The 70,937-nt window shown below is 49.8% G+C and overlaps 1 protein-coding gene across 2 annotated transcripts; it reads left to right on the forward strand.

The window, feature by feature from the left end:
* The first annotated feature begins 5,312 nt into the window (after positions 1-5,312).
* EDN3 (endothelin 3) lies at positions 5,313-26,467 on the forward strand. Of its 2 annotated transcripts, XM_053574171.1 has the most exons (5): positions 5,313-5,760; positions 6,312-6,621; positions 21,728-21,904; positions 23,014-23,115; positions 24,804-26,467. In XM_053574171.1, exons 1-4 carry the CDS (start codon positions 5,712-5,714, stop codon positions 23,096-23,098), a joined length of 621 nt encoding a protein of 206 aa, XP_053430146.1. In that variant the 5' UTR covers positions 5,313-5,711; the 3' UTR covers positions 23,099-23,115; positions 24,804-26,467. The 2 variants fall into 2 exon arrangements, with proteins under 2 accessions (XP_053430146.1, XP_053430145.1); XM_053574170.1 differs by lacking the exon at positions 24,804-26,467 and having other exon boundaries at positions 23,014-23,258.
* The last annotated feature ends 44,470 nt before the right edge of the window (positions 26,468-70,937 follow it).

Raw genomic sequence — 70,937 nt, forward strand, 5'->3', positions numbered from 1 at the left:
GAGCAACAAGCACGTTCCAGATCTTTTTTTCTCTGACCCTGGAAACAAAAGTTCAGATAGTTCCATGTAAGGCCCTGAAACTAGCTACTCGGCGAGGGGAGAACCCCAAACCTCAATAACAACGAGGCACCTGCACTCTATAAATTCCTCTGTTTTTAACAACCGCTTCTTTTTTTCTTTTTTTTTTGTAGAGACAGAGTCTCACTGTACCGCCCTCTGTAGAGTGCCGTGGCGTCACACGGCTCACAGCAACGTCTAACTCTTGGGCTTACGCGATTCTCCTGCCTCAGCCTCCCGAGTAGCTGGGACTACAGGCGCCCGCCACAACGCCAGGCTATTTTTTTTGTTGTTGCAGTTTGGCCGGGGCTGGGTTTGAACCCGCCACCCTCGGCATATAGCTTCTGATGTTTAATATTGGCAAGGTGCCTGTGCTCCATGGTGTGTGTAAGAATCTGCCTGTTCCCTCTTGCAGAGGTGCCTGTGCTCCGTGGTGTGTGTAAGAATCTGCCTGTTCCCTCTTGCAGAGGTGCCTGTGCTCCGTGGTGTGTGTAAGAATCTGCCTGTTCCCTCTTGCAGAGGTGCCTGTGCTCCGTGGTGTGTGTAAGAATCTGCCTGTTCCCTCTTGCAGAGGTGCCTGTGCTCCGTGGTGTGTGTAAGAATCTGCCTGTTCCCTCTTGCAGAGGTGCCTGTGCTCCGTGGTGTGTGTAAGAATCTGCCTGTTCCCTCTTGCAGAGGTGCCTGTGCTCCGTGGTGTGTGTAAGAATCTGCCTGTTCCCTCTTGCAGAGGTGCCTGTGCTCCGTGGTGTGTGTAAGAATCTGCCTGTTCCCTCTTGCAGAGGTGCCTGTGCTCCATGGTGTGTGTAAGAATCTGCCTGTTCCCTCTTGCAGAGGTGCCTGTGCTCCGTGGTGTGTGTAAGAATCTGCCTGTTCCCTCTTGCAGAGGTGCCTGTGCTCCGTGGTGTGTGGCCTTTCTCCACTCTGACCTCTGCTTCCATGGTCACGTCTTCCCTGACTCTGCGTCTCCTTCCTCCTGCTTCTAAGGACATTTGTGACTACACCAGGACTCCCCTGGCTCACTCAGGATAACCTCCCTCTCCAGGTCCTTCTAGGCATGTCAGATGACATGTGCACAGGTTCTGAGGGTCTGGTCCTGGGCATCTCTGGTTGGGGGTGGGAGCATGGTTCTGCCTATCTCAAAGGTGGGCGAGGCTCGGATTGGCTAGTCCCGAGTCACATGCCTGGGCCTACAGCCTCATCCTGACCACATGGGCTGAAGGTGGGGGTGATGCCCTGGGGTCAAGGTAGTCCCTTATCAGACTTGCAGGGACGGGATGGTGAGTAGGCCACCATAGCAAACGTCTGCAACAGAAAACACAGAGAAAAACTTTGGGACTGTTTTGAACAATTTTTGTTAGATTCCCTGACACATTTCCTTTTGGGACCAGCCTGTTTCTTTTCTCCACTGAGTGAGTTTTATTGGCAGCTCTGCCTTTCAGAGTGATCAGTTCACGTCGCTGGGAACTTTGCATGCAGTGTATGACTTTTCTAAAGCACAGAATTGGGAGCTTGCTGCCTCCCCAAGTGCATCGCAGGAGGATCTGCGTGGTGAGGAGGCCACACAGCTAGGACTTCAGCAATATGGAAAAGCACTTAGTTATCCACAACTCCTGAACAAGGCCGGAGTTTCTGCTGATCCTGGTGGGAGAGGGGAAGCAATTCCAGGATAATGGAAAACAACATAATGTATTACATTACTCTGCCTCAAATCCCCTAAATTTAAGGGAAAACAATCTTGAAAAGAATCATAAGCACATGAAAAGGCAACTTGAGGGGATGTTTATCTAATATAAATTGCAATATTCTTAACGGCGAGGTTTGGAATCAAAGTGTCAGTGAGCTGTAAGATCTCAAAGTAACAGATGCCCATCTGCTAAGTTGGACAAAGTTGAGAAAAAATGAAGACAAAGACCAAGCCAGGAACTTGGCCAAGGCCCAGCAGGGTCCCGCCATCTGATTTTTTTTTAAGGGCACATTTTAAGGGCACATTTGAGAGGCAGACGAGGAAGATCAGGAGCGTTGGTGGACTTCAGCCGAGGGACCCACCGTTCCCTAGTGTCCTCTGCAGAGGACACACGTGGTCATTATTCCTCTTCATGACCTTTTATCAGAGATTATGGGAATAAAGGAACTAGACAGATGACAATGACGCGTCAATGACATGAAGCAGGCAATGGGGACAATTATGAAGCAGGGTAGGAGCTCAAGAGGCAGCGCTGCCTTGTTGTTTTGGCCCCGTCCCCGAATCACGGTGGAATCTGAGTCCCAGCTTTGCCGCTTATTAACTGCACAGTCACAGGCCAGTTACTTTAATGTGTCGGAGCCTCAGTTTTTTCGTCTGTAGGATGGTGATAATGTTAGTATATGTATTGTGGAGTTGTCCCGGGGCGCGGCCATGATGAAAACTCTGCCCGCTGGCTTGCCCCCAGCCGTGTGCCAGGCGGGTTCCTCTGCTTAGACTGGAGCCAAGGAGGATCCACGGTTTTGTCGAGTCTCCAAACCAGCTTTACAATAAAGTACTTCATATTAATTTACCTAAGTCAAGAAAACTAATTTTCTTAAATGTAAATTTTCTGAAGTTAATAGGAATATAATTTTCCACATGTTGAAAGTTCGATTCTATGGCTGACTCAGGCTCTAACTACTCCCCCTTTCTACAAAAGGGGAGTTTGTTAGAGTCACACCGAACTGCGTCCTTCTCCTGGGCATACTCAGAGGACTGGCATAGAGTGGAAAAGGGGAGAACTTTATCAGTGTGCGTCAGTGTTGTTGAGTGTCGCAGCCAGGGACTATCTGAAATCATGGTGGTTGGGTTGCTATAAGAATGAATGAAAACTCTGCCTCCTCTGACCACCACTGCCCAGACTTCTTCTCTTCACACTGTTTGGCGCCTTCTCGGCTCACCCTGTGTCCTTGGTTCTTTATCCCTGAACTTCCTCGAGATGTCAGTAGAAGATCCTGAGGTCAGGGCTCAGGGCCGTCCAGTCATCAGCCAGCACCCATGAGTGCCTGAGACAATGTTTTCCAGCGAAGACAAGTGACAGCCACTTCTAAGCTACTGAAGGCAACAGTCCCAGCGAGTGGTCCACACAGCAAGGACGTCTCTGAACATATAGTACCAGGAAACTACCTCCTTCTTTTTTTCTCTTTTTAGATGATTTGTGTATTTTCTATTTCTCTTTAGCCACCCTTCAAGCCAAGCTTTTTTTATTTTGTAGGAGATGCATATTTTAATTCCAAAGAAAGAGATAATAATTGTTATAATCTGAATGTTTATTTTCACCACATTTATCTGTTGAAATCCTTATTTTTTTTTCTATTTATTTATTTAGAGACAGAGTCTCACTGCATTGCCCAGGCTAGAATGCAGTGGCCTTAACCTAGCTCACAGCAACCTCAAACTCCTGGGCTCAAGTGATCCTCCTACCTCAGGCTCCAGAGTATCTGGAACTACAGGTGCCCACCATAGTGCCCAGCTAATTTTTCTATTTTTAGTAGAGACAGGGTCTTGCTTGGTTCATGCTGGTCTTGAACTCCTGAGCTCAAGCAGTCTTCTTGCCTTGGCTCTTCAGAGTGCTAGGATTATGCGTGTGAGCTATGGAGTCTCGCCCATCTGTTGAAATCTTAACCCTTAAGGTGATGGTGTTAGGAGGTGAGGCCTTTGGGAGGTGATTAGGTCATGAGGGTGAATCTCTCCTGAATGGGATTAGTGCCCCTAGGAAAGAGGCTCAAGAGGGTTGCCTTGCACCTTCTACCATGTGAGGACACAGTTGGAAGATGCTGTCTATCTACCAGAGCTAGACACTAAATCTGCTGGCACCATTATCTTAGATTGCCAAGACTACAGAAATGGTAGACACAAATTTCTGTTGTTTATAAGCCACCCAGTTTATGGCATTTACTTACAGCAGCCCGAACAGGCTAAGATAATCCTAAAATAACCCAAATTCTAGCCCAACAGGAACAGAAGATATTGCCAGTCTTGATATTTCTAATTTTCAAAGCAGTGAGCACACGGAAATTAAAACAATCCCTTCCCCACCAGCAGCATTTGTCCTGTTAGGTGGCCAATGACCCTCTGAAAGATGGCACCATCCACACTCCATCCTTTCTGCATCTTCACTTCATGGGACTGGGCATAATGGAAGGGGGATTGGGAGATGGAGAAACTTAAGTTATTGTCTTCAATTCTGGAAGACAACTCTCCCAAATTATCCCAAATTCATTGGTATACAACAACCATTGGTTATGCTCATAGATTCTGTGGATGGGAAATTCAGACAGGGCACAGCAGGGCTCAGGGGGAAGACAGACTCATTCATTCACAAAGAAGTGGCTGACGTTGGCTGGGAAGCCACTGGGAGGCCTCAGTTTCTCTCTGTGAACTCTCCATTCGGCAGGTTTGAGCTTCCTCACAACATGGCAGCTGTGCTCAGAAGACAGGTGTCCCAGCCATCAGCCATGTAGATGTTGTAACACTTTTTATTACTTGCCTCAGACGTCTGCTGCATTCTCTTTTTAGCTGGTGATTAAGGCCAGCATGGGGGCAGGGCTAGTATTCAACCCCACCTTTAATGGGAAGAGGGTCAAAGGATTTGCAAACATGGTTTAAATCGACCCCATCTCCTGAGAATGAGGAGCAACTCCAAGGCTTCCGTATGTTTATCTGAGATGAAGATGGGAAAGTCTTCCCTGCACAGGCCTGGGAAGGCTATGAGGGAAATAGGGGGTGCTGGGAGGCCACATCCCATTAGGTGGATAGATGAGAGAATGAACTTGGCCTTTTGGGAGAGGAATCTGTCACTGCAGCCACTCCACCTGTACAGGGGCCATGAGGAAGTCCTGGAGCCTCAGGACCGCTAACACAGATCTGTGTTGACTTTGCTCTGGGCCACTGCCCCACCCAGCGAGGCTGAACACCTGGGAGAGGTAGGGAGACGCTGGGGCCTCTGAGTCACGAGTGTAAAGTACACCAGCCTAAGGTGTCATTAGGTGAACATACCCTTAGACTTGAGATAAAAGATAACCCTTCGGCATAGCCATTTATCATCTCTTGCTGCTCTTGCGTGGGGGGCTGGAGGAGGCTGCAGGTCCCAGTGGGGTGGGGGGGGCGTGCGAGTGTGAGTGTGCCTGCGTGTGTGTGTGTGTGTGTGTGTGTGTGTGTGTGTGTGTACCCGCGCGCCCCTGCAGCCTTCTGCAGCTGGCAGCTGTCTCGGCCCCCACCCCACCCTACCCCACCCCACCCAGTCGCTCTGCGCCGCCCCCTGCCCCTGGCTGTCCCGGGTGCGCCTCAGGCCGCTGTGCTCAGGGCTGGGCCAGCTCCCCCAAGCCCGTGCCTGGGAGGCGACCCCCGGTGCTCCTTGGGTTCAAAGGCCCCGCGAGCAGCTCCAGCCCCTCTGGGGGGCGGGGAGGAAAGGCGGGTGGTGCGGGAGCCAGAAAGCCCAAGCCCACAGCCGGCCAGTCCTGCGCAGGGATGGGCAGCGCGCTCTGAAAGTTTGTGACGCCCCAGCCAACTTGTGGCTGGAGCTGGAGACACAGCGAGCGAGCGACCAGCCTCGAAGGAGGGCGAGGCCAGCTTTGCCCCGTGCCGGTGCCCTTTCGCGGCCAGGAGCGGCCGTCCTCCCGGCCAGAGCTCCCGCGCCTGATCGGGGTTCATGGAGCCGGGGCTGTGGCTACTTTTTGGGCTCACGGTGACCGCCGCAGGTAAGCGGGCGGGGCGCGTGCCTCTCCTGGCGGGAGCGCACACAAAAGGACCCAGGGGTGGAGGGACTGGGGGCGCCGAGAAGGTGTGCGTGTGGCCGGGAGCAGACTCTCCCTGGACTCTCCACCCCTGTAGACGCCTGGGGGCGGGCTGCGGGGCAGAGCGGTGTGTAAGGACTACCCTGCGGGCTCTGAGGCTTGTAGCCCACGCACTGCCTGGGGTCGTGATGCCCAGACAGACTGGGTCATTTTTTCACGAAATTGGGAACTTCTCAAAAAGTTTCAAACTATTCAGAGACTGCACGAAATGCTTGCAAAGTTTGGGAAAGGGCACAAAATGCGTGCAAGTTTTTCATGAGTGCAAATAGCTTGCAGACTTTGCAGAGTGACAACAACTTGCAAGCATTTCATAAAGCATGCACTTAGCTGTGCACATCGCTTTGCAAACTTTGCAGGAAATTTTGCTTCTGTAACACCCTCCTCAGGTGTTTGGGGTGGTAGGTTTGAGAGGTCTGCACACTAGGCTCAGGAGCCCTTCCATCTGCCTCCTGCAGGGTTCATGGCTCACCCCCAGCCTGGGGATGCTGGCAGGAGTGGCGTCCTCCAGGGCCCCCCTGCAGCCAGATCTGAGGAGGACCATGAAGAGATGGGGCCTGGCCCGGGTGACAGGACTGCGGCTCCCACAGCAGTGCAGGGTCCAAGCCCTAGCCCTGGGCAGGAGCAGGCACCCAGTCAGGCCAGGGACCAGGAAGCTGAGAAGGGCTCTGAGCATCACAGATCCAGGCGCTGCACGTGCTTCACCTACAAGGACAAGGAGTGTGTCTACTATTGCCACCTGGACATCATCTGGATCAACACCCCTGAGTAAGTCAGCCTGCGTCACATTCCTGGGACGACCCCGTCCCACCCCAGCCCAGCTAGGTCAGCCCAGAACCTGCCCTGGTACAGCCTTCAGCTTCTTTTGGGGTCTCCTGCCAGCTCAGGTCCCTCCTGCAGGTCAGGGGTGTGACCCCTATCCCCTCTGAGGACCTGGCCCAGGAGAAACTTGATCCCAGGTTTGGTGTGGGAGAAAGGGGGGCCCTCTCTGAGTGAACCTAGCTGGCCAGGGGGATTAGATACCTGAGAAGCCTCTTTCCTCTCTTGGAAAAAGCCCCTGAGTTTATTTCATGCTCCAGGGGCTGAGTGGGGCTCATAGCCATGCTGGCCCCGTCACAGGCTCCAGGGAGTTTAAAATTCCTTGAAAGCAGCCCTTTCTCCACGGGGACTGAGTGTGGGCTCAGCAGAGCCCAACAAAGCCTGCCCAGTCGGAGGGAGAGTCCACCAGGGTGGGCTCCTTTCCTCCCCCCAGGCCTTTCTGGATGCCAAGGCAGGGTGGATGCTCGATGGCCCACCCCTGGGTCTTCCCCAAGCTGTCTCTAGCCACCCATTGCCACGGCCACAGAGAACCCCATTCCCCAGACCTTAAGAACTCTCTGGAATGCAAATTAATACATTCCTTTTGGAAAGATGTGTGGAGAACACTTAGAGATCTAAAAATAGATCTGCCATTCAATTGTATAATTCCTCTACTAGGTATATACCCGGAAGACCAAAAATCACATTATAACAAAGATATTTGTACCAGAATGTTTTTACTGCAGCCCAATTCATAATTGCTAAGTCACGGAAAAAGCCCAAGTGCCCATCGATCCACGAATGGATTAATAAATTGTGGTATATGTACACCATGGAATATTATGCAGCCTTAAAGAAAGATGGAGACGGGCGGCTCCTGTGGCTCAGTGAGTAGGGCGCCGGCCCCATATGCTGAGGGTGGCGGGTTCAAACCCAGCCCCGGCCAAACTGCAACAACAACAAAAAAATAGCCGGGCGTTGTGGCGGACGCCTGTAGTCCCAGCTGCTCTGGAGGCTGAGGCAAGAGAATCGCGTAAGCCCAAGAGTTAGAGGTTGCTGTGAGCTGTGTGACGCCATGGCACTCTACCCGAGGGTGGTATAGTGAGACTCTGTCTCTACAAAAAAAAAAAAAAAAAAGAAAGATGGAGACTTTACCTCTTTCATGTTTACATGGATGGAGCTGGAACATATTCTTCTTAGTGAAGTATCTCAAGAATGGAAGAAAAAGTATCCAATGTACTCAGCCCTACTATGAAACTAATTTATGGCTTTCACATGAAAGCTGTAATCCAGTTATAACCTAAGAACATGGGGAAGGGGGAGAGGGAGGGGAGGGAGGAGGGAGAATGGGCGGAGGGAGGGTATTTGGTGGGATTACGCCTGAGGTGCATCTTACAAGGGTACATGTGAAACTTGGTAAATGTAGAATATAAATGTCTTAACACAATAACTAAGAAAATGCCAGGAAGGCAGTGTTAACCAGTGTGATGAAAATATGTCAAACGGTCTATAAAACCAATGTATGGTCCCCATGATTGCATTAATGTACACAGCTATGATTTAGTAATAATAATAATAATAATCATAAAAAGAACTCTCTGATTATAAAACATAGCCTGGGGCCTCTCCCCTCTCCTGAGGCCATGTGCACAGAGTGTGGCTCTGCTGTGGGGAGGACTCGATGGGCTCATTTACTTCTTCAGTGTGTTTATGGAGCCCTGGTGTGGAGCCATCGCCTTGCAAACAATGTAGATGGCCTGCCTATGCTGATCACTAACCTTCTGGGACTTGCTTTCAAGATCTACACACCTACAGAGTTTCAGGAAGGCGAAAAGGGACCACATCCTCTCAGCTCCATTCCCTGGGCATTCTTGGGATCTTCTGGAACTCCTGCTTGTATCCTACTAGTGAGTCTTAGATGGGAACTTGGATTTGGTTGTAAATACAGATCTTTGGCCCAGAAAGGCAACTTCGCCTGTGCGTGGGGCCAACTTGATTCACATCCCTCAGGGATTCCTTTATCCACAAGCCCTCTGAGCCTTCTGGGTGATGCTCGCTCCCCCACCATGTTCCCTGGGCACGTCTAGAATGAAGTGCAAAGGATGTGAGGGGTCCATTGTCTTTCAAAGCAGGTGATAAGACTCTCATCACATCCTGGTCGTTGTGCCAGGATGGCAGACAGGGGAGTACTCAATGTGGTGCGTGCCCTGCTTTCACCTTTCACTGTCTTGAAATTCTTGATGCTTTTTGAACCAAGGACTCCACATTTACTTGTATCCTGGGCCCCACACATTCATAGCTGACCCGGACAGCTTGATGTGCCTGCCCAGCCTGCGTCCTCCTGTTGTCAGCCCACGATAGGAGGACGGGCAGCCCTCCTGGTTTCATTCCCCTTTGTGGTGGAGGTGAAAGTGACGTGTACTGGGCTACCAATGATCACCTTCTCTTCTCTGCGATCAGTGTCACTTTCCTTACAGGCCTCGTCACCCTAACACTTGTCCTTTCTGATTCTCATCCTTCTGGTATCATGAGCTGACAAATTAGCTTCATAACATCGAGGCACCGACAGTGAGCAGGACTGAGCCCTTGTCTCAGGAGACTCCCGTGAGACTCCCAGAGGAGGAAGAAGACAGTGGATGAGGGGCCGGGCCCTGAGGGCCATCTCAGCCCTTTCCCAGTGCCCCAGGCCCTGAGTGGCGCTGGCTAGGGAGGAAGCATTTGCGTGAGCCACGTCCTGGAGGCTCAGCAGACACCCTGCCCTCTGCCTGAAATCCTGTGTCCCAGTTTCAAGCTGTCTTTTATGGCCCCAGAAGCATCTTTTGACTTTTTCCAGGGCAGGCAACTTCCTAACTTTCCCCCTGAAGCCTGATTTACCTTTTCCCCTCTTCTCTCACCCCGAGTTATTTTAGACACTCGGAAAAAAGGATTAAATCTGGTGTTTGGGTGTCCTGTGAGCTACATGGGAAATGAAAATGACGATAGCCAGACTTGAGTGTCTTGAATTAGACAAGCAGAATAGTTTCTACGAGGAAGATTGGATGGCCTCCCTCCGCCCTTCCTTCTTCCCTGTCTCCTTTCTGAAACTGTAGGTGTGTAGGTTGATCTTTTGCTATCTTTAAAATAGAGAAGGCTTAAGTTTGAGAAAATGGGTTCTGGTGATGTGGAACATGGGCCTGGGGTGAAAATACAAGAATCTGAAAAATTATCAATTGAGCTGAAGGGGTGGGGGCAGTGGGTGGCGAGGTCTTTCCTAGTGGTTCTGTCCTCCCTCCATTCGGTCGCAGTCTTGAGACATTCTCCCTCGTGGCTGCCACCCCGTTGTCAATAGCATGCTGACCTCCCTCTCCAGACTTCTCCACCAGGGTGTGGCTCCCTCCCTGTCCTTATGACTGGCTCCTCTGAGAGACTGAGGGAGCCTTGATCCTCATGCCAAAATCAGGAGTCTTGAACTCTGGGAGATTTTCACCTTTTGGTGACTTTGTTCTGTTGCCCCTTCTGTTGCATGGAGAGAGAATCAGTTTTCCTGCTTGTCTCTGAAGGGCATCTGAGCTAGGTCATGGATGCTACGTTCAAGGACTTAGGATGCTGCAGGTGTGGTGTGGGGAGTTGCTAAGGAGACCCACTCTGCTCTTCCTCATGCAAAGTCAACTGTGTTGTTTCAACTTGAAAGAATACTCTCTTCAATACCTTTCATCTGGAAGCTCTGAGACTCTTCAATTCTGCCGTGGGCTCCCCCACTTCCTCACTTTCTCCCTCCACCTGAGCTGGGTCGGCCCTTCCTTTCAGCACTCGTCAGGTAACAGAGGCTTGGTGAGTGTGAGTTGACTTTTGGTTGAGTCCTACTGGCTGGCTGTTCTTTCCCACCTTTGCTGTTACCAGGGTTTCAGGCTATAGACGCCTCACCTACATGTGTCTTCCTGCAGGTGTGTGTGGATGTGCGTATTTTTATGGAGGGACACTACCCATAATTTCTATCATATCCTCCAGAAAGTCTGTGGCCCCAAAGAGGGACTGAATCTGTCCCTTGGCATATGTGCTTCTTGTCCCTGTGGAGGTAGCAGATAATCAAGGGACGGTGGGATTGTCACCAGTGGGGAGACTTTCCTCTCCCATGTTAGGACCCCCAGGCTTCTTCTACGCCCAAACAACCCCACTACTGCCAACAAAAGCAAAACCCCAAATCAGAGAAAAACACATCGCATTGCATTGTCGTGGAAAACTTGCTGGGACTAAGATAACAAGGGAAGAGGTGGGGGTCCAGAGGGCTGTGTGCTTGAACTTTTTGGGTGGTTCTCTACGAGTATGGCTAAGAAATGGGGTGTGCTAGTAAGTAGTGGGGGACTGTGTTAGGGATCTCCAGAAGGACAGGCAGGAGGACGAATGTGTGTCGCTGTGTACCTATGGATAAGAGCCGCAGTTGCCAGGAGACAAATTTGGCTCCTCTTTGGGGCTGTTTGGATGATATGATGGAAGTTACAGCCAGTGACTCTCAGGAGGACATGGATGGAGAGAGAGAAAGGGAGATTTCAAGGAACTGGCTGACAAGTCTGAACTCTGCAGGCCCCTAGGCTGGAAACCCCAGCAGGAGTTGAGATTACAGCTGTGAGTCGGGAAGCCGGGAGGCTGCACTCTTTTCTGGTCAGAGACCTCCGTCTTTTACGACTGATTGAGTGAGACCTCCCCCCATTCTATAGGGTCATGTGCTTTGCTGATTTAAACATTAATCACATCTAAAAAATACTTTCACTGCAACACCCAGATTGGTGTTTGAGCAAAGGACAGGGCACCATAGCCTAGACAAGTTGGCACATAAATTTAACCATTACAGGGCCATGCTGGCCCCTCTGGACTGCAGAAGAGTGAAAGTGCATCAGATGGCTGACTGAGCTGCAGGACCCCAGCAAAGAGCCCCAGTGTGTTCCTCCCCACCCCGAGAACTGAAGGGACTTGCCATCTGCTAATCTTGCCAGAGACATATGAGAGATTTGTGATGGTTCTGTGGTGGCAACCGTGTTTTCCAAACAAAAAGTCTGAGCCATATGGGCTGACAAGTGGGAATGCATTTATATAAGGGGCAGGGCAGGATGTTTGAAATCGTGACTGTGGCAGAAAATCTGGGATCTACAATCCCCACCCATGGAGAAGGCTCCAGAACCCAGGAGTTTGTGTCCTGGATGTGACTCTCTGAGTGGCCTCGGGGCAGGAGGTGCCCCCCACCTCTGTGTTCATCTGTGTTGGAGACAGATGTCAGCCTGACTCCAGGACACTGCCCTGCAGGTCTCCTAAGTCCTGTGGTGTGATGGGTCCCATGGTCTGGTGGACCGGCTACGATAGAGACGGCCAGCCTGTTCCCAGCGGCTCCAAGGCACACCATGCTTACGCAGCCCAGCAGGAATGACATTTGTTTTGAGTTCTTTTCTTCTTCCAAAGAAGCAAAGAGCAGGAAAAAAACCAAAACAATTAATAAAACATTTAAACTTGTATTCTACTGCAAAAAAGGCAACATCACACAGATTCTGGCTTTGCCTACTGTGCTCTTCAAGAAAGGCAATTTCGTTTGTTTTCAAGAAGAGAAATTCCAGCTTTTATAACATCCCAATGTGGGCTTCGGTGCTGTCCCAGGTGACTCCTGTGCTCATTCAGCTTCACTTTTTAGTTAAGTGCTTCATCTAGGCCAGCCCTTGGTGGGGATCTGGGTGAGTGATGAAAGATATGGTCCCCATTTCTGACTGATTTAAGGATGGTTTTGTTCTTTTTGATAGTGATTACACACACACACACATATTTCTTTGTAATAATACATTTGCCCTTTGCAAGACTTTTTTTTAATGCCCGGCTATTTTTTTGTTGCAGTTTGGCCGGGGCTGAAGTTTGAACCCGCCACCCTCGGTATATGGGGCCGGTGCCTTACCCCCTGAGCCATAGGCACCGCCCTGCAAGACTGTTTTTATAGAAATAAGCTAACACAAGAGCGAAGTCCAAATCTTTGGTCCATTGCACATCCTAAATTTTATTCTGGAGACAGCACTAGCTTGCTGAGAACATTTCCCGTTAGCCCTCAGTGGGACAGAGGGGCTTCTTGGGTGGGTGTTCCTAGCAAGCCAGGTTTGTCTCAATGTCCGAGATGCTGGGGCCGAGGGTGTACGTCTGAGGGAGAGGGTGGGAGACTCAGAGGTCACGTGCTCTGTTCCTGGTGTGGGATTTTATTATTCCCGGCTGCTGAGCCATGAGCCCGGATCTGTCTACTCTGGTGCAGTTACCAGGGCTGGGTAGAGACAGGAGACAGGTCTGCTCAAAGCCATCCCTTCTTGCAGACCTGGCTTCAAACTCATCCTGTCCTTTGGTTCAGAGACGCATGGTGGTTATAGAGGAGCAGATGCTGGGACCCCTTCATCCAAACTGCACCTGCAGTGGCTAGGAGCTCAGCCTCTGGGCTCACATGCACCTGCCACTTAGGAGGTATCACGCTGGGGCCAGTTCTTCTGTCTGTGAAGTGAAGGAACAGAGTACCCCACAGGAAGGTGTCAGCAGGGGACTTGAGAAAGCAAACGGGGAGCGCTGTGGTGGGTAGCACGGTGCCCAGAATCTAGTTAGCACTCCAACCTCCAGCCCTGAGGACACCTTTCCTGGGCCAGAGGTGGTCTTCCTGGCAGGCGCCGGCACTCTGTGGCTAGAGCCTGCCCACTGGTGAGCAGAAAGTTCTTTCTCAAGTGCTGCTGAAGTCCATCTCCACAGACCATCCTGCCTCAGTCTGACTCAGCCCCCTAGAGTGCCCTGTAGCAGGCTGCTCCCCTCCCAGGCCACAGCCCTCCACACCTGATGTGTGTAATAGGGGGGACAGCCTATTAGCACCCAATTAGCAGAAGGTTTACAGACCCTGGGAAGAGGCTGCCTGGCTCGCTCTGTCCCTGATAAGCAGGTTGGTAAAGACATCTTGGCCAAAGGTTGTCGGGGCTGGGCTGAGATGTAGCTGGTTCTGCCCTGCCTTTCTGGTTTCCCCCAGCTTCCCTCTTACATTCACAAATGATCAGGATGATCACACTGATCAATGATCAGGATGATCACCATGAGCACATGGTGCTCTCTGAGGGCGCTGGCCAGGAGATCCCTCTGTGGAATGGGAGGCATGGGAGGTGACTGTGGTTAATTCCAGGGTATCCAATCAGGATAATTTGGGTGATCTGCTTAGAACCTCTTTGTGGGACACCTTTGTGAAATCCTTGCTGGGGGTCTGCTGCCTTCTTCTGTCCCTAGAAGTATATAATGCTGTATAATTGGTAGCCAAGCACACCATGGGGCCCCAAGACTCTCCTTTCCCATCTCACCCAGCATTGCCCAGGACCTGAAGCAGGTGTCAGAGACTGGGAGTCACCAGGAAATACTGCAGACACCAAGTTTATAAGAAATGATTCATGATGTGCTTTTGAGGACATGTGAAAGAAGTTGGCATCGCGGACAGAGTGAACGTGACCCTGAGCATAGGCCTGATGGTGCACAGCTTTATGAATTGTTTCCTGCCACGAGATTTTTCCATCCTCTCCGTGGAAATCTGGCACGCTTTTGGATCACAGTTTTGAGTTGGAAGAGCAGATTTCTTAGATCATTTGATGGCAAGACACTTCTTTAAAACTGGAGAGACTTGGGGATAAACTTCCGAGTTTGTTGGAAAGTTTGGTGGCCCCCATGGGGACCTTCCTGTTGGGTCCATGAGGGCTGAATGTCCCTCTTTCTGCCACTGAGTCATCATGAGGGGGAGCGTTGTCCAGGAACAAAAACAGGTGTAGACATCACTGCGATGCAGATGAGCTCTGCTTGAGAGAAGGAGGGACTTGAGGCTGGGAGGCGGTTTGATCTGTAGCAAGAACACTTGGTACAAAGAGATCATGACCTGAGGGACCCTAAGAGAGAATTTGGATTTCTGCTAGATGAAAGAGCCCACTGCTAGGAACTTGGCCTTAAATCTGAAGTCAGATGAAAGGCTCTGACATGTCTGCTGCAGTTTATTCCTGCAAGAATTTAAAACAAAGGAAGCTGGGAGAAAAACAGTGACCTTGCTTTATAATTCCAGCTCTCTGTCCCGCGCCAGAGCTGTGGCTCCTCGAAGGGATCTGTTTCATACCTCGGGGTGACCCTGTCTGAGCACCGCTCAGCTCTCGAGCGTACGGGAGGCCGACTGGCTCTGCTCGACATGAGAAAGCGACCTGCTCTCAGCCCATGTTGTGTTTCAGTTGAAAATAGAGTCCCTTAAAATGAGACACGTTCGTCACCTTTGGGAAAGGCATCAAATAAATGTTGAGTGTGGCTGAGTGCCGTGAAGGGTGGCTTGCCATGTGTGTGAACTGCTTGTCCAGACACAGTTCTGGGTGCTCCTACATCCCAGTTCACCCACAAGTCTCACAAGTCCAGGCAGCCATGACAGGGCCTCTGGCCATCCTTCTCATCTGCCCCAGCTCAGAGCCTCAGGAGAGCCAAGCACTTCTGGGGACTGTGGGGACTGGCAAAGGCCTGGAGGCACAGGCCTCCTCCCGGTTCTGCCCTTCCCAGGGCAGCTTAGTGGGAGAGTTTCACAAACAGTAACTCAGGACGGAGCTGCTAGGGAGCACTGTGCCCTGGCCAAGTAATGTAGAAACCAGAAACAGATTGGTTGCCTACAAGTCAATGAGAAGTGTGCGGAAACAGAGACAGCATGAACGGCCCATGAGTGGACACTTTCTTCCCAAAGCTTGGGGTGTGTAAATCGTCTTTACCAAAACTCAGAGCGAGTGCATGAGAAAGCGGAGGGCTATGTACCTTTTCTGGATTTTTATGAATCTGATTACCAAAGCTTTCTCTCAAGGGCTAAATAGGGCGAGTACGACCTTTCAGGAGGTGCCAAAACGCAGGAGGGAAAATGAGTAAACTATAATGCAGTAGTCTCAGAAAATGAAAATGGCCCCAAACCATAATCAACAAAACATCATTATTTTTACTAAACGTGGGTTATGACCCTGCGTTTGCTTAGCTTGCCTCACCCTAACCCCAGCCTGGCCTCCTGTTTGAGGGGAAAGCCTGCACTTCTAACAGGGACTCCAGTCACCTTCATTTGAGGTACGTGATGTCTATTGGAGTTACTGACACACACGACTGGGTTAGGTGGGAAACGAGGATCTCTCTGCTCTCCTTGCCACGCAGAGCAGAGGTTTAGTTCCCAGAGATCATTTCCACAGTTAACCTGCATCTCCTGAAAATCAGCAAGGGCGTCTTCTCTTGCTTGTGTGTGTATTTTGGTACGACAGTGTCAGCATTTTTTAAATCTCTCTACAAATTCCCCCCAAAATACCTGCTTACAAAAATACCTGCTCCCTGTTTCCCCTCTTCTGTTTCCACTGCTGGGAACTATTTTGAGCCTCATCTGTCTGCAGCTTTGCATAAAGTTCTAACGAGGCCGTGCCAGATAGACGTGGGTTCCTCATGCCTGCATTCGACCTGGAATTCACTGGGGGTCACTGGGGCTTAGGGAGAGAAACTCTAGCCTAACTCATTTGATGCATTTGGGCTCTACCGGGTGGATGGGATTCTATGTATAACATGGCTTCATTCCCTGCGGATTGGAGGAGTTTAACACTTTTTTTTTTTTTTTAAAGCTGTAACTCTTGAAAATCCTATTCCACAAAACAAAAACAGAGGCATTTTTCTGTTCTTCTTTCCTTTGACCCCTGGCACTTCCTTGAAATACCTTTCAGGGCATGTACACCTGTGTTAGGGAAGAGGCCTGTGTTCTGATGACCTGATGGGATGACAAATTCTGTGGTTTTGAGGTTACTTTTAAGCTAGGCTGTGCAGGAGTGGGCCATGTAAGGGGGTAAACTGTGTGGGCTGAAACTTTCTAAATACCACTGGTGAGACCCTGAGAAGCTCTTAGCTTTTGGGTGGGGCCTGGGACCCCCATGCTGAATTGTAGTTTTATTGCTGGAGTGGGGGTCTGGGACCTTCTGCAGTGATTGTGCTATTGGAAGATGCTCAGGTGATGGCAAGGGGATTTAAGAATCTCTGGGTGGACCTTTGGAGAGACCCAGTGAACCCTTTCAATGTCCAGACCCAGAGGGAAGGTGCCCACTTGGGCCTCTCTGTGAGTGAGTGACTCATCCCTTGGAACTATCAGCCTGGATCTGTTGGCCCAGTGAAGCCTCTGGTGTTGATTTTGATGCCTCTACCATCTGGGCAGTCTGGTTTGGCAGTCAAGGTGCCCTTGTGGCCTGCAGGAGTTACTATCAAAACATAGTCCACTTGTGGTGATGATCTAGGGACCCTACTCTGTCTTGGAAACACCCTCACAGATGGACCGACTGAGGCCAAAATAAATAGAAGTCCATAGAATTAGTGGAGAATTTTGTACATTTGGGACATGGGGTATGGCTTGGAAGTGATGGCTAATTTAGGCCACATCCCGTCCTTCATTCATTCATTTCACAGATACTTATTATTGAGATATTAGGTAATAATTGGCCACCCATCCTGACCAGACACTGAGTGAGCTGCCAGGGTGAGGAGGTGAGTGGGGCAGACACAATCAGTGACTCCAGCTGGACAAAGTCCCACCGTTGCCGATATTAGAAGAATGCGTGAGGGCCAGGCCCCATCGTGGGAGGGGATCCCACCTGCAACTCGGAGGTCACCACCCTCCTTCTTAGGTCTGCTCGGTGAGGCTTCATGCTCAACATTCTCTTTTGAAAATGTATGTGATATTGCTAAAACCTTCGAACCGTTATGTCCTGGATGATCCCAAAGGTTTTGGGGGGAAGGGCAGGGGTGAGGGATAGAGTATCCTTTTTAAAAGTTAACAATCAACTCTCAGCACCTTAAACACTGCTTTTGATATTTCCAAATGCTCTAGAATCGTCAGCTCTTAATTAGGCTGCAGGAGACAACTTTCTCTGGTGGCGGGAGATGGCAAGCTGAGCAGTCTGCCTTGGGGTCCTCCAATTTTAAGCTATGAGGATTTTCTGCAGCAGAAGTAAGGCTAAAAATTGCCAGTTCACTGTTCTGATTGTGTGAAGCACAAGGTCTTTATAATATTCTTTACAACAAGAAAATGAATGTGGGGAAAGGGGATCTGACTGGCCTGGCTTAGGTCACCTGACCAGCCCCCAGGCAGGGGAAGGTGAGGACCTCACTCATGGGAGAGGGATAATTTCCCAGGGGAAAGATGGAAGACTGGATTCTGGGAGACAGAAACATCAAATGCTCCTCTGGTCTAGCTAATTCCTTCTCCAGGCCCTGAGAGCAGTCCTTTTCTTTCTGATCTTGTTTCCTTTCCCTCCATGCTCTCGTACATGGTGAGTGCCCAGTGGGTGTTTGTCAAAGTGAAGGGCCATTTTCACAAGCCTTTGAGCATTCACCCACTTCCTACAGTTCCTTCCTCCTGCCTTTCTCATTAGAACAAAGCTCTAGCAAGTTTAGGTTACGAAGATAGTAAATGAAGGTGGCTGACATTTTCTTTCTTGCCCAAGAAGACATTTCGAAGCGTAAGAGAGTTGGTGAGTGGTGCTAAGGAAGGAATTTAATAAAAACTGAAGTTGAGCTGCAGTTAGAAAGTGCGAAGTGGTTTTTCCAGGGGATGGTGGGAGAGGGTATCTGATGACCCCTGGTGCCTGGAAGCTTAGGGCTGCCTGCTGACTGTCTGACGGGGGAATAGTTATTTCTCTTCCCATCGGCCACAGGGCGAGTCCAGAGAGGCACACTTTCTGTACCGTACGTCCCCTGGGACCAAAGGCAGCACCTGCCTTCTCTTTCCCATTTCGGAAGGAAAACTGTGAACAAAGGAAGTAGATCATCAACTTGATGTGTGTTCTGAGTGTGAAGTCAACACGTTCTATGTGCTGGGGGAGATACTCAGCCAGAATGAGGGCTTTTTAAAATTACAAAACAATTAAATCTATAGGGAGAAGAACAGTATCAGGTACTAATTTTGTTAACATATCATATAACCTATTTGGCTTCGCTTTATGGGACAGGCCACTAACGAGATGGGGAGTTGTAAACTCAGGTGCTCATGCGGGCTGGACTCGTAATAAAAAGATGGAAGAGGAGAGGGCCGAAGTCGCTGGGAGTGGCGGGGGCTGGGGCCACGCTCAGCTCTGGACATTACTGCCCCTCTGCCGTGGTGGAGTGTGGGCCTGCTTAGCACAATTTCCAGTTATTCAAGGAAAGCTAGAAATGGGGATGTTTGTGTGAAATTTCCAGATTTAATAAAAAACTGTATTGATTTGACAACCCTGACAAAGCACCAATCTGCTAACCTCTGTGCTAGATGAAAACTTTGTGTGCCTGTGGCCCCTCGCCTCTCTGTGCATGACCTTCCCTCATGGTCTGATCCAGTGCTGGTTTGTTGAAAAGCATTCAGCAAATATTCGTTGAATGCTATTTAAAGGAGCAAAGATGAAAACCAGGTTTTCAATAGGAAATGACAACTCGATAAACTTTCCTGAGTCTTTAAAATGTGGTCGGTGAAGCTTCTTTTGCTGTTTCCCGGCTGGTGTTTGTGAATAATTGTATCTTTCCTTTCAGCGTCAGGTGTAGGAACTAGTTATCTGATCAGAAAGATGGCGATTGTTAATGCATTTATGAAAAGGCAATGCAGAAGTTAAAAGCACTTACAAAAAAAAAAAAAAACACACGCCACACTTCCTTATTTAAAAATTGCTTGTAGAGAGAAATAAAGTGCTTTCTGCGTGATGCTGCAGATGACGATGTGAGGGGTTTGGGAGTTCAATGTGGAATATTATTTCTATATGACATTTGGGAAAAAGGGAAAAATTTGAAACACTGCGATAAATAAGATTCTGGCATCACTATACCAATCAAACTCACATTTGTCCAGGTAGGGGGTAGAACTCTTTTGTTTAAGAGGTTATCAGATTGATTTAAAGAAACTGTTACCATTTTAGACCTGTAAAGGAGGCGGACTCAGTTGTGAACTCTTGTTCCAGATTCTACAGTGTCAGGGTGGGTAGACTCTGCAGAGCTCCGGGTTCCCCCAGCAGTCAACCAGCAGAGTGGGTGTGGTGAAGGCCTGGGACGTGGTGGGAAGGTGTCTGGGCCTCAGCGCTGTGGGCAGGGTCAGGGGCTGTGCATCTCAGTAAACATGCCGGGAAACTGCCAGGGCTCCTCTGCACACTGGCACTTTGTGCCCGGCTGCTGGGAAAAACGTGTCTCCGTTAACAGCTATGGCAGGGCCTCGTCTCCTGCTTAAGACACTTAGAGTGTTTTGCCGAGGTTGAGAGGCTCTATACGCGCAACTGCGCAATCAGCTGACAGCAATTTCAAAATTGCAGGCCTCGCTGTTGATGGAAAAATGGGAGCGTTGTTATTCCTTGTATGTAATTTTCACCGAGAAATGGGGGACTGGATTTAATGTCAACACTTAGAGATTTAATGTGGCCCTATCACTGGAAAAATACACCTTTAGCCAAATCCCACCTCATAACAATATCTGCATTGTCTTCTTGCCCCCTCCGCACCCCCCAGGGACTTCCCATTCCTGAGGTACACAGGGGCTCGAGACAGGGCTCAGCTCAGAACAGAGCTGGACACAGCTTTCTTTCTGCACGTCCTGACACAGACCATAGACCATTCAACAGTGGGGCCACTGCTGTCAGGAGGCAACCCCCGCCCCCACCCTGTGTTGTTTCCCAGAAAACCTGGGTGGGGAGCATGGGGAAGACAAGAGGACAGTGGGGCTGGGGCAGGTTTTCAGCTCTCGTCTCTCATCCGGCAGGGGGGAAGGCTCCCTCCAAGCATGTGGACATTGTGGGGTGCACCCCACCATTTGTCCTCACCACCTCAAAGAGGCTCCCCGGCATGTGTTTCAAATGAAAATAAATTCAATTTTATTTTATTTTAAACACATAGCCAGGATGTCAGACTTCTTTTGAGGTGGATAATTGGTGATATTCCATGGGGTTCCTAGGAACCAAGGTGGTTCATCTTTGGGGACCCACAGAAAAACCAAGACTTATTGGAAAAATAGCTTTTGCCACGTTAAGTTTCTGCTAGTTATTAGTAATTTCTCCCTCGAATCATGTTCAGTATAGTTAATGAATTAAACATCTGCTTTTAACTTTTTCCCACTGGATGGCTCCTTCCTTCTCTGGAGAGCAATGGTTTAGATGTCACAAACTTGAGACCACTTTGAATGTGCATTTCTCTGAAAAGTGCTGTCACCCTGTCCCCAGCGCCAGCTATAAATGTAACTGGTAAACAGTTTCAGACTTTTCCCAAGGCCAGCTCTGCCCTCGGCTGTGTTGCCAGGGCAGTGGTGATGCCTCTCAGAGGGTACAGAGGGTTCCTTCTGAAGTTTGTTCCTTTGAAGGAGTGACTTTTAGAGGCCAAGAGAGGCTGGGATGTGTCTCTGGTGACGGGGACATTTGTTGTATTTTCATCATCACAGACTGCAAGGCCTGCTGTGCACACAGGAGAAACTCAGTTCAAGGCCAATTAGCCAGGGACGGTTCAGGCTATCGGGTTAAGTAGGTCCTATATGGTCATGAACTGAGGCTGGCTTGCTGGTCAACCCAAATGTTCTTGCCACAGGAAGAAAACCTCCAGACAGGGCACTCCGGTTGTTCTTAGTTATTTCTCGGCTTTTCACAAGGGGAGATGGGGGCACAGGTGGCCCTTTCAGAGCTGAGGGGTGAGATCTGCCCCTGGAGGAAGCCAGGCCTGTGTGGCCTGGGCTGGAGCAGATGGGAACCTCACAGACCTGCATAGACAGAGCTCCGAGCCCTCGGGTGGGTGGGTGAGGCCCAGGGCCTGGCAGGAGCCTGCACGTGCTGCACACCCTCTGGGCGTCCACTCGGTTCCCAAGAGGGCTGGCTGCTGCCAGGCGACTGGTATCGGCGGGTCCTCTGTCTCTTTCCATGCAGGGGGTGGGAGGAAGCAGGGGGTATACAGGTCCCTCCAGAGCCTTCCTAAGACCCGGAGCTTCATGGGGAGGGAGTGGACACCAGTTCTGGGGACGTGTCCAGCCACGCCGTGGGTGGTGCCCTGGCCCAGGAACTCAGTTTGTGCTCACCTCACATCACTCTATGTTTTGCAGACAGACTGTGCCCTATGGGCTGTCCAACTACAGAGGAAGCTTCCGGGACAAAAGGTCCGTGGGGCTGTCTTGGGGGAGCTGGCAGCCGTCGGAGCAGACACACATGCGGTGTGAGTGTGTGGGGCGAGAGGACAAGGCCTGCATACACTTTTGCACCCAAACCTTGGATGCCAGCAGGTACAGCATCTCCAGTTCTCACGTGCAGATGATAACCGCCCTATCCCCCTGGGGGCAGAGCTAGGCCCTGGGCTTCTTGAAGGGGACTGCAGGATGGGTCAGCCATGTTCTGGTAGCTGAGATCCTGTGGGCCAGGGAAAGGAACCACGGAGCCCAGAGAAGATCTGGACCCTCTGCTCCAGAAGCGTAGGGGATGGGGCAGTCTTGCCCCCTTGCTGCCTTCCAGACAGAAGCCACATTGTGGCCACAGGTGTGTCTGGTCTACAGACATGTTTCTTCTGGCCTGTGCAGCACTTTGCAAAAATATGAGCAAGTTGTCAACAACAATTTAAACATAGAAGAATTAACCCCTCACCAAATGTGAATATTTAGCTTCTTCAAAAACAGTGCATGGGACCATCTGGTCTCTCACTGCCCTATGTTCTCTGCTGACCAGTAGAGGCTGGAACTGGGTGGTGTCCCCCCAAGTTTGAGTGAGACACGCAATGTCCATTCCCCTATGTTACTCATTTATCCTACTTTGTGGCCACCAGAGGCCCTAAGTTTGAGACCCAGTGGTCGCCTCCAGCTGCCTTAGGGAAGCTCGTAAATCACGTCTAACGTCATGACTGAGCGGACCCCAGACCGGGCCCAGGGGGGCTGTGGAAGTGTGTATTCACTTAACAGGTATTCTTGTTAATTCCTCCTCTTTTTCTTAACTTTGGGCCAAGACTCATCAACCCAGCCAGGCAGTTTTCAAAACCTTTTAGAAACTTTCCCGGATGTGACTAATTTCAAGGCCCTGGAGCATACAAAAGGAGCATAAACAGAGCTCTCAACAAGGCAGGTGCCATAGCAGTCAGGATCCTGGGATTTGCTGTCTGCAAAACCCAGTGTTTACTGCCCTTTCGTTCCTCCTTCTGGGCTTTTTACCACTTGGTGAATAACTGAGTGGGGAGCAGACGCGGTACCTTGGTCAAGCCCACCCACTGAGCGCTCAGCCTTCGTGTCCTTGGGGAGTGCGTTGATGTGCTCAGTGGTGGGGAAGACAAAGTCAGAATTTGACACAAAAGAACCCAGCCACATGGAAATGCAGGTTGATTCATTAAAACCGGCTCTCTCTCCCACAGCAGCTCAAGGACAGCAGCAAAGCCAGACAAAGAAAAGGAAGAGGAGAGGAGAGGTGCAGACGGAGGCCTGCGGCGGAAGATGTGACGCACCGTTCCTCCGGGGTCAGGGCGGCTGCAGGGGGAGGCAGCTGTCTGCTTGGGGGCTCTGCACTCACAGGCTGTGATGACCTGTGGTAGCTTGTCTCTGGGGCCAGAGGAAGCTGAAGCTGTGGATAGCCTTTGCCACTTCCCTGGCCCTGGCCAGCCCACCCTGTGTCCTGGCCCTCGCACCTCACAGCCCCGAGGCTGTGATGTCCAGCCTGGACAAAGCCTCCAACCACAGAGCTCCTGTGGGCCCATCTGCCCAGGCCCATGCTCTGCCTCTGCTTCCAAAGCAGCAGAGACCTTCATTACCTCCACCCCCCAAATCATTTCTTGTTTTCAATGTCTGATTCTGGACAGAGGTCAATTACATAACTTGGCAGCAGGTTCACCCAAGTCCCCGGATTTGTTTTATTATTATTTTTTAACCCGCTTGTCTTTTTTATATGAGAGTTCCTGAAGGCTTCCTTCAGTCAAACCGGGTTTGTTTGTCATCCTATCAGTCAGAAACCATTATTAATGACTCACCTGCACATCTGTGGTGGCATGGTGATTTATGTTCATAATAAGAGCCTGGAGGTGGCTTGGGTTCCTACAGGGACTGATCAAGGTAAGATTAAACCATGCTCAGCACACAGGAAGCTTTCCAGATTGGTGGCAGACCGCTTCCAGTAGTCCGGAGAGGGATCTGTCAGCGTCCGTAATGAAAGTGGAGAGGGAGGAGGTGGGCGAGGTGGCAGAGAGCGTGAGTCAGACCCCAGCTGGTCCCCACTCTGCCTCTTAATTCTTTTGCTCTTTCCCCCTTCATCATCCTAAACCAAAACTCCTCTCAGCGAGGGCGGGATGCATTAAACTCATCCATCCATCGCATCGTCTGTTCACTCACTTACGCATTCATTCAGCGAAGATTTGTTAAGCACTGTGGCCTGCTGGGCACTGTCCTAGGCGTTTGGGAGATGGCAGGGAGCAAGATGAAGAGGCTGCCTTTCAGCTTGAATAGTGGGGAAGCAGGCAGCAGACAAATCTGCAAAATATAGTGAGATGTGCAAAGGAGAACAGGAAAGCCTGGTGGGGACGGGAATTGTTAGGGTGGCTGCAGTTTGAGGTGGGGGTGACAGGGCAGGCTTTCTGACTGGGTGACCTGAAAGATGTTGGGGCTGAACTATAGGGAGGAGTGAGGGAATGGGGGTTCCGGCAGGGGAAACAGTATGTGCAAAGGCCCTGAGGTGTTCAGAGAACAGCCAGCAAAGGAGCCCTGCACAGGAAAAGCACATAGATGTTCCAAAAAGGCAATCAGTGTCCCAAACGCTGGGGCCTCCACAGGTGGACAGGGCTCTGTGATTCATATAAAACTCTCGTGAGAAGCTTTTCTTGGGAAGAATGTCTTTTGTGAAGCCCAGGTCCTTGCTTTATTACGAGATTCAAGTTAGTAATTCCCAGAGTCACATCTCAGAGTGAAAACAGCCACCATCCTTTGCTTGTGATAATCAAAGATTGGGCCAGACTGTGGCGGAGGTTGGGGGGCTGTGGCCGAGGATGCTGGAATTACTCTTTTCACACCTCCGGGGGCAGACAGCAGACTTTGAAATTGCTGAGAAGCACCAGGGAGAGGGTTACAGGTGCAGGGGAGGAAAGGGCCTTTTCCCACTTTCTGGAGCTAGTCTTTCCTCATATACCACTTTTTCTTTTGCCCCCTTACCCCAAGATAGGGTGAAGTCAAGGACAGACAATGCAAGTAGGCCTTTAGACCTCCACCCAGCAAAGCTGGTGCCCCACAATGGACTTCACCTGCCTGCCCAGCCGCCTCCTTCTGGAAGGAGCCCCCTTCGGAGAACAGGCTCAGCGTCCTGTTCTTGGGAGGTGTCAGCCTCTGCTGTGCACAGTTCAAACTTCCACCTCTTTAAGGACAAGGAGTGAATTTTCCTGGGGCAGAAGACCCTCCGCTAGAGCCCCCACTTAACAATACCTCCCACTTTGAGAATGCCCAAGTCCCAATGGCCCCAGTTTCCCTAATGGTTAAAATGATCCCAGATGTGCCCTGAGGCATGACGCCCATGGCTGCTCTCCTTACATGCAAGAAATTGTTTTCAGAGAGCTATGGCAAGTTGGAAAGCCACTTACTGGCTTTTGACATGACATCTCTTGGAGAATAAGTGGACTCCAAGCTAACTCTTTGTAAATGTAAACACACATCCATCTCATCATAAACGCCAAATGCCTATGTGGCAGGAGCCTGCCTGCCTTTCTGTCCTGACCTGGGACAGACCCCAAGGTGAGAGTTAGTGAGGCTGCGAGGCATCTGTTCCAGACACGAGTGTAGCTGTTTAGGAGTTTATAAGTTTGAAGCTTATAGGATTTAGACAGAGAAATTTTCAGCTGTGCTTTGTACCCACCAAAAAAAAAAAAAAAAAAGAGGAAGAAAAAGAAACCTTGATGTTTGTGACAAGAGAAGGAGAAAGTTAATATCTGCTGGCTTTGAACTCTGGGGCAAGCAAGAGCTTGTTCTTGGAAAATTGACTGACCTTTCGTGTCCTTTGCAGACACCAGGCCTGTGCACTATGGTGAACTCAGGCCTTGTTTGCAGGAAGCTGGCTGTAAAGACAGCTCCAACTCAAGGCTATTAGGTTGAATATTTGCTGTCATGAATAAATGTGGATCTTTAGGGAATGGCTACAGAATAAACCAGGAACACAAATTCTTTGTAAATTATGTAAATTCCTATTTATCTATATAATTAGCAACAACTGGGAATTGTAACGCCTGACAGTTCGAAATCTCGTTCAGCTGTGCTCTTCCTGCTGTGCCGAGCTCGCTGTGTGCGTGGAAATGTGACTCTGCTATGCAAAGGCGTCCACGCAGAGGATAGGTTGCCCACCTCCCACTAGCCGCAGAGATGAGAGCTGTTGTTTGAGAGCGTGCCAAGGGCACTGTATGGGGAAGTTAAGATGGTGTAGGGTGGAATGTTGGCCTTAATGAAATGTTAAATTCTCCATGAGTATTTCATAAGTTATTAAAGTATAAAAGTGAATACCTATCATGAGGAAATGAAAGCTCCTGATCTGCTGGCAGGATTCTGTACAGTTTAGAGAAGTGATTATTTATTGTGAAACTGTTCTCTTCTTCAATGCCTTTATGTGGACCTGTTCAAAGTAAAGTCATTGTGTGTGTGTGTGTGTGTGTGTGTGTGTATATATATATATGTAGATACAGATTTTAAATTGTGTTCTCAATCCAATTGCATATTCTTTAGTGCTTCAATTACATTTTACAAACACATACACACTTGTAGCACTGCGGCAAGGCGGTATCTCAGAGAGAAATTCATTGTGTGAATGCTCAGAAAATACTTTCAAATGCATAATAAAAAAATCAAGTTTGCTCTGATTCGTGGGTGTTTTTCCTTGATGTTGCTGTATGCATGCTTGTAGGTTAACCTCTGGAGTTAGGACTGGAGGAAGTTATGTTTCAGGAAGTAGAATCCATCCAAAGTCAATTCCAGAGAGGGATGAGGGGCTGCCTGAATATTAGGGAAGGAGCCCGTTTGGGGACCACGCCAGAGGATGAAACGTTTGTTCAATGGCCGTTGGGAAAAGAGAAATTGTGGGAGAGAGCTGGTTACTCCCCTGGCCCGCTTGTGCCTTCCTGGAAATGTGGAGGTTTCTGTAGGGCCTGCAGGGATGGATGGCAAGGCCACCACAGAAACCCAAGCAGAGAGCCCGGAGTTGCTGCTCGGAATCATTGAGAATTATAACCCAGAAGCGACCACGATTGCCACATTTTTAAGGATTTAAGACTTACAAGACATCTATGGAGCTTGGGGGTATTAGGAAGGAGTGGGGAGTTCTTTGTTTTCTTTCTTTTTCTTTCCTACCTTTTAAATCAAGAATCAGAAGCAGGGGGTCAGACAGAGGCCCAGCTAAGGAGCAAAAGGAAACGCAATATTCTGAGTAGGTCTGAGCACGAGCTAATCTGAGAAAACCCAAGAGCCTCTTATTTTAATTAAACTCATTTTAGAGCTCGACTTTGATGAACTGAGAGAGTGGGGTGCTCATTTATTCTGCAGGATGTGAAGTGGCACCTGCCGCTGTGTTCCCCCGAGGCTCTCACAGGGCCCAGGAGAGCCCTCAGGACGCCACCAAGGCCGGGAGCAAAGGATGACGGCAGAGGTGCTTCAGGAGCAGTGGGCATTCCAAGCCCCACACAGGGCAGATTTTCCTGGCATTTGGGTCCATGGAGTTGTGCACAGGGCCAGCTATGGAGCTATTATAGGCCCCTGGCTCAAAAGAAGGAAGAATTTAAAGATGGTGACAGCAGAGCCCTCATGCACAAGGGGCCCTTCTGAACATGGCCTGGTTCCCTGGCCCAGTTGCCTGCCAGTGCAGCCCAGAACAAAGGGCTGCTGGGTGTGGAGACCTAGGTTTGCCACCAACTCCTTTGCGAGGACCAACCTTAAACCCTCTCAGCCTCAGTTTCCCCATTTATAAAATGTGTGTGATACTGGCTCTGCCAACCTCATGGCCTTATCAAGAATATCAAGATGTTCAAGACTTCACATTTTGCTCTGAGATAGCCACCAGCTCTCTCTCTCTCTCTCTCTCTCGTTTCTTTTCTTTCCCTGCACTAAATACCAACCGGATATTTATTTATTTATTTCTCTCTCTTTCTTTCTTTTCTTTTTTTTTTTTAACTAAAATTTTCTCATGGAAGCATATCTTTGAATTTAGAAGGAACCTTGAAGTAACACGATGTGATTTATAGAATTTGTCAGGATAGTTCATTTTCTTCCTCCCTGGAAGACATATGTTCTCCAACCTCCAAAATACTTAGATGTAAATTCTTAAATATCTCAAAGCCCAAGCAAATCAACTTACCTGTTATTAAGACCATTATAAATCCACTTTGGTCCTTCTGTCACTGAATATGCCTTTTTTTTTTTTTTTGCTTTTCTGATAGGAATTCTCAGAATTGTTGGGATCCGGGTGGTATTTAGTGCAGGGAAATTGTGAGAATTAGTACCTGTCAGAGGCCAGAATGAACGCATGAAACCACCCTCTGTGCTAGGTGAATCTCTTTTTAATGTTTTTTTGTTGTTTTTGTTTTGGTTGTTTTTTGAGATGGTTGCTGCCCTTGGTTGAGAGTTGTGGCCTCGTAGCTCACAGCAACCTCAAACTCTTGAGCTCAAGTGATCCTCCTGCGTCAGCCTCCCTCGTAGCTGGGACTACAGGCGCCCACCACAACGCCCAGCTAGTTTTCTATTTTTAGTAGGCACGGGGGCTCGATCTTGCTCAGGCTGGTCTTGAACTCCTGAGCTCAAGCAATCCACCTGCCTCGGACTCCCAGAGTGCTGGGATTGCAGGTGTGAGCCACCTGCACTCAGCTAGGTGAGTCTCTTTAATCTTCCAGCCCTTCTGGACAGTCCTGGGTAAACGACTGGGTAGGGAGAGGGACAGAGGAGGCAGGGGTTTTAGGAACTGGTGGCAGAGAGAAAAACTCCTGCAGGCAGGGAAGGTGTCCAGTGCCCTTGTCTGCTTTCCTCTTTCCCTTTCTTCCTCCTCTCTCCCTTCCCTTCCTTCCCCGCTCAGACTGACCTCTCCGATGAAGCTGCCTTGTGTAAATCCCTATTTATCTGTATGATTGGCAAGAACACAAGGACATAGTCTGGCTCCCAGTATCCACTTAGCCTTCAAGGCCGTGTGCAGGGCCTTGCACCACCTGTAGGAGTGCCAGCCCTTTTCGCTGGCTTCCGCTGTGCTCATCTCATGAAGGGGGTTTCACAGCCAAGGCTCTCTACCCCATCCTCCACTTTAAACTGCACAGCAAATGTCACCGTGGCTACCCTGGTTTGGGGCAAATAGCAGCCCCAGACAAGGGATGGAGGTAGAGAAAAAAACCATCCGGACACACAGGGGAGTGTCCAGTGCACTGTGGGCAGGTGGAAGGCACTGGGTAGATGTGTTGTAAGTCCAGATGTGAATACTAGGAGGTGAAGTAGAGCCGCCCCAGGGCAGGGGTCATTGGCCCAGTTGGGGAAGTTCCCCATTGGGGAAGGGAGGTGGCTTGTTGGAGTGGATGAGGACAAATCAGCCGTGCAGTTCAGAGAACATATCTGGTGTGGGGAAGACCTTTGTCCTTGAGCAAGGAAGGCCTGGGAGAGGAGCCCTGCCAGGCACAGAGCTCATGCCTTGGGGAAAGCCACACTCAGGGTCCAGGAGCAGTAGGTGGGAGGCAGAACCTGGTGGGAGGAGGAAGAGGTAGTGTACAAGTGAGAGCGGTGGGGAACCCAAGCCAGCCCTGTGGCCTCTGAACCATCTCACATGCCTGGAGTGGGCAGGGTGCACACAAGCTCGTCATTGGAAACGCAGGAGAATCTGTGGCTGAGCTGATCCGTCTGCGCCCTGTTGATATTCTTAGATAAACCCCTAGATTATGACTCTTCCCAATACCACCTTGCAGCACAGTGGAATGGCCATCCGGTTGAACCCATAAAAAGGCTTTTGTCTTTCAAGGCCGGGAACTGGACATTCTTTATGTCACCGTGCTAGAGTCTGACAAACGTACACTGAATGTTTATCAAATATATGTTAAATGAATAAATATGCACGTAAATAATGAGCCCTTGAGAGGAGAGGCCAGCAAAATCTTTCTGCCAGTAGTAAATATTTTACCACTAAATTTCTTACTGTTACATAGTTTTACTCTTAATAATTACTTTACCGTTTTTAGAAATAGAAATGCCTGGTCAGTAGCCATGGACGACATGGTCCATGGGTCGTATTTGGCCTGGGCTTTAGTTTGCCAACACCTGCCACAGGCATTAAATTTTCTGTATCTTGTCTATCTGCAAATATCTATATGTTGAAATTTGTAAATGATAGTTTTGCTGGGGATAGAATTTTAGGTTGACAGCAGGAGTCCCTCAGCTGATTGAGGATGCTATTTCATTCTCTTTGGACATCCGTTTTTCTTCTCCAAGACCCCTCCCTCTTCTTGTAGACAATTTATCTTTTCTCTCTGGTGCCTTTAATGTTCATCCTAGATGTTCTGCAGTTTTAGTAGGAAGTGTCTAGGCGAGGATTTTTTCCCCTTCACTTTATACCAATTAAGAATTGGCATAACTTTTCCGTTGAAAGACCTTCCCCAGGCCATCCCTAATTTTTTTTTTTTTCCTGGAGTCTTAGATTTCTCTTCCGACACCACTACGGTGCTATTTCTGGCCTCTCTGACCACTTCTTCATTGCCTTCCTATTTTGGTATTTTCTTTTTTAACAAAATTTTTGGTTCAGGTTCATTGAGGGTACAAATAATTATGTTACAATGCTTGTATTTGTTAGGTAAAGTGCCTCTTACAATCGTGTCCCACCCCCAAGAGGTGCGCTGTACACCATTACCCATCCCCCTCCTTCCTCCGCTCTCCCCACTCCCTCATCCCCTCACCCCCCACTTTGAATTGATTTGAGTTTTCTCTACTGTGGGTATGTATTAGATCATCTACTGGCTCTGTATTAGAATTGAGTACATTGGATTCTTGTTTCTCCATTCTTCTGATACTTTAACTAAGAAGAATGTGTTTCAACTCTATCCAGGGTAATACAAAAGATGTAAAGTCTCCCTCTTTTTTAATGGCTGTATCGGTGTATCTTGGCATTTTCTTTCTTTTTTCCTTCTATTTTTGAGTCTGAGTTTGGTATTGAAAATCAGGGGCTGTCAGTAAGAGACTATTTTAGGTTGTCTGGGAGCAAGTTTTTCCATAAAGCTATGTTCCTGACTCGGTCTCTCCACAGATCTACCTAGGAGCTCTCCTGGTACAAAGTGTGTCTGAGGAACCCCAAACGCACTCTAAGTCCTTTATTCAAAGTATGCATCCGCAGTATGGCTCCATGATGTCGATACTAATCTTGTCCCCATTGTACAGATTATCAAGAAAATTGAGACCTGGGGGGTTACTAGCCCATGATCACATAGCTAGTAATTTGTCTTCACCTGTCCACATCATGATTAATTAATGACACGTGAGGAGTTAAGGCTCATAATAATTTTATGAAGAAGGAAATTTTGATTAAAACATTGAATAAGTTGAAACCGTGAACAAACTCTACCTAGGGATGTCTTCCCCACCCACCTATTTCTCCTCCGTGCCCACGTCCTCATCACTGCTCTGGCTGCCCTGCCCACACGCATTTCACTGTGCAAACATGAACAAACACAAACACTCCTTGATTCCACTTTTTTCTTACATAAAAGTTAGCATATAACATTTTTTCTGCCACCCCTTCCACCACCAAATGTGCGAGGTTTTTTTTTTTTTGGTTTTTGGCCGGGGCTGGGTTTGAACCCACCACCTCCGGCATATGGGACCGGCGCCCTACTCCTTGAGCCACAGGCGCCACCCATGTGTGAGGTTTTTAATTTTTTTTCTGACACCAAATACATGTTTTTCACACCAATTCTAGAGCATCCCTGTGTGACATCCAGTGACTCAATTCTGACATTATCGACCTGGAGTTCTCACATCCCACAGGAAAAGCTCAGGGCCAGAAGCTTGCCCCTACTTCAGACACCAGCCACAAGCTGGGTCCGCAGTGATCGCATTTCTGCCCAGATGACTACAAACCACCCCCCATATTTGATAATTCATGAGAATGACCCTCAGAACTTAGGAAAGTGCTCTATGTATGAGTGCAGCCTAACTTAGGACAGCCACATGGAAGAGAAGCTTTGGTCACGGGATGGGGGCGCAGAGCTTCCCAGCACCTCGGCACCTTCACCAACATGGAAACTCCCAGAAGCTCACTGCTCAAAGCTTATCATGAAGGTTTCATTACACAGGCATGACTGATGAAATCTTTAGCCATTGGTGATCAAACTCAATCCAGGACTTCTGGGGTGAGACAGAAACTTCCAGCTCTCTAATTGTGGATCGTGTATGGGGTAAACATTCACTGCCACCACTCTGGGAGCTATTTCATTAGCATACAAAAGACTGCAAATTCCAAGAGTTGTAGAAACTCTGCTGGGAACCGGGGATAAAGACCAAATATTAATTTTTGATTATATTGAACTTTTTTTGTACTTTGCTGTTTTTGCTTAATGTATCCAGGAGAATTTTCTGTGTCAGCACGAAGACCTTCTTCTCACTTTATGGTCATACGGTTTTCCATTGGGTGGATATACCATAGTTTATTCAACTGACACCTGTTAATGGACAATGGGGTTTCTTCCAATATTTTGCTATGACAGATACTACTACAGGGAATAACCTTACGAGTGTCATCTCACACATGTGAAGGTCAATCTGTAGGAAGATTCCTACAAGTGAGACTGATGTCAGAGGGTAGACACCGCGGTACTTTTGGTAAACATTGCCAGATTTGAGGAATGTATTCTTATCCACATCTGCAGATAAATAACCTACTTACGGCTCAAACAGATGAATTTCCCAAAGTGACACGACTAATAAGGAGGTAGGAACAGACACTGCTTATTTAGGGAACAGGGAGGAATGACGGGCTAGCATGGGAAATGCTTTCAGGTTACAGTGAGATAAAGTGGTTTATGCACAGAGACGCTGTGACCAACCGCGGGGGAAGTCCTGTTACAGAAAAGACTGGGAGCTGCCTAGGGCTGTGGAGACTCCCCCTCTGCCCCATCAGGTTCCTGGAGGAGATTTCTTTTTGGAATTTTGTTCATGCTGGGATGGGCCATGGGAGCCATTACCAACAAAACATGGTTACCCCTTCTTTCTTCATGCCGAGCAAATGCCCACCTTGAGCACACACTTATTTGTTTGTCCAGAACAGCGGCTGTTTTCAGAAACAAGAGGTCCCCATCTCATAGAAGTAGGGTTTTCATCTTTTACTAAGATGACAATCTTTTCTCAAAAGACAAGGTCCATATCCACACCATAGCCACACACACCAGACCTTTTGGCTGTGTTTGCCAAGCCCATTAAAAATAAAAACCAACTTAATCCCTGCATCCGCAGGGTAGATCTCTGTGACAAAGTGTATATACTTGATGTCACCGTATCTGATTAGACCAGGGCTGGGTACCTGAAGATCTGTCCTCCAGGAGTACGGAGGGGAATGGCAGAGTGAACTGGTCAGATATTGGGAGTGGGGAGTGGAGGTGACCTGGCAGCTGGGAAAGGGGAGCCGCCTTCGGCCTGTTCACAGGGCATGGGCGGAGGCTGGTTTTAGAGACAGGGAGGAGCAAGGAAAACACAGACCTAGAAGAGAGGCAAGACAGCCTTCAGCCCAGGAGAGGGGGAAAGGGGACTTGCTTGGTTCTCGCTGACACTTTGCCTCTGGCTGTACTTCTTGCAAGAACTATCTACACTCCATATTTGGATTTCGTGCAAGGATACAGTTTCCTTTCATCAGAATCCTTCCAGTTCCTTACACTCAGGGAATGGGATAAAAATTCTGATGTGGGCACCTTACCTTCATTTTCTAAACAGAATCCAGGAATTATCAGCTCTTGTTACTTCAAGTCAAAGAATGAAGAGACAGCATTGTCCCCATCTGCTCCTGTAAATTTCCATGGGTTCCATTCATTGTGATTGGGTCAACCTGGGTCATATGTCTATCCCTGAACCAATCACCGGGAGGTTATGAGGCAAGGGTCAGCCTGGGCCCTGATACTCAGCAACAAGCAGGAAATCCCAGCAAGGGCCTGTTGCAGGTACCTGGTAAGCCGTGTGCCCTGAGTATGACATCATGCCTGTCTCGAATTAAGTGAATTAAGTGCTTCTTTCAAGATAAACCATGGTTTCCATCAGTGTCCAGCCTGTCGAATAAAATGCATCTTGATGGGCTTATGCAGACACTTCCATCTTTCAAGCACATGTCTGTCCCACGTTTCTCACCGGAAGAGACCCAAGTTCATCTCCGTTTACTTCCCTCTATACCCTGTGGTCCATGAAACATTTTGATGTTAAAAATTGGAGAAATAGATAATTCAGTGGCACGAATTGCATTCTTTATTTTGAAAGTGTTGGAAGAAGAGAGCAGACCACCTCCCACATCACGACGTAACTGTTACACAAGTCACCAGCCAGTGAGCGTGTGACATCATCACAGGGATTCCCAAGAAATTATCACAACCACATTCCAGTCATACCCAGGTCTCAGTATCTGGAGTTCCAAAGTTCAACCTTAAATATCTCACATATTTATTCTCTTAGTTGCTTGGAGCAAAAACCAGGGGAAATATTTTCCTAGTCATTAATCGATTAACCTTGGGACTTGGAATCCGGGAGCCGTACTTGTAGATATAGGTTAGTGACAAGGAAACATCAGTACATGTTGGAATTGATGTTGAATGTTCTCCAAAGTTATCTGGTAACCTAGGTGCTTACTACTTTTAAACTGGCTTAGATAGTTTTAAAAATGACCCTCACCAAAAAATAAATAAATAAAAATAAATGACCCTCACTTAGAAGGGGGTGGGACACGTTCCCAGGGTTTTTGCCTTTTCTCTTGTGAAATATTGTCAACATTAAAAAAAGAAAAGGCCAATTCTTAAAAATATACTATGGCCAAGCACTCTTAAGATAAAGTGGGTGTGAATCCTTGCTGTGGCCATGTGGCCTTGGTGACCTGGCTCTGACCAGCGCTCCAGCCTTCTGGGGTTCCAGCCACACAAAATCCCGTGCAGCTGCTGGCGTTCCTGTCCACCTTGTGACCTTTGCTGCGATTGTTCTTCTGTCTAGAATGTTCTTTCCCCTCTGCTCTGTCTGGCCAGTGTCTATTCCATCCCCACCCAGTCTGGGTTGCAGCCCTGCAGCTTTGTGCTGGGTGGCACCCATCACAGGAGCACATAGAAGGAGAGTGGTGCAGGTGTGCAGGGCAGGCCACCCCCACCCCCCAGGGCCCGGTCAAAGCCAGGCTGCAAGGTGTGTTCTTCCCTTGAGTTTCCCTGTGCCGGGAAGGAGGCACAGGGATGAGCTGCACTGGCTGAGGTCCTCCCTGAAGCGCCTCCCACTTTCTCTCTCGCACCTGCCAGGTCCTGCCCCATCCCACTTGGGGAAACTTCTTTCCCTACGTTTACCTCCCCGAGGGCCTACAGGACTGGCCTGATGAATTCTCCTGAGAAGGGGGATTGGGGAACACTAGCCAGCCAGAGGGCAGGGGAGATCAAGGTCAGGACCTCGGGGTTGATCTGTGTATAGTTCACCTTGTGTATACTCATTCTGACAGCTATCACCTTTACTGTCATAAGCTTGGCACTGAGATAAGCACTCTGCCCGGGTTTGCAGAGATGAACTCCGCAGGGTCCTGGCCTTGTGAGAGAGCAGGTGAGCCCACAGAGCCTGAGGAGCCCCAGAGACCTGGAGAAGCATGGCTCCTCTCCTGGACCTGCCCCGATGGGGCACTTCTGCCAGCCAGAGCCAGCCCGTCTGTCTCTCTCTACACCAGTGGTTTTCAACCTTTTTATCTCACGGCACACTTGTACCTATAGTTAAACTTCCTTAGCACGCTTAAATTATGTTGATCAAAAAAAAAAAAAGAGTAAAGAAAAAAAAAAGAAGGGATATACTTACAGTGCTTTGAACTTCTTTTGAAAATAATTTAATTAATGATCCTTAAAAATTTCCTGGGCACACTTAAGATCCTCTCATAACACGACAGTGTGCTGTAGCCCACTGGTTAAAAATGACCGATTAGTCAGACCCAAACTAACTGTCCCCAGAAGGGAACCTTCAGCCTCCCAAGTTCTCAGTTGCTCTATCTGAGAAAATAGAGGGATTTTCCCAGAGCTGATTTTACAGGAGCTTTACCAGGCCCTGGGCAGGGTCACTTTCAGAGGTCACAGGCCGAGGCACCCTGAAAATGCAGACACATCCCCTGCTCGGCGATTCCTGGGGGCCTGCAAACTTTTTTGCAAGGTTTCTCATTTTTCTTTGGGCATTTATGTGAGATTTGGCTTAGTAAAAGTGACAGAGGTAATAATTTAAAAGTTTCTTATTTTTTAAAAATTTTGAATCTTATTAAAAAGAAATTATTCATTTGGCATATATGGCTTAAACTGTACTCAATTCCCATGGTTACAGATTAATAGAGCTGTGGGAGACTAGTTGACGCTGTTTTAAAGGCATTTAATGAAGCAGTTTTATTTTGCAAGGTTGTTTTGGTTTTTCCTTTCCTTTGCTTTGTCTTGTTTTATATTTTGGAGCCAATAAATTCTGTTTTCTTCAGGCCTCAAATACAGGCAGTTGAAGGGCTCTGAACCACGGCTCACATGGCTCTGGGTCCCCATGTGGTTCCTCACTGCCGTGGGTCTGAGTGTTGCCTACATTCAAGTGATCCATCTTGAGAGAGAAGGAAGAACGTTTAAAGTTTTGTTAGCTTTTGTATCAGTTAGCTATTGCTTCCTGGCAGATCACGCCAACATTTAGAGGCTTAACAATATGACACCCACCCCACCCCACCCCACCCCACCCATAAGTCTGAATGTTCCTGCTCGTCTCGGCCAGGCTTACTTGAGCATCCGCAGTCAGCTGGTGGTTTGACTTGGGACTGGCCAGTCCAGTGTAGCCTTGTGGTTGGAGTGACCTGGCTTATCCACCAGCAGGCTAGCCTGGCTTGTGCTAATGGTGGGAGCAGGGGTCCAAGAGGGGAGAAGAGAAGCCCGCGGGGTCTCTCACGTGTCCTGTCATTTGAAGCAAGTTGCATGGCAGCCCAGATTCCAAGAGCCTGGGGATAAATTCTGCATCTTGCTAATGGGCCCCACAAAATCACATTACCAAGGGTGTGGCTACAGAAAGGGAGGAATCAGAGTGACGTTTTTGTATTTGTCACAGCTGAATATCAAACATATCATTTACTTGTGCTTCATATTTCAAGGAAATGTTTATCCGTAGCAGAAAATATGACTTTGCTATACCCAAATTCTGTTTGTTCCATACAATGTAATCAACGTCATCTTGACTTACACCAAAAGACAATGATGCAAAACGCACATTGGCTAAGATGATCTTTCCTAGCAGGAAGCTGTGTGGTGGGATGTGTTCACACCGCCCCTGGCGTTTTATAGGAAGCTTTGATGGCTGGTGAGCTTGGGCTCTGTAACTTTGGTGCTTGCCAGTTAGTTGTTTTGCTAGTTGTGGTTTGAACAAGAGAATTGGCCTGAGTCTACTTCCTTTTTAACCTGGAGATAATAAGGCTGTCTCCCCCAGAGCCTGGTTGTAAGGGTTCACTGGGATAATGTATCCCACTGTCCTGGCGTGGGCAGAACACAGTGAAATACCCAGTAAATGTTGGCCATTATGGTGGCTGTTCCTGTTGGTTGTTCAGAGCCCAGAACCAAGGTTGTGTTCTGCAAAGTCTGTTGAATAAATGAATAAATGGTGTGATTCCATCTTTTCCAAGAGCCAAGAAACGCTGAGGTTGTGAGAAAAAGAAAGACAAGAGAATGTGGCTAGCTTTGGGGGTCTTTTTCAGAAGAAAATTGCTCACTGATCTCATCTTATGTTGGACACCTGGGTTATTAAATAGTGAGCAGGTGACTGGCCAAGACAAATGGAGGATGGGAAGAGGTTTTTTCTGGAACGTTGAAATGCTTCTTTCCTTTGTTAGAATAGCAAGACCATAATAATAGCAAAAGGTGACAGAATATTATAGGGAATGTTCCAAGTTCCTTTTGAACTAGGCTTGGATGCGGGGCAGGGTGGAAGCCCTTCTTCTGATGGACAGTCATTGCTGGAAGACAGATGGGACAAAATCGCTGAAGGAGGCAGGGGGGCCCAGTGGGAGAGGATTAAAATGTCTCTGGGAAAGAAGAGGCTGTGAACGGATCCTCTGAGGACACGGGTAACATTTGAAATGGGACACTTTGGCTCATGAGGAAGTTTCTGGGCATGGGAATTCCTAAGCCCAGATGGTGGGAAAATCCTCAGAAAACCTTAGGATTTGGGTGTCTGCAGCTGGGCAGCAGCTGTGAGCCTGGAATTGGAGCCAAACACAGGTGGCACCACCTGCTCCAGTTACCAAATTTTTCCCACCCCCGTCACAGAGGCCCAGCTATTTTCCCCTTCAGACTCGTGGAGAATGTGGAGGAAGGGAAGGAAGAGACCATTTGTTGAAAGGATTAGGGAGATGGGCTTTCAGCCTGGAAGCTTCCCAGAGGCTTAGGGTTAATTACCAAAAAGAAGGCCCAGAACAGCAGAATTTGTGCCGTTTCTAACTGATGCCTCAATTAGATCATCCCCTGACGTCACATTTTCTGCACCTGCAGTGCTGTGTGGTCAACACTTAGTAATGTGGCCTCCATAAATTTGGAGTTTGTAATTGTTTTGATAGGCATGGATGGGATCTTCTTTGTGAATTATCTATGAAAAAGCAAATTAAGAGATGAATCCTGCCTGTATGGGACATGCCTAACCTATTTACAGGAACAAATGCTCTCCCTGCTCTGTTACTATGTAATAAATCAGTAGAGTAATTACCAAAGATTCCTTTCCAGGTCCACCAGGATTCTGGTGAGCAACATGCTCTTAGTTTTTATTGTACTTGAGCCATAAATAAGGGATTTAATTTCTCATAATCCAATAGACATCAGTCTCTGGTGTGGTTCATCCTTTTATTTCCTAATTTAAAGAAATAAAAATTTTTTAATACAAAAATTTATTTTGGCATTTTATAAACCTGGCAACAATAGAGAGAAATTGCCATTCTCACGCCACACCAGCAGAATGGAAGCTCCAAGGACCTGTGTAAACAGTTTGTTGGAATGATTGAAGAACTTGAAAGTGTTCATACCCCAAACTTTGATGACAAAGATATTCATCACCATGTTACCTAAAATGACCAAATACCTGGAAAAAAACCTCCACCATTTAAATGATAGTAATAGTATGACATTTTCCCCTAAGTTTTCCAGCAAAAATTGAGACATCTCTGCTGACTGTCAGTGAGGGTTTAGTTGGAGTGACAAAAGAAATAAACAACAGAAAGAAATGTTGTCCTCTTGTTTGATGATGGTCTGGCCCGGAATGGGCATTTTGAAAATGGCTGCGGACAGGCAGAGAGGACTACCATCTCTGCGCGTCAGCCTCTTGCGACTCAAAGCTGATTTTCAGACCATCGACTCTGTCTCCCCAGTGTAGAGGCTGAGCATCAGAGAAGCTTGACATCAGGGCACCCTCACTGGAGTCTCAGGAAACAGAGTTCACACCAAACTCCTCTTGCACGTATCTTGTCAGTAATTTCATCTTTGCCTAAAGGGAGGCGCTCCTGGAAGGCTCTGGGATCACGGTTGTGGTTTCCATTTCGACGTGGAACCAGGCTCCCTGCTGCTCTTTCTCGGCAGAGGTAGCCAGCTGGTGCTGAGTCCTGGTATGTGGGACGGATGAGCGGTGGCTCGGCTGTAATTCACAGCCTGATATCAGAGCACTGATGGGCCTTGATTCCCTGCAACGCTTGCTAGCATGAACTGACACCCAGAGTTCTTTGGGGGGTGGGGACTGGAAGAGTTTAGGTTACAGAGAAAATGGAGGAGGGTGAGGAGGAGTTCATTCCTTCTTGCCTGCCCACTGTGGCTTCTAGCCCCTGAGAGAAGAGGGATTAAGCAGGCTGGCAGAGCTACCCAGGGAGACCCTACCCTCCCACAGAGCAGCGCTGGCCCCACGGAGCAGTGGGCACCAGGCAGAGGAGGGGGGCTGCCCACTCCAGGGCAGTAAGCATAGTGCCCTGGCCCACAGAACATTTAAGGTCCTACGAAAATGTTTTGATTTCTTTTAAAATCAGAAGAAAAAATGACAATAATGCGTACCAAATTCACCCTGGATTATATTCATCTTTACATCAACACAGTTGTGAGAATGACTTTGTAATACTCTTCATGGAGAAAGAGGACCAGGCAGGGAGCACACGTGTCAGGATGTAGCCCTGGGCAGCTTAGGGACTCATCGGCACCCACTACAGTCTGCACACGTGCGGGGGAGGCACGTCCTGAACAGGCTGGTGAGGCAAAGGCTGGTGGACCTGCCACCACATGCCTGGAGACGACGACCACAGGGGTTCCGAGATTCTCCCTGTGCCGGTGGGAGCAGGTGCAGCGAGTTCAATTTGTTAAATACCGTCACACCATTACTGTACACATGGCTGGGTCAGAAGAATCATTTATATTTGGAAGTTTCCTTAGTCCCCTGCTGTAAGAAACTGAGGCTCTGGGCTATGGCCCCAGGGACATGTGAGCTTTGCCAACAGCATCTGCAGAGGCCTCAGTGCCCTGGGATGGAAGTTTGGCCTCACTCCTCAAGTAACCATGGCACATTCTCCAGCCACACACTGCCTCAGTTCCTCCAAACTGATATGGGTATAGTAATGACACTTTCTCAAGGGACAGTTGTGAGAACTAAATGAGATGGTACATATGAGTGCTTAGAATACTGTGTGCTGAGCACATGTCATCAATACAAATAGCGTGGAGGGGCCAGAGGCAGGGAGAGGGGAGGGTCTGCGTGTGCTTCCTCTTCACACGTCTGCCTTGAAGCCAGGCTGTGTGCCATCTGGCTGAAGAAGGACTCTCTGTGTGGAATGTGGGGTCCCCACCCCTCCTCTTTGCAGAGAGCCGAGCAGCAGAGAGACCGGCTGCTGGAGTGCCGTCCGTGCGAGCAGCTCCGTGATGGCACACCCAGAGGGTCAGGGGGCTCAGGCCTTTGCTAGGAGGCCTCTGGGGAGATGGAGGCTGAGGAAAGGACATTCTTCTAGACAGTTCCTTCAAAGAGCTCAGAGGGAAATTGAGCCAAAAGGTCCTTGGGGCAGCAATAGGATCGCAGTGCCTGGGAGCCAGGCTTGGGCTCTGAGGACAGAACTTGGCTTCCAGCATCGGCCCTGGGCAGAGGAGTCCAGGAAACTTCTTCAGGCTGCAAAGCTCTAGGAGACAGCCAGGTGTTGTGAGATGGTCAGCCGTCTGGAGACCACAGCACAGTGCGGCTGTCAGCCTACAGGCTCTGGGGAGCGGCTGTGGGGCACAAATACTGGCTCCAAACCTAGAGGCTTTATGACTTGGGGCAAGGAATTCAGCTTTTCTAAACCTCCGTGTCCTTATCTGCAGTTTGGTGAGGGCTCAATGAGATAATAATCCCAGCTGTGGCCATGGCACTGTGGGAGGCCAGTGGGCTCCTCCTGCAGGTGTGCCCAGTCAGGGAGAGGGTTCTAGGCCAAGGGAAGCCCTGGGCGTGAGAACAGATGTGTGTGTGGTCCAGTGCGGCTAGAACTTGGGGGTGGGGGTGCCGGCCTGTGCCCGTGTCTACATGCGTGTGCGTACGTGTATGTGTGTCATGACAGTAGAACAGGGAAAAAAAGGGAAAAACAGCCTGAGGCCCCGCAGAGCTACTGATAGGGATTAGGGCTTGTCCTGTGGGCCTCGAGGACCGTGCTAAGCTGCGAAGCAATAGGGTGAGGGCGGTGGCAACAGTTAGGGTCACACTTTAGGAAGTGCACTTGGTTCCACTCTGGAGGTGAGGATGAGGCCAGGTGGGCCCCATAGCAAGGGCACTGGAGTGATAGCCAGACAAGTGGGGTAGAGGGGACAGCGGGCGAGCCACCTGAGGAGGAAGCTGGGTCCTAGGCAGTCCATCCCAGCAGTAGAGATTTACAGCTGGTACCAATGACTCTCCCATCCTTTATGTGGTGGGGGAAGAGGTTGGGCCCACGCGGAGCACAAATTCTCTCCCAGAAAGTCTGGAGCCCCTCAGCTGAGCAGAGCTGCTGTGCAGCCCAAGTTTCTTTGTTGCAAAAGCGCCAGGAGGCAGCGTGGTGGCAGCCGGCTCGCCTGCCTTCTGAGGAGTGGCTGTGATTGAGGAGAGGCGGTGCCCCTGCAGACAGCCTGGAGCCCCAGCGCGCACCTCCCTCCCATCTGGGCCACTCATGCACTCAGCCACGTGGGAGCAGATGCAAGTGTGTGCCTGGGGATGTGGTTCTGGGCAAAAGCTGTCACTGGCTGAACTTCGCGTGTGTGATCTTAGCTTGCCTTGCCTTGTTGAATTCTCATCACAGTCCCACAGGGACTATTGTCCCTAGATGGTAGACGAGGAACCCAGGAAAGGGGGAGTTCAGGAGGGAATAGAAGAGGCTGAGTCTGGATTTGGGACCTTGAACTTGAGTGTCCACAGCCTTCCTCAGACTACGGCTTTGCAACTGGGTAGTACTGACCTCATGTGTAGGACAGTTCTCTCCATGGGGCAGGGCTTTCCTGTGTGCTGTAGGGTCTTTAGCAGCGTCCCCGGCCTCTGCCCGCTGGATTCCAGCATCCCCAGATGTTGCCAGCCTAGAAGCACAGTCACTCCCAGTGGGGAAGTCCTGTTTTAGGGAGAGGCTAAGGTGACCTCCAAAGGCCACCAGCTGGCCAGTTCCCTCCACCCCAGCCCCAGGGACAGCAGTGGGGCCTGCCAAAAGCTCTCAGACCTTGTCACTGGCTGGACCACAAGCATGTGCTTGGTCAGGCTGGAGTGAAGGTCACCTAGAATGGACACTTCCCCATGCCTTTTGGTCACTGGTGCTGCCTCAGACAGAGCCCATGTGAGCTTTGGAGCTTCAAACAAGCCTTCAGCACCTTCCCAGGCCACTGTATCAAGCTGTAGGCCACACTCAGGCTAATCTGTGTAAGGGGTCAAGAGTGTGACAAGATCCCAGGGATCTTGAAAGTCATCTGCTGCAAACTTGCCAATGCCTGTGATCCTGGGGACCGACTCCTATGAGCATATGTATGTACCATCATGCCCTTTTCTCTGGACGCCCCAACAGATGATGCAATGTGTACCTTTGAGGGATGGGCAGAGGAACAAGAACTCTGAGAGTTGCTGCTGGAATGACTGGACACAAGAATCTAGCCACATCCAGTCTTGGCTACTCTCTGCCCCAAATTCATTATCCAGGGATAGAGTCTTGACAGCTGGCATGGCCATGACCCTGCTTCACGGCAAGGGAACAGCAGTACTCTTAATTCACAATGATAGTATGGAAGAAGGGGTTTCCCCCAAAGCATGATGTGGGTACAAAGACATGGATATTGAACAGCAAAAGTACAAAGAAGAAAAACCAGTGACTGCTACATAGATTACGATGGCCTGACTACCAAATGGCTACAAGCTGCAAGCCCTCCCTGTGCCCACACAATGACATGTGACTTTGTGTCATCTCCTATCAGGAGGCAAAGTCTGTTTCCCAGCTTTTGAGTACAGCCTGCCCTGTGACTTGTTTTGGGCAAAAGAAATGGGGCAGCATGAGCCATGTGCTATCCTGGGGTCCCACACACCAGAAGGCTTGCTGGATGCTGGGATTTCTCTCAGCACCCTGCCCATCTGCCCTGAAAGGAAGCCTAGGTCAGCCCGCAGAGATGGGGAGAAGAGCCTAGTTGTCCCAGTCAGGGTCATCCTAGCCTGCTGACAGCCAGCCAAACCCTAAACTTGAGAGCCCAGCAAGCTCAGAGGAGCTCTCCATCTAAGCTGGAGCTGACCACAGAAAAATGAGTAAGTCCAGAGAGTCCAGAAGAATCACTCTGCTGATCCACAGACTCAAGAACAATAATAAAGGCTTCTTGTTTCAAGCTAGTGTGTTCTGGGCTTGTTTGTTATGCAGCAAAAGCTAACTGACACACAGTGAGCAGGCCAAGGCTCAGAGAGAAGACACACTACTGGCTGGTGTTGCATCCACAGTGCAGAGCCTGATCCTGGTGGAGTCAGTCTCCATAACAGCATAACCAGAGCCAATAGGGGGTTCAGGTCAATAACCTTAAAAAACTTCCAATAGAAATAAGCTTCAAGTCACTGCTACACGAGGCCCTGATCCCCTTCAGCCTCCCTCAGCTCCAGGCTGAGCAGCAAGGGAACATCCAGGCGTGTTTACAGCTCAGACTCTGTTTCTTAGCACCTCGCGGGGGCTCCTGGCTCAGGGAAATGAACATCTTGGGCTGCACTGAGGCGAGAGAAACACAACAGAGACAAGGCTTCCAAAAGCAGCTCTAATTGCACTAACAGCAAAGCTCGTTTAGCGGAACACATGGCTGGGCGGACCTCGCAGTTCTGGGAGAGCATGACTCAGCTGGGTGGACGGGATACTCTTCTCTGACTTTGTCACTTGGCTGCAGTGAGCCAAGGGAGGCCCTGGGGGGAAGGCAAGTTGTCTAGACCTGGCTAGGATCCAGCATCACCCTCCAGAACATCCCTGCATTTCAGTTTTCCTTCCATCACACAGGGGTAATGACTGTCCTCACCCAGTAGGCAGAGAAATAAGAAAACAGTATTCCAGAAAGATCAAAAAGCTATTAAAAAATAAAGTGGCATAGTGACCAAGACCATGGACTTCGGTCATGTGTGGTTTTTGTCTCTTAATAGCTCTACCAACTTGGACAAATCACTTACCTTGTAGGAGCCTCATTTTGCTCATTGTACAAGGAAGGTGACACTTGACCACGTGAATCAGAGGTCAGAGATGATGGACAGAGGGCATGGTGAGCCTCTCCAAGCCAGACCTCCTTATATCTTGTGCCTTAGCATGGGGCCTGTTGTGTGATGGGCTCTTGATAAATTGTGGCTGAATTCACCAGAAAAAAAATACCCTCAGCATTCAACAAATACCTACTATATACTGTGGTTCCCCTACCGTGTCAGTCAGGGCTTCCCAGAGAAAAAGTCCCAATAGGACATACATATAGGGTGTCCCAAAGGTCACCCATACAGTCGCTATACATAGGGAAAATGAGAAATTGTAGCTAAATATTCCTTTATGTACAAAATATTCATTACAAAACTGTACAAAATATCTACAAAATATTCTCTACGTGTTGCTCACCTCATAATGAATATTTTGTACATAAAGGTATATTTAGCTACAATTTTCCATTTTCCCTATGTATGGAGACTTTGTGGGAGACCTTTGGGACACCCTGCAAATATACACAATAAATTGGCCAGTGGCCACAGTAAATCTTTCAAGGGCTTCAAATCTCTCATTTCTGTCTCTGATCTTTCAACCTAGGCTCAGGTGATGAACCGAGTCCATGTCAGCATCGTGGGCACTGGCAAGTCTGAAATCTGCAGAGGCAGATCAGTGAGCAGGAGACTGAGGTAGGATTCCCCACGTTACTGTCTTTTTTTTTTTTTGAGACAGAGTCTCAAGCTATTGCCCTGGTAGAGTGCCATGGCGTTACAACTCACAGCAACCTCCAACTCCTGGGCTTAAGTGATTCTCTTGCCTTAGCCTCCCAAGTAGCTGTGACTACAGGCACCTGCCACAATGCTCAGCTATTTTTTGGTTGTAGTTGTCATTGTTGTTTGGCTGGCCCGGGCTGGATTCGAACCCACCAGCTCCAGTGTATGTGGCTGGCGCCCTAGCCGCTGAGCTACAGGCGTTGAGCTACATGTTACTGTCTTGAGGCAGGATTTCTTCTTATTCAGGAAACCTCAGCATTTGCTCTTAAGGCCTTCAACTGATTAGATGAGGCCCACACACACTATTGAGGTGACCTTGCAAGGTCAGTAGATGCAAATGTTTGTTATTTCCCCAAAATACCTTCATGACAATGTTTTGGCCAATGTTTGACCAAACAACTGGCACCACAGCCTGACCAGTGGACACACAAAATTAACCATCACACATCTGTTATTTAGGACTAACAGCCCCATGAAGCAGAACCCTTGATAAGTCAGAATGGATGGGCCTGGGGGGCAGAACTCCAGGACACCCCTGAGGTCCCTGTCCCCGGGGCATGTGCCTGTGCTGTTCCCTGCCTTTGAGTGTGGGCAGAACTGAGAACGTGATGGATATCACTCTGGGTCTCGGTTACCTGACATGGCAAAAGGGATTTTGCAGACATTGTTAAAGTTGTTAATGAGTTGCCTTTGGGAGAGAGAGATTACCTGGTGGGCCTGACCTAATCACCTTAGCCCCTAAACTTTAGGGCCTAAAGTCTGGGTTGAGAGATCAGAGACAAAAATGAGAGAGTTTTGAAGCCTGAGAAAGATTTACTGTGGCTACTGGCTTTGAAGAGGAAGGAGCCTTCATGGCATGAGCTCTTCGGAGCTGGGAGAGGCCTCTGCCTGACAGCTGGCAAAAAAATGGGTACATCATTCCTATACCTACAAGAAGCTGAATGAACATGGAATCAGGTTCTTCCCCAGAACAAACAAAAGGAACATAGCCTGGTCAACACCTTGAGAGGGGAGAACCAGAACCTAAGTTTTGGTTATTTGTTACCTTGAGTAAGTAGATAGCCGAGACAGGGTCCAAGTCACAGTTAAGGGGCAGGTAGATAATCGTACCAGCAGGGGCAGCTGCCTGGCCTGTGGCCTAATGCCATCCCATGGTGCCTGGCACTTAGACGGCCCCATGCTGGGTTTCAGCTCTGCTGTCACTGTCTTGGAATTTTTGATCATTTTTGCACAAAGAGCCTCACTTATTCATGCCGCATCAACCTATTCAAATTCGGTAGCTGGCCCTGCATTTAAGAAGTGCTTTTGTATACCTACCTGCTGAGATCCAGGCACTGTGCCTAATGGTCCTGGGCCCCAGGGGAGTTTCCAACCTGATCAGAGAGAGATAAATTATCACACAAAGTCACCACTGAGATAAGAGCTCACACTCAGAGATACAAGGTACAGGGAAAACACAGGGAGCTGAGGCCCTGCACTGATGGGCCACTGGGGTGGCCAAGTCAAGCAGCAGGGAGCTCCAGGCAGGGCCAACAGCAGGCGCGAACAGCCCCGGTCTGGGGCGAGCGGTACTTGCGGAAGAAGAGTTGGGGGTGGTCGGCCAGGCAGGTCAACAGGGTTGGACACACAGGCTATGGATGAGGATGTGAAGGATTAGTGGAGGTTTGCGGAGGGCAACAGGATGGGGAGAGGGGGCGCCTGAAGGAGCCAAGGCACAGTGCAGAGACAGAGGTGACCAGCAAGGGGTGCGGCTGCGGGAGGCAGCAGGCAGGGGACCAGGAGGGGTTTAGGGGAACCTGACAGATGGGGTTTTGGGGGAAGCATGTGCAGGTGTAGGGCCCAGTGTGAGCTGCGGATTCTGGTTCATGCTGCCGGGTGACACCAGAGGCCACCATATAGATGCACAGGGAAGGGCAAGTTTGGGGCACCATCACCCCACACCTGCCCACTCCAGAATGGGCCATTTCCAGCTGTGGGGCTGGAATGAGCTTTCTAAAGCCTATTTGCAGATAGTGATGCCTGTGGGAATGGTGGCCTCTCTCCCCAGCCCCCAGCCTCAGCCAGGCACCAGGCACCCCTCATCATCCTGCTTCCAGCTTTTCCTTTGAGACATTTCTTTTGGTGCCTTTAAAATTAACTTCCACATAAGAGCCCCCTGGGGGGAGGGTGCCTCCCCTCCCTCGTTCTTTCAAGATTGATCAAGATCAGACATGGAGGGTACAGGGGAACAGGCTCAAGATGTGGGTTTAGAGCTCAGCTTGATCCCAGAGCCAACCAAACTGGGCTTCACCCCGAGCCTTTCCTGTTAGAACCGTATCTCATGTCAAATTCCAGGCCAGCAGCATAGGCTCCTTTGCTGCTCCCCCAGCCTCCTTGGGCAAATAAAGCAGTGGGAGCCACAAACACACCTCTGTCCTCCTCTATGCCGTCCCTCGGGATTCTGGACAGCCCATAGGAAGATCTGGGGCAATGACTCACCAGTGTCCAGGCACCAAGAGGGCCAGAGTATGAAGGCTGACCCCAAATCCCACTCCAGGCCCCCTATGAACTCTGGGATAAAAGGCCAACTCTCTGAGGAAGACTGTGAGGTTGATTTTAGAAAATCAAAAGAACAATAATATTTTTGACACAGTGATTTGAAATTCAGATTCCAGTGTTCCCCAATGGCATGCTGGCACACGGCCACACCTACAGAGGCTTCCTCAATGCAAGGACAGAGCTAAGCAGTCCTGATAGACAAAGTCTATTGCTTAGTCTCAAACTCTCCCACATGGCCTTAGACAGAAGATCCTTGCTGCCCCCGGGCAGAATTACGAGAACCTTCTCTGCTTGTTGTTAAATAGCTGCTGCCTTGGGATCCCTTGAGTCCCTGCCCGATCCCCAGGATCCCTCTGGACCTCCCCCAGTCCGCCAGTGCAGCCTGGCGCAGTGCCCTGGGACAGCGCATGCAGGTGGCTGTTCCCACCAAAGGCACCCACTGTTGCACCTGTGCCTCCAGGCCACTCCCTCCCTGGTGTTCAGGCTGCTCCTTCTGGAAGTTTTAGCACATGCTGTTCCCTGTGCCTGGATGCTCTTCCCTCCATCTCCACCTCCTCCCACGAAGTCAACCGAATCCTCCTCAGAAGGTGTCTGAAGGATCAGGGATGCCTCCTTGGCCTGCAGGTTAGGTCAGAACCCCGGTTACACTCTGGACGAAGGTCCTTCAGGAGCTGGAGTGAGCCTTGGCAGTCCTCCTCCCCCTCCCGAGGGCAGAGTCCACTTCAGCTATTTGGAATTCTTCTGCATGGGAGAGTTATCTCTTCTCTCCACTTTATTTATTTATTCAATCGTTTTTTAATCAGTATGGTCTCATGAACATTTATTTTGACTTTGAGTTATTATTCAACACTACTGTGTGTATTTTCCTGTTCACATTGTTCCGGCTTCAGCCACTGGGCGCTGTCTTAGCTGGCTCCCACGTTCCTTAGACACACTCGTACCATTGTGGGTGGCCATAATTATTTGTTCTAGCATTGCCTCACCTTCTGGCTCTACAAGACACCCCTCGGTCACCTTGTACATTTCAGTCCCAGTCTGACAATGAGCTGGTTCTCCAGGGAGCCTTGCTTCCTTTGGGGGGACTGTCATTTAGAAGCCAGGGTTTGGGTGCTCACTGCTACGTTGCTGCTTTGAGCCCCCCTCAGCTGCTGGAGTAAGGAGATCTCTGTCTGCACACTAATCAGGTATACACACGTCTGCGAATGTTTTTGTATGAGTCACCTGTACATACATACAGCTCAGTGTGAGTTCATGCTGATGTCCCCAAATCTAATCCGTCACCACGAGGACCATTCTGGCCTCCCCCTCACCTGTCTCGCTCTGACAGTGGTGCTAGAGAGTCCAGATTCTCACACTGGCGTCAAACTGAGCTCTTAAGCCCACATCTGGAATCCAGATACTAGCAGCCACCATCTGCCACCATCTGTCCAGTTACCTCCTGTCCAGTCCCAGTGGACATGTGTGTTGGGATCAGAATTGCTCCTCTCTGGCTTGCCTCCTGGGAACGACTTGATCAGCCACAGCCCAGCGCTTATGAGCAGGTCCTGTTGCCTCCGTCTCACCCACTCCTCTCCTTCAGAGTCAGTGGGGTGAGCGACTCTCCTGCTCAGCGAGGGCATCTCGGATTGTGATGTGGTTAGATTGTTTGGTCACATTCTGGTCCTTCCTGGGATGGGAGGTTATTTTTATGAGTCAACAAATACTGGGGCTCTGTCTTTCTGAAGAGGGGCCAGGGAAAGAATATGGGGGCCACAGCATGCCAGCGTTTTGATGGTGACTGCCTTTTGCTCATCTCACCAGCTCTCTGGACAAGATTTGAGGTCTGGGTGGTGAGAAGCAGTAAGGCAGGAATAAAAGACGCTGATGGGATCAGAGATTTTGTGAGACTCTGGGCTCAAGCAGCCCTGCTTTGGTGCTGATGAGGTGACAAAGAGTCACCCCAAGCTGGGGAGAGGAAACTGCCCAACTCTGTGAAGACCTGGGGGCTGGGGGGCTGGAAGGCAGCTCCTGTGCCACTTGTGTTCACCATCCTGGCCAGCAGTGAGAGGCCCCTGGGCAGCTCCTGGAGGGGGTTCCATTCACACACAGAGGGGCCGACACAGGATGAGAGAGCAAGGGTGCTTTGAGAGGAGTGCCACTGAAAGGCTGGGGAGGAGTCCAGAAATATTTAGGAGCTTTGTGAGGGGCTGGTTGGCTCCTGCGTGAGCACTAAGGTTTGTAACCGGTGTCACATTTTACTACCTAGTCCCAGGGCTGTCTACAGGTTGACAGGGGGCAGGGGAGTGGAGGGGATTGGAGCTGTTCCTATCCCAGCTTCCAGATTGCTGACCTTGTGGCCTTGGGCCACGTGTGGCTTCTTCCCACATGAGTTCCACATCTTTGAAGTTTGGAGTAGTAATAATCATAGCTCCCGCCTCAAAGGGCTGTATGAGGATCAGATTAACTGATTACTTAGAACAGTGCTCAGCATGCAGTGAGGGCCTGTGAAGCTCCTGTGATGAGAAGGAGGAGGGGAGGGGCGGGGGGAGGAGAAGGAGGAGGTGGAGGACGGGAGCAGAAGGAGGGGAGGGGGGAACATCATCACCCCAGGTTCTGGTGCCTGCGCACACCTGCACACACAGCGTCACCGGTGATCCCCGCAGAGTAGGGTTCTGTGTCCAGGCAGCCTCGGAGTCCCACAGCCGTGAAACTTGGGGTTCAGAGTAAGAGATTGTCAGGGTGCTTCCGGCACTCACGCTCTAGCCAGGCAGCTTGGTTCTGCTTTCCATTTGAACACTGCAGGCTTTTCCTACTAGGTCTTAAAAGCAAACTCTGGAAGTGCCTTTTACCTTTCCCAGGGATTACACTGTAATCTAAACAAGTATGTAAGAAGAAAGAAACCAGAAATGGTGAGATGAGAGTTTAACTCAGCGTGCTCGGGCTGAGCACGTTACCACCAGGCGCAGAGCCCCGCATCCCGGCATCTCGGCCCTCCCCCAGGGAGCTTTGGCCAAACAGGCCCATTTAACAGGGAAACCATCTGACAGACCAGAGAAGCCACAGGTCTGTTCCCCCCTGGCCACACAGGAGGCAGTGTGGCTCTTAGAGACTCAAAGAAGGGTGACTTCTGAGCTGCCCCGGGGCTTTACAGGAATTCCTCATGCCCTTTCAAGGCATCCCAGTGCTGACAACGTCACTGGTCTAGGTCACTGTTTTATAGTCATCTGAGCAACCCTGACCCAGTCGAGGCAAAGCACATGCTCTTGGTGATGGCAGTGTCCAGGTGCCCCTGGACCTCTCCTCCCCCGCCACCCCACTTGTCTTCGTAGGCCCTTCCCTGGAGTCCTGGACAGCTTCTGCACGCCCCCACCAGGGTAGTTGGTGAATGGATTAACCACGGGCTTCTGTCTTTGATGCTCATCCACGTCCCCAGCTGGAATTGAACTTCAGAGGACAAGGACTCACTTACCATGTAGATGGCTTCAGATGAGGGGTCTGGGGAAGGTTTCTGGGAGGCAATCTCTGTGGAGTCTAGGTCATGTTACCCCTCTTTTCTAAGCCTGGCTAACCCTTCTCATCTGTGACGTGGGGCTAATAATAGTCCATGAGCAGAGGTGTCATTATTATTTTAATTTTAATTTTTTTTTGGGGACAGAGTCTCACTCTGTCACCCTGGGTAGAGTGCCCTGGCATCACAGCTCATAGCAACCTCCAACTATTAGGCTCAAACAATCCTCCTGCCTCAGCCTCCTAAGAAGCTGGGACTACAGGCACCCACCACAATACCTGGCTAGTTTTCCTATTTTAGTAGAGATAGGGGTCTCATTCTTGCTCAAGCTGGTCTCAAACTCCTGAGCTCAAGGGATCCACCTGCCTCAGCCTCCTAGAGTGCTGGGATTACAGGCCACTGTGCTCTGCCTATTATTTTTATTTTAGAGATGAGGACTTTGTACGCTAAAATTTGATAAGCACTGCCTTAAGCACTGGTAAGAGATCCCTTTGTCCATAATCATCTATTCATCCTTCCATCTTACCATGAAAACATCTACACAGCAATCACTTGTTATCTCTAGGAGATCCTTAGCTGATCATGATGTGAAAAGACAAACCAATGTCAGTATTTCAACATGGTAGGTTTAAGGATAGAAACCAAAGCTACTGGAGCCAGGAGAAGGCGGGGCTCATTCTTCCAAAGGGAGGATGGGCGGAGGGTCGAGGGAGGCGGGCATGAGAAGGAACTGGGTAGACCTCGTGTGCCAGAGCTTAGACCCAACCTTTTAGCTCAGGACAGTCCAGCGTAGTCATACAAGGCAAACTAAGTTTTAAGAGTGAAAAAGAAACAAACAAGAAAAATGACTCTGTCCCCCCTGAAACCGCGGCTGTGTTTCATAATCCCGAGGACGGGGAATAGTTTGAACTTGCTTTATCTAACGGAGTGTGGAAGTAACAATGTGGCACTTCTCTGGAAATCTTTCATCTGAAGAGATGCAGATGCGGCCGTCTTCCTTTCCCAGGCGGAGATGTTTATCCACCTGAGCCCTGGCATCCTGTGGAGCCTCGGAAGAAACCAGGGCTGGCATCGCTGGAATGAATCTGCGTAATTAATAACTTGTTCCCAGGAGAAGATGGCAAGGCTGACAGAATCTCGTTTGACGGTGAAGTTTCTGCCTCTGCCCCCCTGAGAGCTCCATGCACCCTGTACCCCTGGTGGCTATATTTTTTGGTCCAGTGATGGTTCAGAGACATGCAGAGTCTTTTGCCTGGATTGTGACGTGTCCTCTTATACGCCCCTGGCAACACGGCAGGTCATTTCTTTAGTTGCACAGGCTGGTTTTCCTTCTGTTATTTTTTTCCCCCCATTTCTGTAGTTTACTGGGCTCTCTGTATCCGCTGGCCTCCAGGCAGGTGTGTGTTATAGGTACCCCGGTGGCGGCCACCTGACAGAGGGTCTTGCCGTCTATAAAATCAAACTGCATTGACTGGCCTGTGCAAATCAGAGTTTTCACCTAAAACCCAGGATTCCCGACTTCTTCTGAGGGGCTGGCTGATGTGGCACCTCCATGTAGCAGCAGTCGGCAAGGCTGAGGACCAGTGGCACCTTCAGAAGGCCTCCTGGGCTGGACGGACCCGCAGGAAACTGAGAAATGCCAGGCCCGTGGCAAGGATATTAAAAAGCAATATCCTTGCCCAGCTGCCTGTCTCCATCTGCGTGTGTGCATTTGTAGAACAAAGGCTGGGTGTCCTAAAGGGGTTAAAGAGAGAGGGGCGAGGGTTGGGGTGGTAGAGAAGGAAGAAATGAAAATGAAGGTCATTCTAGGGCTGATCAGCCTGAACTCATCCATGGGCAACTCTTTGGTGAGCAGCGAGGACAGGTGGGCCGGCCCAAAAGGTGCTCTCCTAAGCTTCGTCACCTGCCCAGACCTCAGCACAGCCGTGGGGAGCCCCCTGGTGCCATCTGAATGGCAGGATGGACACGTGGAGGTGACGTGCATTCCTGGGAGAATTAGCAGCCTGGGTACTTCTTGCCTGTCTGAGATGTGGCCTGAGATTCTCACTGGTTATGGGGACTCTAGAGCCCCGGGGAGCAGAAAAGCCGTTTCTCCTGCTCTGCCCTGCCCAGGGTCTGGGGCCCCTCATCTGTGGCTTGATTTATTGATCCGGCTGCAGCACTTTTGTCCTGATTGAACCCAACGCCTGTGTGCGTCTCTGCCCCTGTTGAGGTGAACGGGTCCAGGTGGATGGAAAGCTGGCAGGGAGAAGGTCCTCATGCTTCGGCCCACCCACCCACGCTCTTCCTCTGGGCCCTCGTGGAATCCTTAAGGCTGCCCCACCTGGAGGACAAGGGCCCCAGGTGCCACAGGGACTCTCCCGGGTCATGAGCAAGGCTGTGATTCAGACCCCAGGTGGGCCAGGCCTGAGTCTCTCCCCTGCTGGGCCTGGGGCCCTGCTCCTGGCAGCGCGCTGTGAGCAGTGGAGCCTCCTTCCCTCTGTGTGTACTTGCAGCCTTTGGCCGAGCCTGTGTCCAGTGCCTAAGGGACCCTGTCAGCTCTTCTCTCTGCCTGGAATGTCCCCCAACATCCTAGCTCGCTCCTTCCTGCCTCAGCCTACATATCTCCTCTTAGGCCTTTTATTGTGCTTTTTTAAATGAATGGGATTATTAAAATTAAAAAGCAGTATCAGATCTCTGCCTTTTGTGATAAAAGCCCATTTCCTCCTCAATTAAGTATAATTATACCAAGGTATTGTATTACCTGGTAAACTCAGATTAGATATAAACAGTCTGGTTTTAGGCTTCTGTGAATTCCTAGCACCAGGCCCCAGGGGCAATCACGGGCCTGGCATTTCTCAGTTTCCTGCGGGTCCGTCCAGCCCAGGAGGCCGGTCTTGCTTGTGACCCTTTCTGCAGACGGGACCCTACCTGCTTCAGCTCTGGTTCCCAATCTGCACTGCTATCAGGTCTCCTGCATAACCAAGGCCTGGTGTTTCAGAGGGGTCTTCGAATGATTAAAGTCAGAGAAACGAGTGAGCAAGCCATGAGGCACATGAAGGCCTCGGGCTCCCACTTTGCAGGCCTCCAACCCTGCCTCTCTTCCTGAACCACCTCAGGCAGCGGGCCACAGACCTCACAGAGCTTCAATTTGCTCCTCGGAAAAATGGACGCCATGCAGACCCTCCCATGGGGCTGACGTGAAGGTTCAGTGGAATAATCTCTGTGCCTCAGGCGTGGCGAGAGCTCAGGGGCTGAGGGCACTTTTTAATATCCTTGGGATTATTATCATTAATTATGCACATGGGAGAAAGCAAAAAGGCCTTGAGGGTTCCTCACTGTCATGGCTGTTATTGCTGGGTGCTGGGGCCTTGGGACGGCCCCGGAGAGGCCGGCTGAGTGACTGCTGGGCCCAGGAAAGCAGCAGGGGTGTGCTGCCGGCCTCTGTGGCCCGGAGGGGTTCTGAGCTGGGGTTAGTGGTCTTCTTTTCTGCTTACCACCGTCCTTGTGAGCATGCACCCCTACCCACTCCTCCTCTTCTCCCTCCCCTCTCCCCCCCACTCCTTCTCCACCTCTCTTTCAGGACCTAGCTCTACAAGGTGGGGTGGCCCTCGTGCCTGCTGAGTGGGGTCCTGAGGTGGGCTCAGAGCTACTCTATTGAAGTCCAGGGGACCTGCCATCTGGGGTGATGGGATGGCACAGCATTGGCACTTAGGAGGGGACCCCTCCAAGCACTCCTCCAATCCCAATAGAGGTTGGAGCTGTGGGGTGAGGCCACCAGTGGTGTGTTCCACACTGCCCAAATGTGAGCAGTTGTGTCCCCTTCAGAGGGCAGGAAGGAAGCCGCAATGGAGTCTCCCCACCCAGCCCGGACTTTCTCGCACAGCAGCTTGGCCGATGCTCGACTGGTCCCGGGGAGCTGAGGGATCAGGGCCTCAGTCTTCATCCTATGACCCCGTGGAGTCTCAGTGTCCTCAGTGTCACTGGGATGACGGACGGAGTGTGCAGGTAGGGCTTAGCCGACTGCCAGGCACTCAGTGGCACGCAGAAGTGGCAGCTCTCTCCCTCCCGCATAGACAAGTGAGAAAATGGAGTCCCAGAGAGGTTAAGGGGCAAGTGAGGGCCATGCCTTGGGGACCTGAGTCACTTCCTACCTCAGGGGAGGAGCACTAGAAACAGTGGCACAAAGCCACAAGTAGCTTGGGCGTGGGTGCAGCTCTAGGGGTCCCAGGCTATAGTGCAGACTCAGGGATGCCCTCCCCTCCCTTCACAGCCCGCGCTGCAGCCAAGGGCTGAGTGTCACCCAGGGACACCAGCCATGCTTGGGAAACCTTCCCCATCTCTGCTGCTGCTCAGTGGCTGAGCTGTGCCCTGGGGAAGGGTCCCATCTGATGTGTTCACCCCAGGGCCCATGCCCACACAGAACTGAGCACTCAGCAGGGTGGTAATACAGGCTGATGAATGAATGAATGGGCTGGCATGTCCGGCTGACCCTGTCCTTCCCTACAAGGCATGAGCCTGCCTGAGACAAGGCTGTGGCAGAACTTAAGGAAACAGAATTAATTGATCCAGCTAGCAAATATTAATTGACAGGACAAAGCTGGGATGGGAAGGGGCTCCTGGTGGCCAGAATGGGCTGCATGAGGGGAGAGGGCCTTAGCGATCTTGGGGTGCTTTCTATGTCCAGGGGGACCTCCCTATGAGAGCCCCACATGCCTGGACATAAATCTGAGTGTCCCCTGGCAGTTAGAAAGTCACCCACAGCTTTCTGCCCATTGGCCAGAGCTTTAGGAGGGCTGGGCCTTTGGAGGACAAGGCTGAGAGGGTGTGTACCTCCCCTGCTTGCTGCAGAATCCTGGGAGAAGGAGGAGGCAGGAAGTCCGGATGCCTAGAAAATCCACGGCCTCTTTAATCCCTCACTGAAGCCCCATTTTTAAAAAGGTGTTAAAAAGTAATGGGCAAAATGTTGAACTCTCAGCCTTGGCAGCAGAAGGATAAACACACGTGCACTTTGTCATGGTGACAGATTCAGTGGACTTTCATTTCTAAAGGGGTGGACGTCACGTGAATGGAGACAGCAGCCATCAGTTAAATAAACAGTCGCGGGTTGGAGTGGGGCCAGGCTCGGAGTGCTGTCTCTCTGCTCACCAGCCGGCACTTGTCAGCTTCTGAACTTCGGTGCATGTGTGGTTTACTCAGAGCCCTGGCGTGGTGGCAGGTGGGGACCCTTGGTCCAGGAGGGAGCAGGAATTCTGTCTCATCCACTGACTTTAGAGCTGACTTTAGGAAGTTTTGAAATTCAAACTTTTTTACAAAGTATAAAATAATATCTACTCATGATAGTACAAAAACACATTAATCATGACTGAAAGAAATACAATAAAAAGAAAAATCGCCTCACGTCCTTTGCCTCGTTGCATTTTCCAGAAATTTTCCGTATTTATACCTGGAGTTAGGTACATCTTGTATTTTAACAAGGATGGAGGGATCCTCGCGTGCGTGCATGTGTGTATGTGTGTGTGTGTGAAGATGCACTAGCTCTGTGCTCTGACGGATCCTCCTGGGCATCTTTCCTTATTAGCTCCCTTGGGGGGAGGCCCTGTCCATCTTGGTCCCCAGTGCCACACCCACCTGCACCCAGGCACACGCACTGGCTGGAGGAATACAGAGAGGCCCCTTGTTAACCTGTGCAGCGTCATCCCCGGGAGCCCTTCACTCACAGAGGCTGGGTGTGTGGGTGCGCATAAGCTGGGTGTGTGGGTGCGCATAAACTTATCACCATAACTAGTTCTCCTGCAGAAAAGCCTAGGACCTTAGACACACACACTGGTGTTCCGGGGTGGGAGGGTGAATTCCTAGAAGTGGAATTGTCAAGTCAAAGGGAGCATATATGCTATCAATTTAAAAAAAAAAATTGATGGGTACTGTGAAACTGCTGCCCATCCAAGGAGACAGCTGATCCTTGACTGTTGGTGCGGTTTGTAGTTTTCGTTCCCTGAAGTTTTGTACATTCCTTCCCGCCAACTCACTCAGGGCCAGAAGGGACAGAGCTCCTGAAGACTGAAGACTCTAGATCTGGCCAGGTTGGTTGTGAATCCAGCTTTTTCTGTGCCTCTGTTTCCTTATCTGCAGCATGGGTTAATGATGGCACTTACTGCCTGATGGGAGGCTTCATGAACACATCTCCCAGCCACCAGCATGCCCAGGTGCACATAGCTCCAGGGAAGGAGGCTGTGGTCTAGGGGCATGAGTTCGTTGCACTCTGGAAGGCCTGGTAGTGGCGTCTAGGCTGGCTGTGCCCTGGGATTTGCTGAGGGGGTGCTGGGAAGAAGTACAGCCCGCCCCTCTGAGCCGGCCACCCCAGCTGACTGGCCTCTGCCCTTTGGAAGTCCCAAAGATGAAGTGGTCTGCCCAATTACAGAAGGCAAATAGGGGCCCAGAGAGGTGGAATAACTTGCCCAAGGTCACGCAGCTTATCACATTACAGAGGAGTTCTGCAACTTCTACTCTTTCCTTTAAGCACAACATTTCTGTTTCTTCTTATGTAAAATAAGAACCTTGCTGTGGCTCTGTAGCCTGGCAGCCTGGGTTTGAATCCTCATCGGTTGATTTCTGACTTTGGGCAAATTGCTTTACTTGTTGGTGCCTACAGAACTCATGGATGAAGGGGAGAAACACAAGCTCACTAAGCAAGTTCTGGTACATGGTGGGCTCCGCCCGTCCATCCGTCTGCCTGTCTGTCCATCCATGGTGTGGCTTAGCACCCACGGAGCCGGAGCTTAGCTGGTGTCAGCACCTCCTGCTGCCACGGCCCTTCCCACCGCACCTGACACCAGCAGGGCACAGGTGAGAAGGGGGCTACCGTTCGACCCCCTACTGATGCAACAGGTGAGTCTAGGAACTCACTGTAATGGAGGCTGTCGTCATGATGGCCCCAGAGTTGAGCAGTTTTATCATCGTCTTGTAACTCATCCACTGCATCTGACCTTTCGATTCAGAGAATAATTAATGGAGCACTTTGGATGACGCTTGAAGTGTCGAGTTTTTAATTAATATGCCAGACTGAATACACTTAGTTGGACCGTTCTGCCCGGTCCATCCAATTACACAGCCTCATTATGCAACTCGATTGCGTTTTCCATTACTCAGTGACTTTGCTAAATGGGCCTCCATGCTGCAGACAGACAGCTCAGCGCCAATATTGATTAGAGAGCACGGTTTATTACCCAGCAGAGGCGGCGTTTAGGGGCTGTAAATCTCAGGCTGGACACAGCTCCACTGCAGACTCCGGGGGGTGAGGAGGGACGGAATTATATTTGGATGAAGCTTTTCAGTCACCGACCCTCTGTCCAAACTTCCTCTGTGCCCCGCCTTTTGTCTAAGTGAATTACCTTTCCCTTGCCAGCTCCCCTGTAAATATAATCAGCTCCCATCCTGGTCTAATCGCCAAAATGGATGCGCAATATTTTCCACCTTTCCCTGAGCTCCAGAATGACACAATGGGTTGAGCTTGCCAGGGACCATTCGGGACATCAGCCACGGAGGAGGACATTGAGCCTCCTTTGTTCTTGTTGGCTGCAGGATGGGTTCTGTGCCAAACACACCTCCACCTGCTCTGCCATGGCCTCTGACCCCCCCAGGCAGAGAGGAAAGCAACAGTCAGCTCAGCTGCTTACCCCAAAACTAGTTTTGAAGGTCATGATCATAATTCCAAGGGGAGAAGCACCCCCTCACAGTAGCAAGGGTATTCTTTCCACCTTAACCTTCATCAATTTCTATCATCCCTGCAGCGACGGGTCTGTTTTCCCAATCTGGGACAAAGAGTTCGGGGGCGGGAGGGGGAGAGAAGAGAGGGCGAAGCATGATTGGGCTGTTTTTCCTCTTCTATTATACATAAAAGCTGGCAAACACCAAGTCCATGCCAGGCCCTCACATTTGTCATCTCCAGTCCTCAGACAACCTAGGAAGTATGTGTTTGGATTACATATTGTTTTTTACCTTTTATTTTTAGATAAGTTTAGACTCACAGAGGGTTGCAAAAGTAGTCTTGGAGAGTTCCAGAGATCACGTCCCTCAGCTTCTCCTTCTGTTAACACTAAAGTAAGTGTTTTAACCAGGATTTGATGGGGGAGGGGGAGAAGCTGAGTATCAGAGAGGTCAAGGAACCTGCACCAGGTCACACAGCAATGGTGGGATTTGAGCTCAGACTTGCATTTAGCTTTGCCTGTGCTACCCTGAATCTATGTACCAAAGGGCTTAAAAAGGAAGATGTGTTTGTCCTGCAACCACAGAATTCAAGAGCAGAGCTGTGGGTCTCTGCACAAGAAGGTGCCAGGTGCCCAAGAGCCAAAATGAAGCTAGAACCTCTCGGATGTTCAAGGTGAACTCTGCTTTGCAAAGGCACAGAGGAGATACAAGGGGACTGAGCGCAGCGCAGACCAGCAGCCAGCACCCATCCGCCCTCATCTGGGCTTCATTACTCTTGATCTGTGACCCCCAAACTCTGCCTACAGGTGGCCTTCCAACCCACTTCACCGGAACCAATCCACAACCAGCACATCTAACTGGGCTTGTGCTGACGCTTGTTGGCAATCTAATGGTGCAATTAGCAACTATTAACCTTGCGAACAAATGAACCGTCAGGAAAGAAAAAGTTTCACTTTTGACAAGCTCCCTTTCAACAAACAACGTTCTGGTTTTCTGGCTACTCTTAATGAGAAAAGGAGCCACCGGTGGTTTAAATAAACAGACCAAGAGGTTACAAATAAATCCCGTGTATTAAGCACACACCGATGCCCAGCTTGGTGCTAAGTGGTCTGCGTTGACTTATCTCTCTAAATGTCCTCTGAAAACTTGTGAAGCAGGTGCCATTATCATGCCCTTCAAGAAACCCAACATTTTAATTTTGAAATGATAATAAATGTACAGGAAATTGCAAAAATAGATAGAGTTCTCATCTATCTTTCACCCAGCGCCTCCCAGGGGTGATGTCCAGGAGCATTATCAAAAGCATGAGATGAATGTTAGTTCAGTCCACGGCTCTTTTTCAGATTTCACCATTTTCCATGAAGTATGTGTGTGTGTAGTTCTGTGCAGCATGGCCACTATGATCCCCTTTTCACAGATAAGAAAAATTGTAGAAAGACTTAAGGGACTTGCATGGGCAACACAGGTAGCAGGTGGCCAGGCCAATCGTATTAGGTCAGACTCCAAAGCTACAGCCGCACCTGTCCTCCAGGCTATCCAATCCCTCCTCCTTGGGGAATATGGTGAACATGGGGAGGCTTTACTCATGGATAAAGTTAGCCCTTGAAAAAGCAGCACACGCGGCTGGTGGTAAAATGTCATCTTGCTAATTTATCTCTTCTCAAGATGACACACGGAGGGCAGAGCTTTGGAAAGTGTATATGTATATACAGGTAGCACAAAGTGCCAACTAGCCTCTGCCTGGACCTGGATGGAACATGGCATGCTGGCAGTCATCCAGAAGGGGCAGAAAGCATGTGGTTGCTGAATGGGGACAGCCAAGGCTCAGGGACATCAACCAACTGACCAATAGAAATCTAACTCCCACCATGTACGGGGGGGGGGTGCGGGGGGGAGCTCTGCAAGGCCTCAGGGCACCAGAGGGAAAGTACTGTAGCTGTTAACATCCGATAGCTTCAAATTAATAACAAATTGCAAAGCTAATGCATGCTAGGAACTTGGCTTTGTTCTTGGAGCAGTTAAGAATTTAAAAGGTCATCGAGCTATAATAAATAATGAAAAGAAATGTGCCTGTTTTGTGCTTGGGAGACAGGGTTGTTTTGGGGAGGAGGTGTTGTTTTAATGGCTCCTGGGCAGGGGGAGTTGGGCATTGAAATCACCCTCCTTCCCTCCGCGTGGCAGTGGGGATGGAAACTTACTGCAAGTTAAATTAAAAAAAAAAATCAATAGCATTTCAGGTGATTGTGAATTAGGGGCTATTTGCTGAGGCTTATGGGGATTAAGGTTAAAGCCTGAAGATGATCAGTGGGTAATTACCATGGAGGGGGGTGGGGGCATGTCCGTGGTGTGGGCGCAGGACCTGCAGGAAGCCCCCTTTTAACATCCCCATTTAACATCCAGAGTCGGCAGTGTGTGGGCACAGTCAGAGCAGCAGAGGCAGGCTCCAGGGCATTAGCGAAGACATTTGCTGAGCAGTCCTCCCCTTTAAGACGCCAACCCTCGACCCTCCCACCTGACCACCCACCCACCAGGGAGGAAATGAGACCCTGGTGGGTTCAGGTTTCCTGCAGACAAAGGCCTAGGTGAGGACCCGTGCTGCCTCCACACCAATCAATCCCGGGTCTGTAATAACTACAATTTTCTGATTTGAAGGCAAAACCAAATAACCCAGAGAAGTAATTCAGGCCACATGCGGGCCCTCTTCCTGAGAAGGAGTACAAATGGATTTTTCTTTCATAAGCCCAATTTTGTGCAGCTCATCGACCCCCTCCGTCAGGTCTGAGCTCTCCTTTCTTCCAGTCTGTTCGAGGCACAATTAATAGGGGCGCAGAAAGTTCTCTGCTTCCTGTCTCTCACCTTTGTTGGAGAGTTTGGACTTTACTCTAAGAAAACACTGAGAGGGGGCGGTGCCTGTGGCTCAAAGGAGTAGGGTGCCGGCCTCATATGACGGAGGTGGCGGGTTCAAGCCCAGCCCCAGCCAAAAACTGCAAAAAAAAGAAGAGGAAGAAAAAAAGAAAACACTGAGAGGTCAGCAGCCTCTGGGGCCTCCACTTCCCTGTGGTCACCAGGGTGGAAGGATTGGGGACCGAGGACCCTACAGACCTAGGAACAAAACAGCCCTGCCCAGGGCAACTTATTCAGACTCTCCAGGGTCACTCCCTCTTGGTGCTTCATAATGTAAAGCAGGCTCAGATTCCCCAGAGCGCCCCCCTCACTCAGTGAAACCCAGAATTGGGACTCTGGGCACAGGGTCCTTCTTCCTTTGTTTCTGCCCGTACTCCAGGCCACGCTCTCTCTCCTGGCTCTGCTAAGCCTCCCCCGTGATTCATAGTACTCTCCCTGGTGGCTGCCACTCCAGGCTTCTGCCAGCCACCCCAGACCTGTGTACCCTGCCCGCATGCTGATCTGCCCACGGCCAACCTTGTCATCCCCTTCATTTCTGCCCCCACCCACCCTGTCCCCTCTTCCAGCCCCACTATCTGAAATAACCCTTCTGCACCTCCTCTGGCATCATCTGCGTGAGTTTTTTGCAGCCCTTATAGTGGTCTGGAATTTTGTTTGTCTGCCAGTGTATGACCCCCCGGCCCGGCCAGGACTCACGCTTCCCTCTCTGCTTTTGTGCATGTGGCCCCTGGCCTGGCGAATTCTGAGACCAAACCAGCATCAGAGGGGCTGGAGTGGAGCTGTCTGCCGTGGTGACATCTCATGAGTCTGGGTTCATCTCTCTCCAGCTCATTTTACACATGAGGGAGCAGAGGTCCTGACAGGGGAACCACAATGCAGGTGCTCATGCTGGAACTATTAGAGGGGTCCTCTGGCTCCCACTTTCCACTCTGGGGGCACCTCCAGGCAGCTTTGGAGTTAAAAAGAAGGTGTCTAGTGCCACACTGCCTCTGAATCCAGCAACAGGGCCTCCTAGTGCAAATGGGACCACCTGAACCCAGGAAGCAAGGAGCGGAAACTGGTGCCTTGAGCTTGGTTTATTCTGGGGCCATGGAAATCTGCCTGGCGCTTCCCAGGTACTTAACTGTGTCCTTTTAATCCTTCATTAAGACATGCCCATCAGTTCATCTCTGTGCATTTAAAATACTTTACAATCACTTCTCCCCTCTGGCAGGGGCCTCACTCCAGAGGGCTCTGCTGGTAACTGAACCTGACCTTCCCTCCCCCAGGGACATGGTCCTGGCCCCAGTGGATCCAGCTGAGGCCTCCCACTGTGAGACTGGCTGGTCAGTGCCAAGCCCATTCACCCTGATCACAGCTTGCTGGAAGCAGCTGGGGTCCCTGTAAATCTCACCCATTTTCTTCCCCACCTTCAGGGACACCAGGCAGAAAAAATGCTGGACATGGGCACTGCCACTTTGATATCTGTGCTCCAGACTTTCCCTTTGTCTGGCTATAGAGGTGACCACTGAGCAACATGCTTCCACCTTGTCCAGAAACCCTTCCTGTGAGCTTCTAGCCAGTCACAAGCACGTCCCCTCACCCCACTTGGGGAGAGACTCCTATTCAGAGCGTGATTGGGTAAAGCCAAAGACGCAGGTGCTGGCCTTGTGAGTCAGTGTGCGGTGGGGCACGCATGTCCAGGGCCCCCTGTCCCAGGCCCATGACCCACCCGCCCACTATGGAGTATGGAGACAGCAAACAGGAACCACTTGAGTTGTCATCAGCCGCTGCTGATGCGAATCTAAGAGCATGTAGTATCCAGCCCAGGCCGGAAGCGCGCCAACCACCCATTAGTTGTTATGGAAACTCATTACCCGGAGAGGTCATTCAGCTGAAAATATAAACAATTTCCCAAAAGGTTTTAGCAAAATTCATGGGTGACAGCCATAATGGCATTATTAAGGGGGAGAAGGGAGCACCACGCTTGAACCCGGGGGCCGAGGCCTGCCTTGTGTTGGGTTCGGATCTGCCCTCCCACACAGTTCTGCAGCCAACGCACCCAGCAGCACGAGGCCAGACACAAGGCAGGTCCCGTTAAAGCCTCGTGAGTCCTCCTGGTGCAGGGCATGCCACCTCTCCCAGACACTGCTCTGTGGGAGGAGAGACATCAAAAGTCCACATGCCTGGCTCGGACTCCTGAGCAAATTCCTCCTACAAAGCTGGGTGCAGAAAAACATCACATGCAAGGGTTGCAAATTATGACAATAATAATAGCTGCATATGATGTGTATGAATATACGTCATCAGTACATATTAGTATTGTATTATTTAATTATATTCTTAGAGATCAATTATTACTTATAACTATTAATAGAAACACAGAGCGCCATCTGGTTTCATTCGTTGCATGGGCTACAATCTGGATCACAATCCTGTGAGGCAGGTGCTGCTATCAGCCCTTCTAGAGACGGGCCAACCGTTGTGCCTTCTAATACCCTTTAATTTCATTAAAAATATGATTGGAACCCTGTGCCAGGAAGGAATTTTAAGTTTCCTAAAAGCACCACCCCTCTCTCTCTCCCTTCCTCCCCTTTTCTTCATCTAACCTTCATCCGACAGGTATTTTTTGAGCACGCGCTGTGGACTATGCATGGCTCTAGACACTGTCAGTGTGTGTACCCGGGCTTGGAAGATTTTTTCTACTTGCTCCCTCCTGCTCACCCTTTAGAACTGAGACGCCATTTCTCTCAGGAAGCCTCTTCTGAACTTGCCACTGCGGGCAGGGGCTTCTCGGATGACTCCATAGATTCTGGACCTCCTTCATTCCTCCATGTAGAGGTCTGTGGCGATGGCTTGGTTCATACCTGTTTTTCCCTCTAGACTGAGATTCTTTGCAGGCTGGGACGATGTTTTTGGTCCTTGTGTTTCCAGGGCTGGTATGAAAGAGGCATTGGATATTTTTTGCATTTTGTAACTAGGAAAAAAAACTCCAGAAAGGCTGGGTCTGCCTTCTCCACCACTGAATAGTGTCTGGTCCATTGTGGGTGCAAGAAACATATTTGTACTATGGATGGGTGGGTGGATGGGCGGGTAGATGGATGAATGGATGGATGGGTGGATGATGGATGAATAGATGGATAGAAAAAAGAGTAAACAGGTAAATGAGTGGATGAAGGATCAGTTGGTTAAACGGGTAAGTAGATAAATGTTTGGATAAATAACATGTTGGTTATTAGAAGAGAAGATGGGATGGTTGAATGGTTGGGTAGATATTCGGATGCTGAGTAGATGGGTAGATGGACTGATGGATGGATGCAAATGTGGATGGATGGTCAGATAAATAATTGGGTGATGGCTGGATGGTAAATGGAAGGTTGTTAGGGTACAGGGTTGGATGAGTGGGTGGATAATTGAGTGTTGAATTGACAAATGAATGACAGATGGTTAGTGTCGAAGGTCAGTTCTTCTGGGCAATAGATTCTGAGCTGGTGTTTTATACACAGAAAAATTGCTGGGATGTTCCTTCAGGATCAACACCTGTGGAAGAGTGAAAAAGAAAGATCAGGAAAAGGGAGAGGTCAAATTGCAGCAGTCACAACAAAGCCTGCAGTCCTACGGGCATTCTGGAGCTGAAAATATAAACAATTTCCCAAAAGTTTTTAGCAAAATTCATGGGTGACAGCCATATGGTGTTATTAAGAGGATTAAGGGGAGGAGGGAGCACCACTCTTGAACCCGGGGGCTGAAGGCAAAAGGTCTCAGTTTTCATGTATCCCATTAATCAGACATTGGGTGCACACTGTCCCTGAAGGAAAAGCCTGATTATGGATGAGACATTTTATCAGCCAAGGGCCATGCCAGGAGAGGGAGTCAGAGGACAGCCTTCAGATGCTGCACTTGCGGCGATGTGGAGAATCGCTCTGACCCCGCTGCAGCTGTCAGGAGCTGCACCTGCACCCCTCTGCTCAGCTTGCTTAGCTCCTGCAGGATTCTGGAGAGCCACTTTCCTGGACAAACTTACAAGAGAAGGGTAGCAGGACATACGACAAACCTTACTTCTGCAGGTGAGCTGTGGGCCATACCTGCTCCTTACAGCCTCTCATATCCTGCCCCTCTATACCCCTCACCTTTGGGTAGCACCTCTGTTCACATAAGTGGCTCCTCTGCTGAGATGACTGGGATAAGACCCAGATTGCCAGAGGATCGAAGACACTTGTTACTGTGCTTTTCCCATGTCACAGTTGCTACATTTTCTATTTACTGCCCAAATTGGGCAAGGATGTACCAAGAGATACCCCATGGACCACCTGAATGTCAAACGTGCTCTTTCCTGAAGATCAGGCCCTATTACTCCAGCCAAGATGGCGGCTCCTTTTGTTGCCTGTTGGTTTCTTAGCATGAGAAGCCCAAAGCACACCACAGCTTAAAGTTTAACGGGGCACTCACCATGACCCTGGGTGGAAGTGTTCTGGGACCCTCTAAACACACAGAGCCCAGAATTATAGTTCAAGAATACAGAGTCCCCCCAGTGAATCACTGGAAATGATGGTAAGAAGGGTCGTTCTTAACTCTGCCCGTTGGTTCCTGGATCTGTGGATGACACTACTGAGGACAGAAAACTACGTGATGGTCATTGATTTCACCTGCCTGCTGGAGGAGGTTGTCCCAAGTTCTTAGGATGTCATCTGCCAGCTGGCACCTTTGACATACCTGAAAAAAGCCATTCCATCATTCTGTCTGGTTGGCACGATCTAGGTCAGTGGTTCTCAACCTTCCTAATGCCGCGATCCTTTAATACAGTTCCTCATGTTGTGGTGACCCCCAACCATAAAATTATTTTCGTTGCTACTTCATAACTGTAAGTTTTGCTACTGTTATGAATCATAATGTAAATATCTGATATTAGGCGACCCCTGTGAAAGGGTCATTCAACCCCCAAAGGGGTTGGGACCCACAGGTTGAGAACCGCTGAATTCTAGGTAATATATCACGTGTGCAGAGCTGGTAGATTGCACGGTCCTGTGCCCACCTGCCACACGTGCTTTGTTATAGATTCCTTGGTCTGATGAAACACTGGGCAGGACCCCATATGGGCAGATGATACTCTATTTAGCCTTTGGAGAATAGGGCTGTCGAGGCCCAGTGGGCAGGGCAAACTCGACAGAACCCCAGAAGCCAGCAAGACTGGGAGACGCTGAGTTCCAGCCACCTGTTCCAATAGAGATTTAAGACTCCTGAGAATATAGGGAACAAATTCGTGTTGAAGTTATTGAAGAAATAAATTTGGCTCCCAAGAAAACCCCTCAGGCTAATTTCTGAACAAGAGGCAGCTGCTGGTTGCCTGGAGCTGTGCAGGGCCCAGGTCCCTCTGTCTGAATTTGGGAGGATGCTGCTAGCATCATTCCCCAGAGCACTGGTCAGCCCAGGCCCGGCCTTCCTCCTTCCCACTTAGATGTTCCACCTGGGGCAGGTGGCTTTGCTCCCCTGTTCCCTGCTGGAGGGGCCTGAGAAGCTTAAGTTGTTTACAGTCACAGTCTGTCTGTCATTGTTGATGTTAACTCTTCCATTAAGGATTTTCTGAAATCTTCCAGCATGGGGTGAAGGAAGCTGCCTTCTCTTGCTCCCAATCTCACCGGGTCCCACTTTCATTACAGCCTTTTCACCCACTGTCCTTGTGTGCATTTTAATTTGAATATGTACTTAAGGTCTGCATTTTGAAGGAAGAGTTGGCATAATTTTTAATTTGTCATATCATGAACCCAATTTGCTTGCTCATTTGGCTAATAATGTTGGCTGCTAGGACAGCACACTCTTTCCCCATGGGTTTGGCTGCTCTATCTGGGGTGATAGCAAGGGACAAGTCTACTCAGGTGGCCCAGCAAGGCTGTGCTGGGCTGAGTTGTGGGTTTCAGTTGGAGACTGAAGCTGGGGCCAGAGCCCGGGTTGGCCTCAGCATAGCAGAGTTCACTTCCCACTCAAAGCCACCCTTCCCCTTTCACGTTTCCTGAGCATTTGGGGTTTTTAAAGTGTCAAGAAAGGAGAATAATACAACGCCTGCATGGCTGAGCAAGTGGGAAGAAGGTATTAAATCAGGGGCGAAGAAACAAGCCCCAAACCCACAAACCAAAGTACCTGCTGGAAACTTTCTTCCTGGGGTCAGGACAAGCAGAACAACTCCAGAGCCATCTGTCCCACCCCACCCTCCTAGTCGACAGTTGAGAAGCCATACTGCAGTGATGAAGATGTTTCACTGCTGTGTTTTCACTTGGACAACATATTTTATTGTTTAATTCTGGGGATGAAGACAATCGATAGATTGACGAAGGTGAAATGACCTTGCAGCTGAGCAAAAACTTGGACGTCTCATTGGCCTTCAGAGGGCTGCCTCCCCCAATGCTAATGAGCTTATTTGGAATTGATTTGCACAGGCTCTCCCGGTGTGTTTGCATTGCATGAAATGTTTGACATTTCACAGCCTGGCTTCTCAAACCTGGGATCCAGGGCTCAGCAAGCCTGCCCCCGGTGCAGACACCGACATTGTTTACAGCCTGATCTTTAGCTGACACCAGGCTCACCCCCAGTATCCTTAATTGATGGAGTAAAAAACTTAATCAAGAAGAGAGTTTGCCCCAGAAGACTCATAAAACACGTTGAGGGTAGAGGATGAGCCTGTCAATCAATCAATCAGTCTATATTGTTGAACATCCTGTTGCCCCACTCTCCTTCCTGATCAATTCAGCCCTGAACCATGTGCTGTGAAGAGCTAAAACTTGCGGTCAGATTGCCCGAAAAGTTGAGACTGTCCCAGGTGTGAGGAGGCCAACTCACATCTGATGGTAAACAGTTCCAGACATTGTTGAACCTTGAACTCAGAGTTTGAGTGGAAACATAAGCACAGTCTTCCTGGGGAAATGAGTGAAGGATTTCTGTAGTTGAAGGAAAATGGGCCAGAGGGCAATGACTCCAGAGGCGATGTGCCACGTGGACACCTGGCTTGGCCACTGTCTACAGGGGTGAGAGTCTCAGTTCTTCCCTGACTGCTCTGGAGCCTCTCCTTCCTCCCCTGTATAAAGGAGCGAGTGAGCCCATCTCTTAGGGCTATGGTGAAGTCCTAATAAGAGGGGAGACTGGTTGGTAAATTTCCAGAAAGGCAGGTATGCAGTCCAGGGCTGGAGGATGGCCAGGGAGAGGGCCAAGGATAGAGCAAACACAAATGGGAAGCATGGTAGAGACAACTCCAAACCCGGCGCTCCCTAGAGGTCTCTGTAGGCTCAGACCCCACCAGGGCAGGCAGCCCACGGGCTCCCTGGGCAATGAAACCATCTCATTGATCACCAAGGGCTGTGCCTAACACTGGACCAGCAGGCAGGCTCCAGGGGACCTTCCCCCATAAACAAAATTCCATCTCTGATAACACAGACCCTCCTTCTTTGCACAGTTTTGCTCTGACGATAATTCCAAAGCTGAGCAGTACCATGTAGAACTTTCTCCATATTAGGCAATAAAATATCCAGCAGTCTGAATGTATACAGAACAAATTCATACCTGTCAGCCACATCTTCAAAATAGCTCTAAATTATTCTTGGCTTCCTTTTTGTCACAAACTGCTGGAGGAATGCCATTGACAGGTGCACATACTTGGAACACAGGAGGACCCTGCCAACGGGGCCTTTGCATGCAGTTAGTACAACTTTGAGGTTGAGACACTGACAAGGAGCTATAGTAGAAATCTGGCCTTGGGGGAAAAGCAGAGAGTTTTCTTCCCTATGTTTTTGTTTGAGGTATATTTATATTTTGTAAAATGCTCAGATTTTAAGTTTACAGCTTTATAAATTCTTCTGAGTACGTACCCATGTGACCACCATCCCTATCAAGATAGGGGCATCCCCTCACCCTGGAAAGTTCCCCTCCCTCCTCCTGCTCTGGGAACTACCAACTCACCTCACCTCAATTCCAGCTACCCAGGGGCAGTCAATATTCTCATTTCTATTACTGTAGATCGATTTTGCCTGTTCTTGAACATCACACAGGTGGCATGAAACAGGTGTACTTGTCTGGGTCTAGTTTCTCTTACTCAATACAATGCCTTTGGGGGCTACCTATGTTTTTGTGTGCATAACAGCAAATTTATTATTTTTTTCCTTGACAATGTTTCATTGTATAACTATCCCTCAATCTGTTTGCCATTCTTCTGTTGACGAACCTTTGGATCATTTCCAGTTGGGGCTGTTACAAATAAAACTGCCAGGAATGCTCTCATGCATGTGTTTTCATTTCTCTTTGGTAGATTCCTAGGAGCGGAATTGCTGGGCCATGTGATTACTGTTATGTTCAACTTTATTGAAAACAGAAAGTTCCAATGTGGTTGTACCATTTCCCACTACCGTCAGTGGGTCTCCTCTTGCTTTGCCGACACTTGACTTTGATGGTTGTTTCAATTCTTGTCATTCTTGGGTGACTGTGTGATGGTATCTCACTGTGGTTTAATTTGTGGGGGAAAAGGGGATTGTAATTAAGTGTGGCTCTCGGCACCTGGGATACTCCATGGACAAAGAGGAAAGACAGGGATGTCCTCGGTGGGGTAAAAGGTGAGGTGTGAGCAAGGCTGGCTCCATCTACACAGCAGAACCACCTGAGAAAGGACAATTGCCACAAGGCAGCAGAAACAGAGTGACAGGGCCAAACGCCACCCTGGGCAGCCCTTGTGGGACATCTTCTTCAAAACTCTCCCTTTTAGGATCTACTGTGGCCTGGGCAGTGTGAGTCCCCTGTCTTCCGGTTTCACTCCTTTTCTTTGCCTGTGTGCCAGGGTGGCCCAGGCCTCCCTTGAGGGACGCAGAGCTAGGGCCCACAGCCGACTCCTGGGAGTTGGGGTCCTCACGGATGTGTGTTACCTGGACGCAAAGGTTCGTCAACAGAAGAATGGCAAACAGATTGAGGATGGGCCGGGCACCTGGACTGCTGTTGACCAAGACGGCTGCTGCCTGGCAGGAAGGGCTGTCGTGGGCACAGGGAAAGGTTACCATGATTGATGCAGGATCGATCTGTCTCTTGGCTGCTCAGAGCAAGGTCGATTCTGACAGTCAGCCCTGA

The sequence above is a fragment of the Nycticebus coucang genome, chromosome 21 (genome assembly GCF_027406575.1).
Source record: "Nycticebus coucang isolate mNycCou1 chromosome 21, mNycCou1.pri, whole genome shotgun sequence".
Classification (NCBI taxonomy): domain Eukaryota; kingdom Metazoa; phylum Chordata; class Mammalia; order Primates; family Lorisidae; genus Nycticebus; species Nycticebus coucang.

Coding starts and splice junctions, on each gene's coding strand:
- EDN3 (XM_053574171.1), top strand. CDS start 5,712: ATGGAGCCGGGGCTGTGGCTACTTTTTGGGCTCACGGTGACCGCCGCA. Junction 5,761..6,311: donor GCTCACGGTGACCGCCGCAG/GTAAGCGGGCGG, acceptor TGCCTCCTGCAG/GGTTCATGGCTCACCCCCAG. Junction 21,905..23,013: donor CAAACCTTGGATGCCAGCAG/GTACAGCATCTC, acceptor TCTCTCCCACAG/CAGCTCAAGGACAGCAGCAA.